Source organism: Mytilus trossulus, chromosome 8, assembly GCF_036588685.1.
Source record: "Mytilus trossulus isolate FHL-02 chromosome 8, PNRI_Mtr1.1.1.hap1, whole genome shotgun sequence".
Classification (NCBI taxonomy): Eukaryota; Metazoa; Mollusca; class Bivalvia; order Mytilida; family Mytilidae; genus Mytilus; species Mytilus trossulus.
The window spans coordinates 16,217,184-16,275,391 of NC_086380.1; the positions used below are offsets into that span (position 1 = coordinate 16,217,184).

Consider the following 58,208-nt stretch of genomic DNA (forward strand, 5'->3'; position numbering starts at 1 on the left):
GAATCAAAACGAATGTGGTACTTACCTCATCATCCTGTCACGAATGTAAACAAACAAGAAAAAGTTCGAGTAGTTTTTGACTGCGCAGCTAAATATCAAGGAATATCACTCAACAGTAAACTTTTACAAGGACCTGAACAGTTTGGTTGGTGTTTAAATTAGGTTCATACAGATAGCCTTATCAGCCTTATCAGCCGACATCGAAGCTATGTTCCATCAAGTTCGTGTTCAAGAGGAGGACTGTGATGCCTTGCGTTTTCTATGGTGGCCTAATGGTGATTTAAACCAGAAATCCAGAAGTTATTGCATGCAGGTACATTTGTTTGGTGCTACATCATCACCCAGTTGTGCAGGATATGCATTAAAACGGACAGCAAGAGATAATCCCCATCTTTTTGATCTGGAAGTATCTACTACAGTAGAGAACATTTTTTATGTTGACGATTGTCTGAAGTCTGTGTCATCCGAGCAGGCAGCTATTAAACTCGCTATTGATTTACAGTCACTTACGAAAATGGGTGGCTTCCGACTAACACAATGGCTCAGTAATAGTAGAGATGTATTAAGGTAGATTCATGGTATACCTCCATCTTGGATTGAACAATCACAGTAAAAAATTGGTCTAGGTATTTGCCTAAATCTGGAAATTTGGAGACAGATTTGCAATTTAATGGTTAAACGGTTTAATAATATAAAGAAAACTTGGGCATTTATTGTATAATCCAAAATATTTTTAAAAAACAAATATCATTTTATTTTGCTTTTTTAATCATTTTTTTCAAATGAGCCATTTAAAAATTTATACTGGACAGATAGGGTTTTTTTTTCTTTTTACTTGTAGCAAGAAAACAAGTTCGGTGACACCCTTTTTTCTTTTTATTTTCTTAAAACATATTACAAAACCTATCTTTTCACAATTTATTTCATCTCATAGATTATTTTTTATGCACCATTTGTGTTTTTCCATGAACAATCTAACCAAATTTAGGAAATTTTCAATGACTCATAGCTTGAAAAATAGCACGGTGACCCCTACTTTTTATTATGTTCTTGAAAAGAGCATATTAAAATCTCCATTCTGGCTAAGTATAAGAAAATAATTCTGTCTCAAAAAATATTTGCTTATGATCTACCTTAAAAGCTATACCAGAGTCTGAACTTGCACCTGCTGTAGAAAATCTTAGCCCTGGAGATGTGCTGCCGAACAATAAGGCCCTAGGTGTAATCTGGGATGTTAATGAAGACAAAATCAGATTTAAAGTAAAATTAACAGATAAACCGTTAACTAGACGTGGTATATTGTCAATTGTAAGTTCAATATTTGATCCTCTTGGACTTGTGTCACCAGTTACACTGCGAGCAAAAGCAATTGTACAGAACTTTTGCAGATTGAAGCTCGGATGGGATGAACAAATTCCACAACATTACTGTGACGAATGGAAAAATTGGTTAACGAGTCTACCCTATATTGAAAGTTTGTCTGTGAATCGCTGTTTTCGACCAAAAGAATTTCAACACATTAAGAACGCTCAATTGCACCTTTTCAGCGATGGATCAGAACTTGGTTATGGGGCGTGTGCCTATCTGAGACTAGTTGATGGAAATGACAAAATTACTTGCTATTTAGTCATAGGAAAGGCACGACTAGCACCAATCAAACAGATGTCAATACCAAGACTTGAATTATCTTGAGCTGTCACTGCATGCCGCTTATACCAAATCCTGAATGATGAACTTAAAATAAAGATTGATAACGTTACCTTCTAGACAAACTCGACTATAGTGTTGGGCTACATTAGAAATACAACACGGCGATTTAAACCCTTTGTAGCAAATAGATTAAGCATAATTCACAATACAACTAATCTATGTCAATGGCGTCACGTGGATTCACCTTCGAATCCCGCGGACATAGCATCGAGAGGAATAGACGCTTGTGATAGTAAGAAACTTAATATATGGTTAAATGGTCCGAACTTTCTCTTGGAAGATTCAAGATACTGGCCACAAGAGTTACGCAACGAGCTAAAAGAAGTAACTGAAAATGACACCGAACTTAAGAAGGAGGTGGCGATCCATGCTATGACAAACAACACCACTGATTATCTAATGAACTATTTCTCCGACTGGACAAAACTACTACGAGCAACGGCGTGGTTGTTTACATCAATTATAAATCATAAATAACAGTGAAACTAAATTTCGTTAATCATAAAAATAATATTCAGTGCATTAATTACTTCTCAATCATAATAAAATATAAAGAACCATGTTTTCTGATAAAAGTACAAAGTTTGCACGAATGATTAAATCAATATATTTCATTTACGGAACTTTGTTAAAATTCTTGCTAAAGAAATGAATGATAAAGTCGGATTAAATATATTCTTACCGATTATGCTCTCTTATAAAAAATCATCTTGTGTGTCCAAATGAAATCCAAATAATAACTGCCGTAAACAAATTGAAATAACATTCATAGGAAAACATTACGTCATAACGACGGGCGGCAAATACAGCAAATATATTTAGCGCCGTAAACGTCAATAATTACACAGAAAAAATAGCTTTTACCAAAAAGCTTACATGTAGATTAAATATTGGCAGCCAAGTGACGATGTATACACTATTAGTGCTTATATATAAATGTATCTTCTACCAAATATTAAAAAAAAGAATAAATATAAATATAATTCTTACAAGAACTATTATCAGATTTTCTACTTCTGATATACTCCTAGATGTTGTTACATTTTCATGTTACATGCTGTCGTTTGCACTTTGTGTGAAAACTGGTAAGTTCAAATTAATTCTGAGTGGAAAAAACAAACCCTCAAAGATGAAACCTCTAGTTTGGTGGTCGAACACAACAAACTAATGTTTCTATCATCAACGGTTGAGCGCTAAATAAAATATTTCATGATACCACTTTTATGTAGTCTTATTCCAAGCCATGAACCTTTAGTAAAGGCCTTGTCATTAGTTACCACCAATCAATGTTGTATTTTAATTTATTGTATGAGCTCAAAAAGAGTACTTGCAGTCAACCCAAGAATAGATTACCTCAGCTGTATTTGGCAAAATCGGGTCCTCAATGCAGGCAATCTTTTATGAGTTTATTTTATATGAATATTGTGTTGGTATTATAATCGATATAAACAATGAGGGTTGAAACCTTTCACAAATTTATCTTCAACTTTGCATAATGTTCATGTTCCTATTTTAAGGTTGCAGTTTGTAAATACGACTATTTTACAAACCATGCCTCTTTTATGTAGATATATAATATTTATTTTAATAGATATTTAGTTTTGTTTACGTACTAGTTCCCAGATATGATCTCTATATTTCATTTCATAGAGACATAAATTGGGAATATTATTAGTATAAATACACACTGTTAAATTAAATTCTGATGGAGACCCAAAGTAAAGGGAGGGGTAGTACAGAATTTTAATATGAGTTTAAACTCTTAGAAGTTCGGGGCATATAATTATTGAAAATATACCGCACAGCCCTATGTTTAGACCTTTGAATAAAATAGTAGTGCATATCAACTTTCCATTCTAGGATATATTTTTTTTACGGCACTTCATAGTAAAAGTGGCACAGTTTTAGTCGTAACGGGAATTCCTATAGGAAATTGCGTTGTCTATATTTACAGAAGTGCAATCTATAATTAAATGAATCTCCAATGGTTTTGTCTTAATTCGTATCTTGTCTTTTTCCACTATAAGGTGAGCTTGGTTTTTACGACACACCCATGATTGTATCTGCTTATTTATAAATTGTGTTGACTCCAAACTTTAAGATTGATTTAATGTATAAACATATATCTATTGTTTAAGACTGGATATTGATCCCGTAGGCACCGTTTAGTTGCATGGTGGCACTATTAAAACATATTCAAAAGGAAAATTCTACTTATTATTATGCATACATTATAAAGTATGCAGTACATAAGTGCCCAGTATACTTTTATAACGAAACATTTGACCAAGCCTATATACTAAATTAAAAAAAAGAAAATGAGCGCACATTGTACGTCATTTAATATTTGTGTAAAGGAGCAATAAGATTATCCGAATCGTATCTGAATTTATAGGCTTTATAAACAACATCAGAATGTACTAAATACGGAGAGAGAGTGTTATGATATCTCTTCGAATTTATGTTGCATTTTTATTTTAGATACTTTTAACAGCATCATTTGTTGATAAAGATGTTTAGAAAGATATAATCATTTGACATTTCTGACTTAGAAAAGGGGGAGTAAATTGTCTTTGGTAGAAGGGTCAAAATAAGAAGACTTAGAAACACTGTTATACAATATTTTCTACATATGTTTATATTCACTAAGTGTCTATTGGAGCATTAAAAGAAGATGTTACTAGTTGATAATTTGCAATTTCTATATCAAATTTCCCATGAAAGTATGGTCAAATAAATAAAGGCAACAGTAGTATACCGCTGTTCAATAGTCATAAATCAATGAAGCGAAACCAAATCAATGTTACAAACTAAGTGCTATGTTTTTTGAGAAAAAAAAGTGGGATATCTCCTCCACAAATATATTTGTTCAAGAATCTAATTGAAACATTAAAACGAGATCATGTAGTTAAAAGGCGTCGATAGTTTGAAATTCTGACATCTAAGGCGATGAATTTTTCCCGATAAGGGGTTAAAATAACAAGCGAGAAGAAAGAAAAAAACCAACGAAAAAGTGATATTATTTTCTATTCAAAATTTGCTTAAGTTTTGATACTTTTAAACATTTGTATCACCAGCCCAGAAGTCAATATTTTTTTGTAAGCGTAAAAATATCATTGATATGTTAATTATCCGTAAATTTTCTGTTTATTAAATGTTAAATAATTCGAAAAACTAAAATGTTTGTACCCTAGCCATAGATTGCTTGAAACGTTTTTGGTGCAATTTTTCGAATATACATTTTTAAATGCTCTTTAACTATGATTTGGCCTTCCAACTGTTTTGATTCGAGCGCCCCTTACGAGTCTTCTGTAGACGAAATGCGCGTCTATGGTACCAAATTATAAGCCATTTATCTTTGGTGAGTTTTTACACGATAATTCATTTTATAAACTATAACAAATGAAAATATTGATTTGAAATTCTGACATCTAAAGGGGATCAATTTTATATGTAAGGGGTTCAAAATACAATATCTCAAATAAAAGAGTTGGGATATTTTTTTTCCAGCATGTTATAATTCCTGATACAAATTGGAACATTAAAACATAATATGGTAGTTAAGGAGCTTTTATACATTGAAATTTAGACATCTAAATTGGAGTCAAAAATTCATTGTAGGAGTAAAAATACTATTATTCAGAAAATGTGAATCTTGTGTGCGCATTTGTTGGTTGTCAGGAGTGAGAAACATCTGATTAAAGTTATTGGTATGAAACTGAGGGTTGTCACGTCACTGTCAATGATTATACATTGCACTATGTTTATCAAATTGTGATACCGGCATATTGGATTTCTTTGTTTCTGTGTATTTTGAGTTTTTCTACCGATAATTGTAGAATTTACTCGTGTTGGTGTTTCCAGTCGACTAAATATTGTGGAATACAACACAGAATTGGCTCGCATTAATCCTGAGCTGTTGTACATAGATATTGAAATATAACACATTTTGTTTTATCCCTATCAATATGATTAGTGTGTTTGAGTGTTACCTGAGCTGATGAAAAAGTTACTTAGTAATGATAGGTACATATAGGTGATGTAATGGTATCTCTGGTGTTGGTATAGACTATTAATACACGAATATCCTGTATCATTGCCTGTAGGTCCAGGATGTTCGTGTTGCTCATTTTTTTTAGGTTTTCTATGTAGTGTAGACTATTTGTATCTTTGTCGATTTAGGTTTTCTATGTTGAGTAGACTATTTGTATCTTTTTCGATTTAGGTTTTCTATGTAGTGTAGACTATTTGTATCTTTGTCGATTTAGGTTTTCTATGTAGTGTAGACTATTCGTATCTTTGTCGATTTAGGTTTTCTATGTAGTGTAGACTATTTGTATCTTTTCGATTTAGGTTTTCTATGTAGTGTAGACTATTTGTATCTTTGTCGATTTAGGTTTTTTATGTAGTGTAGACTATTTGTATCTTTGTCGATTTAGGTTTTCTATGTTGTGTAGACTATTTGTATCTTTGTCGATTTAGGTTTTCTATGTAGTGTAGACTATTTGTATCTTTGTCGATTTAGGTTTTCTATGTAGTGTAGACTATTTGTATCTTTGTCGATTTAGGTTTTCTATGTAGTGTAGACTATTTGTATCTTTGTCGATTTAAGTTTTTTTCATAGTTTTGTCAGTTTCTCTTCTAATTGAATTTTAATTGCCCCTTTAGTGTTTTCTGCCTCTTTTTTAAAGGTATCTATAATGACAATTCACGACGGACTGAATTTATGGGTCTACAATTCAACTAATCATGATAAGTGTATTTTATGTTTCAGTGAGTTTTTGAGGCTTTTGGTTATTAAAACAAACGGGTTCAATTGGTTGTACTAGCGATTTCATAATTCCCTACCCGAATTCAATATGAATGTCATTTAAAAAAGAAGGGACAGTTGAAAGGAACATCTGGACGAGGCTTTGTCGTAAGATAATACAAATATAATGAAGCCATTCTGAGCATGTATCACTCTAAATTGACGGATGTGAAAAAATTAATGTTGAATATTGAACCTACTTGACATCCTTTCTGAATGTGGCCTTAACAGCATCTTCATAACACAGCAGACAGGGGAGCACACGAAGACCCATTATACAATTTATGTCTCTTTGTATATTATATATGAATATACACATATATATATACATAGTGCCAGAGATGTCTTAAACAGTATAAGTTTCTGTGGAACTGGTCAACTGGTCAGTAAAGCTTTACATTTATGTGTAGAATCGAAATTATTAAGCGAAAAGTCTGATAGACAATGTTGAATTATAAACGTTCTTGGTGAATTTAAAATTCTCTCCGTAATCACATTCACTTTAATATTTCAAATAGTTTTAATGGTCTGGATTTGCATAAGGAAACTTATCTAGACTGTTATTAATGTATATATTTTAAATTGTTCATATAAATTGTTCATAAGCGTACTCTTTAAGTTGTGACCCTTTTATACACAAAGGGTATGTCCAGCCACATACTTTATTTTACACTTCACTTTTACACAATTGGTTTCTGGATATTCATATTATATGATTAGGATCATTAATGGTGGACATATTGCAGGAAAATATGGAGTAACATAATTTGGACCATATGGAAATTGATTTAGGTATCAGCACTGCTCTTGTTTCATAATCATGTTTTGAAATTTCTTGTTGTATGACTTGTTTGTACATTTTACCATTAATTTTAGAAGGCGGATTCAAAATAGAATATGCTTATATTTATAAATCAGCACCTTGATGTGATAAATGCACTTTGCAGCTTATAGTTTTCACACTTTTTTTCTGTTTTGATTTAAATCCTTCGGTTTGACAAATCGGTGCTTATCAACTTAACCTTTTGAATATGAAACTTATGAATAGTCTTTTGATGCGAATATCTCCAATTTTCGTAAAATTAATAACTTGTATATTCTGGGAAAACAATCTTTTTTAGACAAGCTTTAGTTAACTGCTTTTACTCTTAGATCGTAATTGGTGTCTTTTGCTGTTGTTATTCTGTTTGATTTTTGTGCTTGCTACATACCTGATGAGTCAAACTCTTTCCATCTGAGTTTTACAGTATGTTACTATTGTGTGCAGTTTTTGCATGTGCCTGGTTCAAGATACGGGTCTGTATTCCAATGGTTATCGTTGGTTGCTGTCTGCCACACATAGCTCCATTTATTGTTTTATGATTCAGATCTTTGGTAATAATTTTGAAATGTTTTTGAAAATATTTATACTCACCTATGTTTTAATAATTACATGCCAAACTTCTGTCCTCTTCCCGTTTTTACATTTTCGAAGAGTGTGTCTTCACATGGATCTGTGATAAACCGGACCCCGGATTGCATAAACATCTTTCAATTCAGAAATTTACTCAAGCTATTGGTGTATTGGTGTATTGGCTAGAGCATGGACTAAAGGACCTCCAATATAAGTAAAAGTGTTGTTATATTTTTCGTGCTAATTAAACTGAACCCTAATATTGCCAAAAGAAGGTGTATTGATTTGCACTGTATATGAGTTCTTCCTAGTTCCCCACGTACGTAGTTTTATACATTTTACTGTAGCATAGAATGTTATATTTGTTATTCTCGTGGGATTTTGTCTGATGCTTGGTCCGTTTTTCTGTGTGTGTTACATTTCAGTGTTGTGTCGTTGTTCTCCTCTTATATTTAATGCGTTTCCCTCGGTTTTAGTTTGTTACCCCGATTTTGTTTTTTGTCCATGGATTTATGAGTTTTGAACAGCGGTATACTACTGCATGTTGCCTTTATTTATACGAACACTACATCTGTAACATTATATAAATTAGTATTTATAAATTGTAAGTGTGTGTAACAATAGGCACGAGATGGCATTGGATGGATTTGACTATTCTTTTGTGGTCTTTTTGGTCATACATCTCTTAACGTATTCAAATATCTATAAATCGTTGGCTCTCAAATTTGGGGTTTTGATTGTTCTTGGTGCAGCTATGTGAATCCAGAAAAGCGCTTCCGATGAACCAAAGTTATGATGTGTTATTTTTATTTGGCAGGTGTTTCTTTTTTTGTTTTTCCTGATAAACAGCATAAGGCATATCAATACAGCTACTGATTTCTACTTATACTTGTTGTTGCTAGTAAAATTGTTTTTATAGATGTTGAACTTGCATTGTTGCAATCAGAAGGTTTGGAATAGTCTGTTATCAGTTGTTTTAAGGAGTTGCCCCAACTGTCTATGCTTTGATTCACTCACAGTGTGAATATAAAGGTTTTCAAATTCCACTTGGAATTGAATATAAAAGCCTTTATCAAATACTTTAAATATTTAATTAAGTTTGCATATTTTCAGAAAATGAAAATGCTATTCAGCGCTTCGTGTTCAATAAAGTTGCTGGTGAAGGTGTTCTAATACAAAATAGCAAATTTAACATGTTATTGTCAAATTTTGCACTGAAGGACTTCGTTTACTAACATAAATTTATATATATCCAAAAGACAAAGACAGCTTCACTTCAACAGAATGTTAATTTTAGTTAACGATATCCTTCTCATTAGCTTCTCATATCGTTTTTAGAGTATATATGGCTTTTTTTTTTAAATGCTACAATTTTTCAAATTTTGGGTTTTTGGCTATCGTCTGGTGTTTATAATAAAATAAGCCATGATCATGTAAAAACCTGAAAGTATCCGGCTGTCATACAGTATTTCATAAAGTAAAGATTGAAAAACTTTTTGATAACAGGCCTGGTGTGAAACAATTTCAGGGAAAATTGGTCCTTCTCCTCTTACATAACAAAATGCATTTTAATTTTGGATTTTGTTACGAGTACTGCTAATTCTTACTACTCGCATTTTGAAAATACTTGCATATAACTTGTTTGCATTTTGTATTATTGTTTGTACATGAAGTATCCAAAATAAGATATGTTTATACTTACAATCAAACACCCCGATGTCGGTTTAGTGCAGTTTTGACATATTTACACTTAGTGATGTTTAAAATTTGTCAAAATGATGACACTAATGACCACTAAGAGTAAATAATCATTCAAAAACAAATTTCTTGAAAATTCTTGAATTCACAATTTTGGAATTCTGGGAAAGCAAGGTTTATTTATTTGTTAAAATTGGGCTAAAATCTAGTTTTCATAACACTATCAGTACTTAAAGGGGCATAAGCTACGAAATATAAAACAAATATGATTTTTTTTTGTTCAATCATTAATGAAATTAAAATAGTGAAGTACATTTTGTAATTAGTTTTCAAAGGGACCAGGATTCTAACTTTGTACGCAGGACGCGCGTTTCGTCTACATAAGACTCGTCAGTGACGCTCATATCAAAATATTTATAAAGCCAAACAAGTTCAAAGTTGAAGAGCATTGAGGGTCCAAAATTTCCAAAAAGTTGTGCCAAATACGGCTAAGGTAATAATTCGCTTTTAGCAGCCAGTTTGGTTCCATTTTGTCAAAATAAACTAGGAAACATCGATGATGAATTATTCACTTGCAAGTGAATAATTCGACCTCAATGAATCCGCATTCAATGTGACCTTCAATTTAACCCCTTAGCTAGAGATGGGTTACGCATGAATTAGGCGTGTTCAGTTTTTAAAAGGAAAAGAATGTCAATATTGAAAGTGAAACATGGGTAAACCATTTGATTGACTGATTCGATTCACAATAACACATTCTTATACAGGTAAAAACGATGATTAACATATATTTTTAACCTATAATATGAAATCAAACAGACCTAGAAAAATCCAATTGCACGAGTTTGCTATCTTTTTATATCTATATCTACATTTATATCGGGTTATATGACCATCGGCAGTCTCCGGAGGTCACCTCGATAGCTAATTAGGTAACGTCTAGACTAAAATACACACGAAATGCTGATACATATCATCGATCCCATGCATTGTAAATTGTTTATTTTAGACGTTTTATGATTTGGATATACGTTTTAGAATGTTATAAATCAAATATGAGATTTTGAGTCAAATCGGTGAACATGAATTTGACAGCTTATGCCGCTTTTAATATCATACTTTGTGTCTTTTATTCTTGTTAAATTTAAGTAAAGATCTGATTGTTTATTCTTATGTTGTGTTGTTACACACATACCAGGTTAGATGAGGGTTGAGCGCTCACAAACATGCCAGTTCAATCTTACTACCTTCTGTTAGTGTGTATCCCACCGAAACGTGTAATCAGGTGTTTACCATAGGTTGATGTCAGTTGGCATAACAATTCTTTGTTTATTGGCATAGTGTAAATCAGATCGTTGATTTTCTTTCTTGAAATGTTTCACACTTGTTCATCCTGTGACTTCTAATTAAGGAATGAGGATCAGTGTTGAAGGTAATGAAGTTGTTCTTATCCTAACAAGCCTCCATATTTTTAAATGTATACCTTGCAATAGTTATAAATACCAAATATAGATGTGCTATTAGGACCTATTACTCATTATAACTGTAAGAAAAATCGACAATGGCTACTATGATATATGTGTCTCGCCTGCGGTTACTGTTGTTATTGTAGAAGTGTAATATTGACTGCCTAAAGCTTATATAGAAATAAGACGATGTGGTCTGATTGCCAATGAGACATCTCTCCACCAGAGACCAAATGAAAGTGACATTTCGGGGCCTTTTATAGCTGACTATGAAGTATTGGCTTTGCTCATTGTTGAAGGCCGTACAGTGACCTATAGCTGTTAATTTCTGTTTCATTTGGTCTCTTGTGGAGAATTCTCATTGGCAATCATACCACATCTTCTTTTTTATATTAACAACTATAGTTCACTGTTCAGTATTCAACAATACGGAAGGATCAACAATACGGAAGGAAAACACATAGCGTGTAGTTAGGATTGTATGTAAATGTTAACAGCAATAAATTCTAAACCCAGACTGCATCTAAATATAAAAAAGAAGATGTGGTATGATTGCCAATGAGACAACTATCCACAAAAGACCAAATTGACACAAACATTAACAAATATAGGTCATGTTTATTACAAAACAACTAGGTTATATATCAGCAAAGTACGGTACTGAAAAATAAAAAAAGGAATTTTCAAATTTTGCCGTTTTGTACATAAATTATAAGCCCGTTAGTTTTCTCGTTTAAATTGAGTGACAGTTCCCAAGCTACCATTGACAAAGAAGCTGATGGTTTGGCATGGAAAATTTTGATTACACAAAAAGTGTAAGTGTACTTAAACTAAGGTTGCAATCCACTTCAGAAAAGTTGACCATAGAAAATTTCTACAATGTATAGGCCGATATCTTTTTATGCTTAATTAATTTTAAGTATTTGGCTACTCAAATGTTTGGTCTGGAACCTGCCAGATGAAGGCTGTTTCAACATGTTTCATACATTATTTACTGAAAATTGTATAATAACTGATAAAACTGTAGGTGGACTGTCAGTCCCCAAATTAATCCTCCGCCAAGTTAACAGTACTCTGCTATTATAAAATATTTTGACTAGTTTCAATTAATTGAGTAACTTTACAGAAAGTGAGGTTGCAACTCCTTCACACAAAGTTGACTTCAGCCAATTTTTCCTGCTTGAAACAATGACAGTTTTGACAAGAAAGAAATACAACATCATTCAAGTACAGCAAGCAGATGCTTGGCACCAAAAAAACATTGGCATCATATCCATCATCAATGTTTGTACTTTTTTCTATGTTGGTTAAAAAAACTATGAAATAAAACAGTAAAAAATAATATATTTTTCTTTTTAATTCCTACTGGTGTTTTCAAACAATCCTTGAACAGTAGAGAAAACGCTTTTTATCAAGTATATATTTTACACTGTTCTCAGACCATGTTGACAATGTGTATGTATGATTAAATCAACCATAAACTCAGAGCTGTCATCCATCAAATCCACTATCAACATTGTCATCAGGATCATTTGGCTCAGCCTCTTCATAATTCTGAAAGGTAAAATAATAATAGGCCTTATAAGTGTAACTCTGAAAGGTAAAATATTAATAGGCCTAATTAATATAACTCTTATAGGTTGCACTTCTGTAAATATAGACAATGCAGTTTAAACTTATACTCAAATTCTGTACCACCCCTGTCTTCACTTTTGGTCTTCCTCTATTCATATGTATTTTTACTGGTAAAATTCCTTTCATGTTTCTATGAGAGATCAACAGTAGATAAACAAAACAAAACATCTATAAATATTATATATCTCCCCTAGAGAGGTGTGGTTTGTGAAACAGCTGTATTAACAAAGTGCAACCTCAAGGTAAAATCATAATAGGCATAAGCATGATAAGTGACTTAATGTAATTCTGAAAACAATAATAGACATACACTGTATTTGACTTTTATAAAATAAGAAAATCATTTTCCAAGCTAACCTCATATTTAATGGTAATTTACACTGGAAATAAATGGGAAATGTGTCCATGGGACACAGATGATGCCCCGGTTGCATATAATGTTATAAAGGGACATAACTCAAAAATGGTAACAGTGACGCTACCCAAATTTGTAATTAATTTGAGTTTTGTGGTAATAAGCATTGTGTATAAGTTTCATAACATTTGGTTGAGGCAAACTTAAGTAAGAGAACGGAAACGAAAAATTAAGCATTTTTTTCATTTGTAAAGGGGCATAACTCTAGATCTGTAGAAGTGACACCACCAAAATTCAAACTTGATCTGTGTTTTGTGGTAACAATCATTGTGTATAAGTTTCATAACATTTGGTTGTGGCAAACTAAAGTAAGTCAAGAGGCTGTCACAACGACAGCAAACCGGATTTATTAACATTTATTTGTATCCTGCCAATATCACAAGAACCATAACTGATGAACGGTGAAAGTGAAAATCGTCAATATCAAATTTGACCTCCATTTTGTCATCTGTATCAACATATTAAAATTTGAAAAGCTTAGGTTGAATGGTTCATGAGTAAATGCACCGACACGACTGGAAAAGCCATTTTTCAATCTTTCAAGAACCATAACTCCTAAACGGTAAAAGTCAAAATCGTCAGTATTGAACTTGACCTCCATTTTGTCATCAGTAACAACATATTAAAATTTGAAAAGCTTTGGTTGAACAGTTCATGAGTAAATGCACGGACACGACTGGAAAAGCCATTTTCAATCTTTCAAGAACCATAACTCCTGAACGGTAAAAGTCAAAATCGTCATTATTGAATTTGAACTCCATTTTGTCATCAGTAACAACATATTAAAATTTGTGAAGCTTTGGTTGAACAGTTCATGCGTAAATGCACGGACACGACTGGAAATGCCATTTTTCAATCTTTCAAGAACCATAACTCCTGAACGGTATCAGTCAAAATCGTCATTATTGAACTTGACCTTCATTTTGTTGTCTGTAACAACATATTAAAATTTGAAAAGCTTTGGTTGAACGGTTCATGAGTAAATGCACGGACAACATTTAGTTGCCGCCCGCCCGGCCGCCGTACATCCCCAAATCAATAACCGACATTTTTGTCACAAAAATCCGGTTAAAAAACGGAAACCAATTTTCTGATGCATAGGCGTACGTACGAACGTACGGACGGAAGTACAGATGGACAAGGGTAAAACTTAATGCCCCCTCCGCTACGGCGGGACATTAAAACACTAAGTAACTGATATGGCCATTATTTCATTAGCATTATCAAAGAAATTCATGTTGAAAACTTATTGTTAATTATTTCCATTTAATTATACTATGTGGCCTAATTTTCTGGCCTTTCACATCTTATCATTCCGTATAGAGTCTTTGGTATAGAGCCGTATGGTATAGATACACATGTACTTGTCTATTGTTCTTTAGTACCTACACAATGTTTTCTTCAAAGTATGAATCTTATCATTGTTTCAGACTGTACATTAACCTTTAGATGTTTACATGCTATTCTTATTAAATTGATAACTGTCGAAGGGAAAAATTCACAATTCATTTTATTGCTTGTAATGTGAAGGTTTTTTATGTTGAACCTCCTACAGTAACCTTTCAATTCTTACCTCCAAGTTATTTGATCTTTAGTGTTTAGCTGTTTCAGCAAAAATTACAGTTCATCTTATTATGTGTTGTGTGATTTTCAAAGTCGTACATTTAACCTTTCAATTCTTTCCTCCAAGTTATTCGATCTTAAGTAGATAGATGTTTCAGCAAAAATCAGTTTATCTCATTGCTTTTAATGTGAAGGGTTTTTTTTATGTTCAAGGTAATACAGTAACCTTTCAATTCTTACCTACAAGTTAATCGATCTTTAGTGTATAGCTGTTTCAGCAAAAATCAGTTTATCTCATTGCTTTTAATGTGAAGGGTTTTTTTTATGTTCAAGGTCATACAGTAACCTTTCAATTCTTACCTACAAGTTATTCGATCTTTAGTGTATAGCTGTTTCTGCAAAAATCACAGTTTATCTCATTACTTTTAATGTGAAGGGTTTTTTTATGTTCAAGGTTATACAGTAACCTTTCAATTCTTACCTACAAGTGATTCAATCTTTAGTGTATAGCTTTTTAGCAAAAATCACAGATCATTTCATTGTCTTTTATGTGATTTTTTGTTTTTTTTAAATCTTCAAGTTCTACAGTAATATTTCAACTTTAACCTCCGTGTCAGTTGGTATTTAGTTGATAGCTGTCTCAGTGAAAATCACAGTTCATCTAATTGTTTATGATGTTGAATACCTTATAGTAACCTTTCAATATTTTCCTCAAAGTCATTTTATCTCTATTGAGTAGATGTCTGACCATCACAACATATTACCTTTTTCATATATGGCAGTAAAGCAAAATATGTAGATCTTAGATTTATATAGATGTTATTTAGTGATAGAAACAAAGAATAGTTTTACTTAAATTGTTCTGTAAACAGTATACTCTCTCTGTGAATACTAGATGCAAGATAATAATTCAAAGAGTGCATCACTTCCCCATTTGTCTTAAAATTTAGAAGTACAAGCATTAGCGTAGCTTTCCTGCTATGATTTTTTCCATAACAAATCGCTAAACTAATATAACAATAAGAAGATGTGGTATTATTGCCAATGAGGCAACTATCCACCTGAAACAAATATCTGTTTGTTCAAATAACCAACTAAAGGTCACCATCAACAATGAGCAAAACCCCTACCCTATCATAAGCTATATAAATTGCATGCTGAGCGCAGCTGGATATGACCGCAGAAGTCCAACCCTGAAGAGTTGGGGCAAAAATGGACACAATATTCGCGCTTGATACAGGTCTGAATTTCGATTGTGATTAAATATTTGACACATAATAGGTTTCTGACACAGAATAACTGTAGTCAAAGAACTTAGAATTGGTTATATGATTTGAATTTATATTCAATTTTTTGCTTTTGTGCAATACACTATGCTGTTGCGTATTGAACCATAAAAAAAAATCCCCCATTTCCCTTTTCCCAAAAAAAAATTCTTTCCCTCAAGATATGGTCATAATCTCAATTCAAATTTCTGATGGAGTTTGCCACTATAATTACCCATTTATATACATCATAAAAGTCTTAAAATAGAAAATGACATGCATAATCATGGCTTAAATTAATAATCATTAATAGTAACTTCTTAAAATAAATTGACAGCTAATTACCTCAAGACAATACAACATTTCTTTATACATAATTTACAAGTTACTTAGTAGTGTAAGGGAGGTAATCCAAAAATACACAAAATTGTACTTTAAATGAGTTTGGATTACCTCCCTTACACTGCTTTTAAATTATCTATGCCCCGGTTGCATATAATGTTATAAAGGGACATAACTCAAAAATGGTAACAGTGACGCTACCCAAATTTGTAATTAATTTGTGTTTTGTGGTAATAAGCATTGTGTATAAGTTTCATAACATTTGGTTGAGGCAAACTTAAGTAAGAGAATGGAAACGAAAAATTAAGCATTTTTTTTCATTTGTAAAGGGGCATAACTCTAGACCTGTAGAAGTGACACCACCAACATTCAAACTTGATCTGTGTTTTGTTGAAATATGCATTGGGTATAAGATCCATAACATTTGGTTGAGGCAAACTAAGGTTAAAGAATGGAAACGAAAAATTCAGCAATTTTCCGAATTGTAAAGGGTATAACTCTAGAACAGTAAAAGTGACACCACCAAAATTCAAACTTGATCTGTGTTTTGTGGTAATAAGCATTGTGTATAAGTTTCATAACATTTGGTTGTGGCAAACTAAAGTAAGACAAGAGGCTGTCACAACGACAGCAAACCGGATTTATTAACATTTATTTGTATCCTGCCAATATCACAAGAACCATAACTGATGAACGGTGAAAGTGAAAATCGTCAATATCAAATTTGACCTCCATTTTGTCATCAGTATCAACATATTAAAATTTGAAAAGCTTAGGTTGAATGGTTCATGAGTAAATGCACCGACACGACTGGAAAAGCCATTTTTCAATCTTTCAAGAACCATAACTCCTAAACGGTAAAAGTCAAAATCGTCAGTATTGAACTTGACCTCCATTTTGTCATCAGTAACAAAATATTAAAATTTGAAAAGCTTTGGTTGAACAGTTCATGAGTAAATGCACGGACACGACTAGAAAAGCCATTTTTCAATCTTCCAAGAACCATAACTCCTGAACGGTAAAAGTCAAAATTGTCATTAATGAACTTGACCTCCATTTTGTCATCAGTAACAACATATTAAAATTTGGGAAGCTTTGGTTGAACAGTTGATGCGTAAATGCACGGACACGACTGGAAAAGCCATTTTTCAATCTTTCAAGAACCATAACTCCTGAACGGTAAAAGTCAAAATCGTCATAATTGAACTTGACCTTCATTTTGTTGTCTGTAACAACATATTAAAATTTGAAAAGCTTTGATTGAACGGTTCATGAGTAAATGCACGGACAACATTTAGTTGCCGCCCGCCCGGCCGCCGTACATCACCAAGTCACAAAAATCCGGTTAAAAACGGAAACCAATTTTCTGATGCATAGGCGTACGTACGAACGTACGGACGGAAGTACAGATGGACAAGGGTAAAACTTAATGCCCCCTCCGCTACGGCGGGACATTAAAACACTTAGTTACTGATATGGCCATTATCTCATTAGCATTATAAAAGTAATTCATGTTGAAAACTTATTGTTAATTATTTCCATTTAATTATACTATGTGGCCTAATTTTCTGGCCTTTCACATCTTATCATGCCGTATAGAGCCTTTGGTATAGAGCCGTATGGTATAGATACACATGTACTTGTCTATTGTTCTTTAGTACCTACACAATGTTTTCTTCAAAGTGTGAATCTTATCATTGTTTCAGATTGTACATTAACCTTTAGATGTTTACATGCTATTCTTATTAAATTGATAACTGTCGAAGGGAAAAATTCACAATTCATTTTATTGCTTGTAATGTGAAGGTTTTTTATGTTGAACCTCCTACAGTAACCTTTCAATTCTTACCTCCAAGTTGTTTGATCTTTAGTGTTTAGCTGTTTCAGCAAAAATCACAGTTCATCTTATTATGTTTTGTGTGATATTCAAGGTCGTACATTTAACCTTTCAATTCTTTCCTCCAAGTTATTCGATCTTAAGTAGATAGATGTTTCAGCAAAAATCACAGTTTATCTCACTGCTTTTAATGTGAAGGGTTTTTTTATGTTCAAGGTCATACAGTAACCTTTCAATTCTTACCTACAAGTTAATCGATCTTTAGTGTATAGCTGTTTCAGCAAAAATCACAGTTTATCTCATTGCTTTTAATATGAAGGGTTTTTTTTATGTTCAAGGTCATACAGTTACCTTTCAATTCTTACCTACAAGTGATTCAATCTTTAGTGTATAGCTGTTTTAGCAAAAATCACAGATCATTTCATTGTCTTCTTGTGATTTTTTGTTTTTTAAAATCTTCAAGTTCTACAGTAATATTTCAATTTTAACCTCCGTGTCAGTTGGTATTTAGTTGATAGCTGTCTCAGTGAAAATCACAGTTCATCTAATTGTTTATGATGTTGAATACCTTATAGTAACCTTTCAATATTTTCCTCAAAGTCATTTTATCTCTATTGAGTAGATGTCTGACCATCACAACATATTACCTTTTTCATATATGGCAGTAAAGCAAAATATGTAGATCTTAGATTTATATAGATATTATTTAGTGATAGAAACAAAGAATAGTTTTACTTAAATTGTTCTGTAAACAGTATACTCTCTCTGTGAATACTAGATGCAAGATAATAATTCAAAGAGTGCATCACTTCCCCATTTGTCTTAAAATTTAGTAGTACAAGCATTAGCTTAGCTTTCCTGCTATGATTTTTTCCATAACATGCTCAACTAATATAACAATAAGAAGATGTGGTATTATTGCCAATTTGGCAACTATCCACCTGAAACAAATATTTGTTTCTTCAAATAACCAACTAAAGGTCACTATCAACAATGAGCAAAACCCATACCCTATCATAAGCTATATAAATTGCATGCTGAGCGCAGCTGGATATGACCGCAGAAGTCCAACCCTGAACAGATGGGGCAAAAATGGACACAATATTCGCGCTTGATACAGGTCTGAATTTCGATTGTGATTAAATATTTGACACATAATAGGTTTCTGACACAGAATAACTGTAGTCAAAGAACTTGTAATTGGTTATATGATTTGAATTTATATTCAATTTTTTGCTTTTGTGCAATACACTATACTGTTGCGTATTGAACCATAAAAAAAAAATCCCCCATTTCCCTTTTCCCAAAAAAAAATTCTTTCCCTCAAGATATGGTCATAATCTCAATTCAAAATTCTAATGGAGTTTGTCACTATAATTACCCATTTATATAAATCATAAAAGTCTTAAAATAGAAAATGACATGCATAATCATGGCTTAAATTAATAATAATTAATAGTAACTTCTAAAAATAAATTGACAGCTAATTACCTCAAGACAATACAACATTTCTTTATACATAATTTACAAGTTACTTAGTAGTGTAAGGGAGGTAATCCAAACATACACAAAATTGTACTTTAAATGAGTTTGGATTACCTCCCTTACACTGCTTTTAAATCATCTATGCCCTGGTTGCATATAATGTTATAAAGGGACATAACTCAAAAATGGTAACAGTGACGCTACCCAAATTTGTAATTAATTTGAGTTTTGTGGTAATAAGCATTGTGTATAAGTTTCATAACATTTGGTTGAGGCAAACTTAAGAACGAGAATGGAAACGAAAAATTAAGCATTTTTTTCATTTGTAAAGGGGCATAACTCTAGACCTGTAGAAGTGACATCACCAACATTCAAACTTGATCTGTTTTTTGTTGAAATATGCATTGGGCATAAGATCCATAACATTTGGTTGAGGCAAACTAAGGTTAAAGAATGGAAACGAAAAATTCAGCAATTTTCCCATTTGTAAAGGGTATAACTCTAGAACAGTAAAAGTGACACCACCAAAATTCAAACTTGATCTGTGTTTTGTGGTAATAAGCATTGTGTATAAGTTTCATAACATTTGGTTGTGGCAAACTAAAGTAAGAAAACGGAAACCAATTTTCTGATGCATAGGAGTACGTACGAACGTACGGACGGAAGTACAGATGGACAAGGGTAAAACTTAATGCCCCCTCCGCTACGGCGGGACATTAAAACACTAAGTAACTGATATGGCCATTATCTCATTAGCATTATAAAAGTAATTCATGTTGAAAACTTATTGTTAATTATTTCCATTTAATTATACTATGTGGCCTAATTTTCTGGCCTTTCACATCTTATCATGCCGTATAGAGTCTTTGGTATAGAGCCGTATGGTATAGATACACATGTACTTGTCTATTGTTCTTTAGTACCTACACAATGTTTTCTTCAAAGTATGAATCTTATCATTGTTTCAGACTGTACATTAACCTTTAGATGTTTACATGCTATTCTTATTAAATTGATAACTGTCGAAGGGAAAAATTCACAATTCATTTTATTGCTTGTAATGTGAAGGTTTTTTATGTTGAACCTCCTACAGTAACCTTTCAATTCTTACCTCCAAGTTATTTGATCTTTAGTGTTTAGCTGTTTCAGCAAAAATTACAGTTCATCTTATTATGTGTTGTGTGATTTTCAAAGTCGTACATTTAACCTTTCAATTCTTTCCTCCAAGTTATTCGATCTTAAGTAGATAGATGTTTCAGCAAAAATCAGTTTATCTCATTGCTTTTAATGTGAAGGGTTTTTTTTATGTTCAAGGTAATACAGTAACCTTTCAATTCTTACCTACAAGTTATTCGATCTTAAGTGTATAGCTGTTTCAGCAAAAATCACAGTTTATCTCATTGCTTTTAATGTGAAGGGTTTTTTTTATGTTCAAGGTCATACAGTTACCTTTCAATTCTTACCTACAAGTGATTCGATATTTAGTGTATAGCTTTTTAGCAAAAATCACAGATCATTTCATTGTCTTTTATGTGATTTTTTGTTTTTTAAATCTTCAAGTTCTACAGTAATATTTCAATTTTAACCTCCGTGTCAGTTGGTATTTAGTGGATAGCTGTCTCAGTGAAAATCACAGTTCATCTAATTGTTTATGATGTTGAATACCTTATAGTAACCTTTCAATATTATCCTCAAAGTCATTTTATCTCTATTGAGTAGATGTCTGACCATCACAACATATTACCTTTTTCATATATGGCAGTAAAGCAAAATATGTAGATCTTAGATTTATATAGATGTTATTTAGTGATAGAAACAAAGAATAGTTTTACTTAAATTGTTCTGTAAACAGTATACTCTCTCTGTGAATACTAGATGCAAGATTATAATTCAAAGAGTGCATCACTTCCCCATTTGTCTTAAAATTTAGTAGTACAAGCATTAGCTTAGCTTTCCTGCTATGATTTTTTTCCATCACAAATCGCTAAACTAATATAACAATAAGAAGATGTGGTATTATTGCCAATGAGGCAACTATCCACCTGAAACAAATATTGTTTGTTCAAATAACCAACTAAAGGTCACCATCAACAATGAGCAAAACCCATACCCTATCATAAGCTATATAAATTGCATGCTGAGCGCAGCTGGATATGACCGCAGAAGTCCAACCCTGAACAGTTGGGGCAAAAATGGACACAATATTCGTGCTTGATACAGGTCTGAATTTCGATTGTGATTAAATATTTGACACATAATAGGTTTCTGACACAGAATAACTGTAGTCAAAGAACTTAGAATTGGTTATATGATTTGAATTTATATTCAATTTTTTGCTTTTGTGCAATACACTATGCTGTTGTGTATTGTACATAAAAAAAAATTCCCCCATTTCCCTTTTCCAAAAAAAAAATTCTTTCCCTCAAGATATGGTCATAATCTCAATTCAAATTTCTAATGGAGTTTGCCACTATAATTACTCATTTATATACATCATAAAAGTCTTATAATAGAAAATGACATGCATAATCATGGCTTAAATTAATAATAATTAATAGTAATTACTTCTAAAAAATAAATTGACAGCTAATTACCTCAAGACAATACAACATTTCTTTATACATAATTTACAAGTTACTTAACTCATTTAAAGTACAATTTTGTGTATGTTTGGATTACATCCCTTACACTGCTTTTAAATTATCTAAATTGTCCATTAACCAGGAAACCCTTGGTTTTTCCCCCTTTTTTGCCCCAAATTCCTAAATGATTTGAGCCATAACCCCCTAAAGTCAATCCTTACCATCCCTTTGTGGTATGGAAACTTGTGGTATAATTTCAGAGAGATTCATACACTTAAACACAAGTTATTGTCTGGTAACTACAAAAATGCTTATTTGGGCCCTTTTTTGGCCCCTAATTTCTAAACTGTTGGTAGTCGGGACCATAACCCCCAAAATCAATCCCGACCTTCCTTTTGTGGTTATAAACCTTGTGTTTAAATTTCATAGATTTCTATCTACTTATACTAAAGTTGTTGTCTGGAAACCAATTGTCTTTGGACAACAACGACGACGACATGATACCAATATATACAACCGCAAATTTTTTTGGCTGTTGTATAAAAAGGCCATGACAGGATAAAATGTGAAACAGTTCAAACAAGAAAACAAAAGGCTTGATTTATGTACAAAACAAAAAATGAAAACATAATTAACACCATTCTACTATCCAAACACCTTTCTAAATTGGTTCATGTCGCGAATTTGTTAAACTTTAATATGCCCTTATACATGTCATAGGAATACATTAAGAAAATTTGAAATCCTAAAAAAATAAATTGCTGATAAGTTGACTAGAAAAGGCTCCATGAAAAATAATGTATCGGCAAAAATATGTGTGTTTACATTATTCAGATAGTAAACTTACAGATTCTTTGGGTTCCAGATCCTCACCATATTGTATGGCATTGTCTATCTGTATCAGAAGATCTGTTATACTATCCTCTTCTGACATATCTAACGGTACAAACTTTACTAAACTGTAATCTTCTATCTGCAATAGAGTTGTCAGTGAATTATTTTTTGTTCAATTTCTATTTCGAAACTAACAAAACTTTGTATAGCCTCTGGCCTTTGTTAGTCTTGTATGATTTTTAATTTTAGTTTCTTGTGTATAATTCGGAGTTTAGTATGACATCCATTATCACTGTACTAGTATACATATTTTTTAAGGGGCCAGCTGAAGGACGCCTACGGGTGCAGGTGTTTCTCGCTACATTGAAGAGCCATTGGTGGCCTTCGGCTGTTGTCTGCTCTATGGTCAGGTTGTTGTCGCTTTGACACATTCCCCATTTCCTTTCTCAATTTTAGTCATTATGCTATGCCTATCCCTAATAATAATTCAAAGTATTTGAAAACAGGATGTAGGTGTCTGACATATGCAAAAAGTGATCACATGTTACAACTCTGAATTGTCCAGCTGCTGACTAAATATGGAGTCATTCAGTTCATTAATTTCTGAAAAAGTGTGACCAAAATATTTTCATATTGAAAAATTCAAAATATCGACAAACAGGAAGTAGGTGTCTAACAGATATAAAACATGAACAACTGATCACTGTCAAGCTGCTGACTAAATTTACGTGTGACGCTTATTTGTTTTTTTATTTTGTTTTATATGACATACTTATTCAAAAAGAAGATTGGTAATCAAGCATCTAGCATGTAATAACATAAGAGACTATGTGACACAAAATGATGCTACAAGACAGCATTAAGGAAGATACTGCCTTAAAAAAACATATCACCACTTAATTTTATTTTCCTTCACATAATTTGTACAAAACCATCATTATAAACAAGGGTGGATATAATTTAACAACTTTTTAAAGTAGGATTGTAGCTGTAATAACTTTAGAAAAAGGTGGAGACCTCAAACTATATTTCATCAATCTTAAGATAATTGAGAAATAAATAACCATAAAGAAGGATTCATAACCTGTGGATTCTTCCCTATCATGTTGCAGAAATATAAAACCTTCATACTGGTCATTTGTTCAATCAAATGATTTTAATTGAGGTGGAAGCACGGTACAATAATGGGTTTTTGATAATCTAAACTTACCACTGATGCAATTGCTGTGTTCAGCTTTTTGAACTTATTGCTGAACTTACTTTCATCAAATTCTTCATTCAATAAGACTGGTAAATCTGGTTCTAAATATCTGTAAGACAAAAATACAGATATTCATTTTCATGTTCAGATCTCTACATTTTATTGAAAAAAATCAACAAAAGGTAAAATAATAAAGTTCTGTGCATCATATGCATATTTATCTTACTTCAGTCATTCAGTTGGATCTCATGTCTTTTAATTTTGTCTGATAACTTTACTGAAAAAAAAAATGCTGTTAAAAAGTATGCTAATTCATAAAGGATTTTATCCCAAAAATGTTCTAACAAGTCCTAGTCCTACCAACTCTAGTACAAAAGGTCAGAGACCACAATTATTTCGTAGTGCATTTCTTTTAGAACATAAATGAAAATAAAAAAAATCCCACCTGCGCTTTTTCAAAGAAACTTTTACAGTGTGTTGTACTACTTTTGGGACAAATATATAAAAATTATAGAAATCTTCATCGGCTCTAACTCAAAATAAGGACAATTTTATGTTTAGGGCATCTTGAAATCTTTTGACAGCTTCCGAAGTGCTAATTTTAAACCTTTTTCAGCTGGACCAAATCACTACTTTCCTTTAAAATTCTGGACCCAATTTTTTTTACAGGATAATTTCACCCCCCAACTTGCAATATGAGGCATTAAACATGGAGAAATAAATTTGGAAGGGGTATAAAAATTAATGGCAAGTAACCCACTGTCAACACTAGGGACTATATGTGCCGGAACAACGAAAATCAAGGGACGACAATTGTGGTCATGGACCAAAACATACTATGATTGTAATCAAAACAGTATAAAGTATCAAGTTTTTTGTGAAATTCATCTGTAATTTAATTTTCATGTACATGACTAAAGAAGAGGGAACAACATAAAACTAAACATCTAGATATTGAAAAGTCAATATATTATATTCTTGGGGAAAGTTATTACCACTGTGAAATATGTGAATGGCTGCCAGGTCACAGTCCTTGCTGGGTGTAGGTATTTGGACTTTCCACATAAAACACCAATCCTTGTGTAAAACTCATTAGGGTTTGAAACACAATAAACAAAATGAAAGAACCAAAGAGACTATAAAATAATCTGCCATGTCTAATCTAATGTGTTATATCCTGGTGAGAAAACAAAGTAGAGAAGACTGATGATTTTGGTAACTTTTGACTTATTTGAGGATCTTGTTTTGCTGATTATTTTTGCTATTTCCAATTTCTTTCTATCCCCTATAATTTCTGAAAAGTGCAAATGGGTAAAAATAATCCTTCAAGGGCAACAACTGCTATCAATGAAAATAACACTGTAAGAAGTTGACTGATGATTTCAGTCATATCCACTTTTTTGTAGATCTTATTATGGTGATTTTTGCTTTTTACAGTTTCTCTATCTTTAATTTGCCCACAAAAAAACAAAAAAAGTCGTCATTCAAGGGCAATTACTCCTACCAGAAATCAACTAATGATGGATATTGGCGATGTCCAAAGGACATTGATTTAAACAATTATAGGTTTACTGCCTTAATAGTTTCTGTATAAATTATCTATCTATTTAAGTTTTTAAGATAATAGCCAACATTACAAAAACAATAGCATAAAAATAGTCATTTCAGGGCAAAAACTCTAATAAAGAGTTGTCCGACAATTTTTATCAAATCAAACAGTAGGTTGATAACATTCTGAACATTTCTGCCCCATCAGATTTTTCTCTTTCTGTTAAGGTTTTCAAGAAAACAGACAATATTTGCATTTTACCTCAATGTTCTATTTTTAGCCTTGGGGGTCATATCGGTGGCATGCCAGATCATTGCACACATTTTTTAAACTATATACCACAAGAATATTGTGGCTAAGTTTGGTTCCAATTGGTCCATTAGTTTCAGAGATAAAAAATTTGAAAAAAAATTAATGGACGACAATGGAAGACAGAAGCCAGGTGATGAGGATAGCTCACCTAGCCCTTTGGAAAGTTTGGACCAGGTGAGCTAAAAAATCTTTTGAAATTTTGATCAGGAGGATTGATCATCTACCACAGGTGAGACAGATTTTGATAATTTTATAACTTTCCTACTGTGGAAATGCAATATGCTTTCTTCATTGTTCTTCAACAAACATCAGAATATACATAATTTCTCTAAATTATATAAGTCATTTTTTTCTGATAATTCTACATGTATTCGTACCTCTCTAAATCCTTCTTTGCTTTTTTACTTAATAAATCCAGTTTTGTCATAACATTAACATGTGGAATTTCTAAGGTAACCATCGTTGATAATGCAGTTAATACTCCAGACACAAACTTTGAGGCTTCAATCATAAACTGTGAGTCAATTAAAAATGTTCCACAAATTCTAAAGTCCATGCGCTGTAGTTTATCCACTAACTGTTTCATAACTGGGATATGTGTATAAAGTTCTATCTGGCCAGGAAGGTCAAATAATATATAGTCATCTTCAACTTCTTCAAGGACTTCATCTAACCAGTCTAAATTCTGGGCAAAATATCTGTTAAAACAATTAAACATTGTGGAATATAATGTTGTATACATGATGATATCATTAATGAAATAAGATATGCTTTTCCATGAGATAAGATTATATTACTTAAAAAGACAATCCTTGTATATCATGTATATTATTATAAGGCAAAATGAAAAAAGGTGTGCGTTTTCTATTACGGTACCTACCTTATTTTTTAAGCTCAAATATAGCCTGTACCCTAAAGTTTTTATGTCATTTTTAAATAAGCACTGTTAAATTCAGAATGTCCCTCCCATAGACTCAATTAAAAAAAAAAGTAAAATAAATAAAAAAATCCCTACCTTCATACCCTATTTTTTTCAAAGATGTAATAGGAAACATATTATTTTTGTTTGGCCTAAGCTACCATTTGGCATTAACCATAATGTATGTCTATAATTCTACCACTGGGGACAATTGTAGAGTATTTAACACAATTTATGATATGATCCTACTGATTTTGAGTTTTAGAGCAGTGGATAGCAAGAAAGTAGACACTGGTAATATAATACAATTTCAGGACAACAGCTGCTTTTTGGAAAGCTAATAACATTTTTAAACAAAATTTAACACCTCTTTTCCTTTCTCAAAAAAAGAAATACTTTATATGATATCAACATTATCAAGAGCTGATAAAGAGGGAGTGTCAGTTAAATTTAAATTGACCACTTGCAATAAAATCAGTGAACACTATTTAATTTGGTTGCAATATTTTGATAGGTTATTATCCCACAACAGATTAAAGAACTGTATTTAGTTTCACTGTTAACTTACTCCATACAAAATACCAGTCCACCATTTGGTCCAAACCTTAAGGATTCATCTTCCATTGCATCATCTAAATGTATCAGCTCTCTTATATCTTCAATAAAACAGAGAAAGTACATGAAATCTTTTATTGTAAAAATATTTATACTAACACTTAATAATGAATTGATTGATAGAAAACCATAGTAACAATTTTAAGAAAAAATGCAAAAATGTTTTCAATACCTCTTCTCGTCAGAGTTATAAAGTTGGTAGAAAAGGTTAAAATAAATTATAAATATGTTTACTTAGGATTTTTTTTTTATCTTCTTTAGTTTGATACCAAAAAAATGTGGAAGTATGAAAGGCCTAAAAAATATAGTTCAGTTCCCTGTTTTCATTCCTACCATAAATTTGCATGCCTTACTTAATCATGGTAATAGGAAATTTTATTTAGTTACACACAGTAAGGGTCCAAACCATTTCTCTATAAAGTCTATGTAAAATATCTAATAAAACAAGATTATCAAACTACATATTTACTCATGCTACGCGTAGTATGCATTTTTAATCTGACATGAAGCAGGAAACCAATTTCATATTTATTTTGGCAAAACATGATGTTCATGATGTATGTGAAATAATAGGTTAATATATCAACTGCAGAACAGATTTTTTTTGGAGATAATCTAGGTGTAAAACAAATTGTGAAACATATGACACTGATCAATAAAATGAAGTCTTTCTTTCATTGACAGAAAGATATTATAGGATGCTATTGTATTCATCCATCTTTTTTTCCATTATAACATTAAAAGTACCAGTAATACATGTAATAAGAAAATTTAAGTTTTATGTAAATCATGGATACAGAGGGTTATTTGTTTTCTCTGTTGCTTTGTTTCACATTTTGTCATGTTGGGCCTTTTATAGCTTTTCCATATACAATTTGGATAACAGTAATTGTTCTTTAATGGATAGCAATCTCATTTGCAATCACACCACATCTCCTCATTGTTTTATGGATCAATACTTCGATGCATTAATACAAAAAAGGGCAATATGAAAACTCTTAACATAATTGTATCTGAAACATTATAAATGGTACACCAGAATAAATGTTTTCAGCAATTAAAAAGATCACAGAAAATATATAAGTACCTGCTAATACAGGGTAATCAAAATGTTCAGCAGCAGGATCTAGATTCACAACATGTATTGTTCTTTTGGTGACTTCTGCATGCTTTACCATATTACTGCAGTATGTGGACTGAAATGTAATAATGCTGTTAATATATAATAATACATTGCCTAGTAATGCACATCTGTCAATCAAGGTTCACTATTTAGTTCCATGTTTTTAAATATTTTTTTATTATTATTTATTATCATTTTTTAAATTATAGCACATTTCAATCTAAGCATGCTAAGTTCACAAGGTACACATTTTTTTTAAGATCTTTTCATATCAATGAAAACATGATTAATTTGTATCTTAGTATGGTTTATTTCTAATTTGAAAATTAGGTTTTGGTAAAGACCCATGTACCAACATGACCAATATGAAAACTTAGACATCACATCTATTTTTTTTTATTCAGGTTTTGATGGTTATAAATGGTTCCATCAGAAAGTCTCTTTTTTTTTTTTAGACTATCTACTAATTTTTTTCAGAAACAAAGCATTGCCTAACAATGTTATCAAATGATCATTCCGATCATTATACTTATACATGTTATACATACAATGTACATACATACATGTAGCTTAGGTCCTTGGTAATTCTCAAAAAAGTTTATATTGTCAAAGTCTATGTCATGTATGTTATTTGGCCACAAAGTTGTTCATTGGTAAGCTACTTAAAAAGTAAAATAACAAAAATACCGTATTTGAAGGAAAATTCAATTAAGAAAGTCCCTTATCAAATGGCAAAATCTTTAAAAGCTCCAACACATCAAATGAATGGAAAACAACTGTCATAAACCTGACTTGTACAGGCATTTCCTGATGTAGAAAATGGTAGATTAAACCTGATTTTATAGCTAGCTAAACCTCTCACTTGTGTGAAAGTTGTATATTCCATTATATTGAACAGGCGAACAGACACAGATAAGGCGACCCAAACCATGCAAACAGAAATAGCTCTGATCTCAGAATCTTAAAAAGGATTATAAAAGCAGCTGTTGATCAGTTCAAACAATGTTACTTATTATGAGTTCTAATAAAAGAATATAAAACAAGTTTTCCACTGTAACTGTGTAAGTAGTATGGGGATGAAGTCCCCAATAACAGTAGAAAAATCAATAAAAAAAATAAAAAATCAGGAAATTAGTTAATGAACTCAAAATCGTTCAATTCTTTTGATGTCATGTTTTGAATTCCCTCATCTGCGCAGAAATCTACAATGTACCTCCTTTTTCCGGTCTGGTTTGTATGAAATTTTGAGTAAAATATATATTTATCAGTCTAGTATAAAATAGGAAGGAACGCAATACCAATTTCATTTTTAATAATTCCTTGATATGAAAAAACGTTACCTGATGATAGCGTTTCTTTGTTTACATTGCATATGACGTCATAACTTAAATAACGTCACAACTTAAATCCCTAAGTTACAACAGAACCAAAATCAGAAACGTTACAGTATTTCCATTTCTTTTTTAACAAATATTTAAGTAACAAAAAAATAATGAGGTAACGCCTGCCTCATATTAAAATATATCAGTAAATTAATGACAGTTAGTCTAATTAATTCATTGTTATTATGACGTCTTGAAAAGCTATTATATTTTTTTCTTTGATGCCTTACATTGACAGGAAGGCGTCAAAGCAAAAATTCAAAATATCCTTGCAAGACGTCATAATTATTTGGACTATGACAGTATATGGTATATTTTACAGAACTTATCATTCATGTCATTATAAATCAGAAGCAGTTTATATGGGAAAAATATATTTGTAGACTTGACCAAAACAAGTGCCAGTCACTACCTTCCCACTTCCAGCAGGACCCATCACTAATTGTCCATATCGTGGCATTTCTTATACAGGTGAAATACAAGTGTGTGATCTACTTTTAATCTTTTTTCGGTTATTTGTTAAACCTGTTGCCGCTTCCGACAAATCAAAATAATATAATTTTTAGGTTAGATATAACTATTCTTAATATTTTATTGTTATAAAAAATGAATTTTGGTACATTTATAGGCTATTTCTTATATAAATAAATTATATTCGGATATATTCCTTTAAATTTAATAAATTATTTTTGTTGTTGTTTGAAGCGGCCTCTCAAGGAAGTGATTGTGGGGTGTAACAGAAACGGTCGAACAGAAACATTGAAAAAAGAAAATGCCAGTAAATAATTTGATGTTATATCATATAGGACACTTGTTTATGAATTAAGTTTATATTTACTCACATGTATTCTTGTTATCATAACATAATACGCCAATTACACAGAAATGCACATTTTTTGTGATGGGTCTTTAAAATTACTATCTAACAAGTTTAGTAGTAAACAACCAGGAAGCAAACAAAATAAGACTTTTACCATGTTTGCATTTTTTTACCATGTTTACATTTTGGAATATTTTGTTTTAATCAGAATATCCAACAACGGTTCATCAACCAATACCTGTAAACAGGTTTTTATGAAATCATGGATTTTTCTAGCATTCCATTGCACTGGGTCTGGTAGTCTGAGATTACTCTGATGTCCAATGCCTGTTTTACTAGACAAGCTGGGTCCATGGGACATCAGAGCTCGTTCCATCTCAAAAAGTGGATATTTGCCCATCCCAAATGGATTTGTTGCTTCTGGAGCCGACTGACGGCATTGGATCCATATAAATCGTGCCACAATTTGTTCATTTTTCATTTATCTCTTTATGTACGTAAGTTTCATCTACCTTCCACCCTTTATTTTCTCATACAGTACGCCCAGAGAGTTTGTAATCGCAAACTTTTATCACCGATTTCCGAGTGTAGCGGTGTGACACCGCGAATCATTGATTCTACTCCCAATTTCCTCCAAAGATTCTCTCCCAACACCGCGTGGCTGTTAATTGGTTTATTGCCCATCGGATGAACTGAAAATTAATGACGCGTGACAACATAATCGGATTAGCCAGATTTATTACCTTTGTACATTTAATCGATCTCGATTGCACCTGTGTGCTTTAAACTACGTTATTTAAATGTCCATTCATTGTCAGATAAAAGTGTGACATTTTTATTTAAAATAATATAATTATTCTTGTATGTATATGCCCATGTCATTGTCATATGAAATAAAAAGTAAAAACATATAAAAATACGAATAAAACACTTATTTAGTATTTTCATTATAGTCCGATCAGTTCATAATTTTTGTTTTTTCAACAAAGTTTCAACAAAGATGATTTTACCACAATAAGAACCTTTAATGACCTACTCAGTGAGCAATATCCGGTTCATTAATAGTTCAATATTATATAATTAATATCAACTGGCTTAAAACAAAATGATGTTTTTACGGTAATATTTGTCCAATCTAAATCGAACCCTAGAGTTAATTTATAGGACCAACAAGTGAACTCTGTTACTTTCAATTTATTTTAAAATGTAAAATATTATGTTTCACTACCTCGATAGATTACCGACATGAAATATTTAAATTTAAAAAAGAAACTGTAAAGTGACAAATAGTTTTGTATGCAATGTGGCAGCCCTATATTCATAAATACTGAGATAATTCCCCGCCCAGACACAACACAATAATCACAACCTTATTTAATTATATGAAGAAATAAAATCATGTGTTTTTTTATCTGTTATGATCTGTTATTGATATTATTTAAAATAAAATTGGATTGGCGCAATCCGTATTTTACTGCTCTTTAAAAGTCCTCGGCGAAATATAAAAAGTATTTCAAAAATTTATACTATAGCATATTAAAATGAAATGATATCGTACAAGAAAGAAATATGTAAAAAAAAAAATGTGGATTGGATTTTTACGATCGACACATTTTCACAGAGGATCTCTAGTACCAAGGGTCCTGAAACGGTCATATTTGCCAGTCATGTCCTAAACTGAAACTATAATGTCCTAAACTTTTAATTGGGATTTAGGTCAAATTTTATTTTTCAACATTAATAATTTCGGTCATTTCGTTGAGATCGACTTTCAAAATCGCCATTTTGAACATATTTTTGTTTTGTTATCGACTTCCTGCAATTAAACTGCCACTCCAATAAAGTGTTATAATCCTGAGGGCCCTCCTAATAACTATATTAACAATGCCTCCGGGGAGCTATTGGCTAATGATTGCTAATCTCTTTACCTGTGTTTTTAATTCACACCTGGCAATTAATCACAAGCTCCAAACTATTATTATAAAGAAATAAAAATTCCATACGAACTGGCTTCATTATTTAATTACTCAACAGGTCAGACAATTGTCAATTATGATTTAAAATCAAATTAAAACTTGTTTAATTTTGTAGAATTTTTTTTTTTTTTACTTCTGACACACATGCTTTGTTTACTATGTAATACGCATGCTTGAAATTCTCTTCCACAGATTTAGACAATTAATCGTAAATTTAAAATAATTTCATCCTAAATAAAGCTAGTGCAACTATTTTAATTAATATTCTTACACTATGAAAGGTAAAATATTAAAAAGCCGATGATTTCCTGTGTTTGGATAAATAAAACTAATCCCGGAAATGAGTCCGGTTTTCTTCTACCATTAATGTATAGTGTTGACTATGGAAGTATAAATAATGTCCAGGTTTATGTCCTCTGTTGACTGAGAAACGTTTAAATAAAAGGCTGATGTTCGTTTATTCAGAAAAGGAATAAAATTTAGAATCCGGTTAATCAATTGTAAAAGGACCTTCTAGAGCCTCAATCTTAACGCACTCAAATGTCAATCATTACAAAGCAAGTTTAAACCTTCAATGAATTTTCCCACGGTTATCCAGAAAGGTCACCTGAGTTTACTGTTACATTGATACTATTTCCCGCCAAATAAAAATCTCGTGGACAAAATTGATGTCACTATTTTTAGCATTCAATATTGTGAGCCAAGTCAAGTTCAAGTTCAACCACGCACTGTTGATCACTGAGATGCGTGTCGTCTTCCCACGGCAATTAATTGTTTTAAAAATATTTAAAGATCACTGTTCTAAATACAACACAAAAGTTTACATTCATTGTGCGTAAATGAATATTATGCAACAACAAGTTGATGCAGCTATAGAAGTATTCCTGTTGCAGCCGAAATGTATTATATATATCCTAAAGTAATGCTAATTGTGAAGAGAAAATGCCGTAGACTTATTAAGCATAACGAATGGTGAATAGTATTTTCTTTTTTACTTGCATATACAAGTTTTAAGACACGTAATTTTCTTTAAACTCACTGCTCACACTTTATACCTTCAGCGTTAGTTTCCGTTTATTTTCACGCAATTATGTCTCTTTTCGTAAGTTATATTTATTACCGATAAATAAAAAACGAGGTCATAATCAAGTATAGATTTTTTTTATAAAACTTTAATGCAATTGAAAGCATTAACAACAACGTTTTGGATTTTAAAACTTTTATTTTGTAATCGTAAAATGGAAATGGCGTAGAATTATTAGCATAACACTATACAGTATACTATAGTAAATACTATTTTCTTATTTACTTGTAGTATAAAAAACTTTGAGACGTGTAATTTTTCTTTAAACTGCCCTCATTTATTCAGCGTTAGTCTCCGTTTATTGTTGTACAACTATATCTCTTTTAGTAAATTAAATATTTATTTACTGATAAAAAAACGGAAGTCAAAATCAAATATAGTTGTTTAAAAACTTGATGAAAATGTACAGTGTAATTGAAAGAATTAACAACAACATTTTGCTTTTTATTTTAATCTTTCATTTGTTTCAAGAAATCAGATATAACCTGATAATCAATAGACAGGAAATACAATTGTTTAATTACATTATAAATCTCACATATCTTGACTGTCGCGTGCCGGCATAGATCAGACGGATTAGGGCAATTAATTACCTGGTGTCACACCGCGTCACACTAGACTGGGAGAGATGTCGCTTATACAATAAACAAAAGGTAGCGGATTTACGGGGAAGTCGGAGGGAATACTCCCAAATTTCTCCGAGAATTTTGGGAGGGATGTCGGAGTTTCCTGGTGTTACACCAGGAAAAATATCGGGGTATGGAGTTTGGGATTACAAACTCCTTGGGCGTACTGTATTTGGACAGTTTTCACAGTGACCCATCGATTCTGGCATTTAAATTTCACTTTGAAAGATTGTCACCATGGTCACGTGACCAACGAGAAAAAGTTAGGCTGAATGCATTATCATGATTATGGGAGCTGATTCATGCAAATGACCCTGGGTCAATATGAAAACATAATCTGACACCTCGTTCATTTACAATGCAATTAAGCCGATTGTGTTCCGTTTGTTATCATGGTTTCTACTAAAGGTTTAATGCGGAAATTAGCATAAAAATTTGAATACTTCAGTCTCGAGGCTGTGAAGTCTCTCGTAACTTGATGTTCATTTGAAAATCAAGGTTAAAATGCTGGCCCACGGCCCCAGCTTATCTGGCAAAACAGCCGTTGGACCTCAGAGTAATCTTGGACTATGGGTCTGGTACACTGTATGAATGGCAAAACCTGAGTGTGTGTCCTCTAGAGGCTCTACATTTTTTCAATTTTGGAGGAAAAATTACCAAACCATCTCAAAATTACAAATGGAAATATATCCAGAAATTATCCTCACCATAACTACCCATTTCACTTTGAAATTGAAAAAGGCAGTAAATCCTTATCCCATTCAGGATTCTAAACAAGTGGTCAACCGCTGGCCCAAGGCCCCTTAATTTCAAGACGGGCCTGTAGATTTATAGGCACATCTGCCTACCGGTTTACTTCATTTTTTGGAAGTAATTTCACAGAAAAATTGTGCAAATAATATTTTCACCAATATTATTGATGACAGCGATGTTCTTTTTGATTATAAACCGCTAGTGATGCCAAAAATCGTCAACAAGTAATGTGTAAAAGCAATTAAAACACATATGACTAACAATAATAATCTTGACAAAGATGTCAAAACACAGTTATTAAATATGAACTACAGATTTGAAAACCATAGGATATACATGTATGAAAATGAAAGATTTGGAGGGACAAGTGAATTTACAAAGTGTTAGCCCACTAGGCTAGTTAAAAAAATCCTATATTTCATTTAAAATCGCTTTAAAAATTCCCCAAACTACCAGGGGTCCTTTTTTCAAAAATACCCAGAAAAAAACCCAGGAAAAGTAGCTTGAAACCGTCTTTTTAACTTATTATTTTTTTTGTATTTGCGAAAATATAGAGCTATGGATTATTCCTATGTAAACAAAAAAAAGTTACATTTTGATTTGTTACCGAGGTTTAGGTTATACTAATTCACATAAATTTTATTAATTACTGACCTTGCAAAGCTTGTCAATTTATGTATTTCATTTCATGAGATATTTTTCTATGTCATTACATACCTGTTTATGTTTGAATATTTAATTCCTAGGCTAGGTGACATTTGAAGTTTCAAGAACAAATGACTAATCAGAAAACATGTGTTTGTAAGAAACAAAAATTATTCGTATGACTTTTTGAATTAAAGTATGTGATATTAATTATTTTTACAAACAGAAACATTAATTGAATTCTTATAGTAGTCAACTTCCTGTTAATTGAATTCTTATAGTAGGGGTATCAATAGTTAACTTCCTGTTAACTGAAATATTATAGTAGGGGTATCAATTGTCAACTTCCTGTTAACCGAATTCTTACAGTAGGGGTTACAAAAGTGAGCATTTTTAATTTTAGTTTCTTGTGTATAACCGGAGTATAGTATGACGTCCATTATCACTGAACTAGTAACATATTTGTTTAGGGGCCAGCTGAAGGCCTCCTCCGGGTGCGGGAGTTTCTCGCTGCAATGAAGACCCATTGGTGGCCTTCGACTGTTGTCTGCTCTATGGTCAGGTTGTTGTCTCTTTGACACATTCCCCATTTCCATTCTCAATTTTATTAGCTAACAGTTCAAGATTAACTTGTTTGGCTAGTGAGGACACTGACAGTTGATTACCTGTAGTTACTGGGTGCATCTTTGTAAAAATGTATGTTATTGTATTTTACAGGCTTATCACTCACAGTTTACAAACCCTCCTAAACTTATAGGAAATGTAGCATTGGTTCCACTTAGAACAAGCTACAAAGGACCAGCACCAAAAGACAGTAAGTACATTAAAACATAAGAGTGCAAATTTGTAAAGCTGTCATTTTACACAATATGGCAATTTGTATTTTTAAGAAGACCTCTTTTTAAGAAGACATCATTATCAAATATGGCCTCATTTCACTACATGGATGTCTGCATTCTGGGGTTGACAAAATTGTATCATCTCATCAGAACTTCAATTCTAGGTTTTATTTAGTTTATGAATTCAAGTGTTGACACTAAAATTCATAGATTTTATATTTTTTCTTTTCAATTCACCTCAAGAAAACAGGTACATGTAACCCACAGAAAAAAATATTAAAGGTTACAGATGTCATCACTATTTTTTTCTGGACATTTTCTGAGGGTTGACAGGTTGCTAATGTTTGTTACATTATTAAGGTACATTAATTTGCATAAAATTTTCATTTGCAAGAAAACCTCTATCTCATGTCTTATTGTTTTAAAATATAAGATAGATTGAGATTTTTGATATAATTAAAACATTTGAAACTTCTTTTATCTAGTTTTCTCTGAGTTCACATAACTTTAATGTTCTCCTGTATAATCTTTATGAGATAGGATCATTCTTGCACTACCTGACCTGTAGCTTGAAAACAGTCTTGTTTATCTAGTGTGATGTAATTATGGTAATGTAAACTACATTTTTGCCAACTCTTTATACAAGTTTTTAGCTGGTTTTTTTTTCATATCTTGAACTTTTTTAAATATAAAAGTCAGTCTTCAGAGGGCTGAATCCTTTTCACCAATGCAATCCTACATATACAACTCTAATCATAATTTAAAGTACATTTGTATTATCAAACTAAGTATTACTTACCCAATTAGACTTAAGGGGGCTCGCAGGTCTAAATCAATTTTTTTATTTAATATAGGATTTCTCTATATTTTTCTATAGATGAACTTTATCTTATACTCAATAGAAAAAGTGAAATAAAAAAATGGGGTCACCGATGAGTTTGTTCAAAGCAGCTTCTTGATATATCATTTAAATACAGGTAAAACATCCATTGAGTTGCAAATTTAGTAATTTTACATGCATTATAGATTTCCAATATAAGGAGATTTACAAAATAAATAAATTGATGATGTATTAATCTGTATTTTCATTTCAGGTAGTGACTCAGACATTATAGATGAAGCTATTTATTATTTCAAGGCCAACATATTTTTCAGAAATTATGAAATCAAGGTGAGAATTGTTAAACAAATTAAATAAGATTGTTTTCTTATAAAACTAGATAAATATTTTTGTTTTGTTTGTCAAATAAAATAGCATTGTGTTCACAGGGATTGATTTTATGGCTAATTCTGTTTTGTCGATAGCTAGTTGTAGAAAAATAGGTTGAACTTTACTTGGCTTTAAGCAAAAGGTAACAGATACTTCTATCAACTAGCTATCTTTGTATATCATCATTTTTTAGTCCCCTACCGACAAAGACAAAGGGAACTTTAGGTTTGCACTCCATCTGTCTGTCTGTCCATCCGTCAGTCCGGCAAATCAGTTTTCCACACTTTTTTTTCTGCATGCTTTAAGATATTGTTTTGAAATTTGGTATATATAGTTTTAACATGAAAAGATACAGATCAAATTCGAATTTTGTTCCCGTCTGATGATTTTGTGCAGAGTTATGGTCCTTGGAAATTTCACCTAAATAATCAGTTTTCCACACTTTTTATGCCCTCGCCATAGCGGAGGGGGGCATTAAGTTTTACCCTCGTCCGTCCGTACATACGTCTGTACATTCCAAAATTGGTTGCTGTTCTCTAACTTGAATTTGCCTCAACCAAATGTTATGAAACTTATACACAATACTTTTTTCCACAAAACACAGATCAAGTTGAATTTGGGTTGTGTCACTTTTACCTATTATCGAGTTATGCCCCTTTATTAATCTAAAAATTGCAAAAGTTTTATTTTTCATTCTGTAACTTAAGTTTGCCCCAACCAAACATTATGAACCTATACACAATATTTATTACCACAAAACTCAGATCAAGTACAAATTTGGGTAGCGTCACTTTTATTGTTCTCAAGTTATGTCCCTTTATAATGTTGTATGCAAGCTTACTATAATACACATCTGTGTTCATGGGGACACATTCTCCATTTAATATTTTGTTATGCTTTAAGATATTGATTTAATAGTTTGAATATAGTTTTATCATGACAAGTTACAGATCAAGTTCAAATTTTGTTCCGGTCTGATGATTTTGTACAGAGTTATGGTCCTTGGACTTAGAAAATTCACTTAAATAATCAGTTTTCCACACATTTTTATACGACCGCAAAAATTGAAAATTTTTTGGTCGTATATTGGTATCAAGTTGGCGTTGTCGTCGTCCGAATACTTTTAGTTTTCGCACTCTAACTTTTGTAAAAATGAATAGAAATCTATGAAATTTTAACACAAGGTTTATGACCACAAAAGGAAGGTTGTGATTGATTTTGGGAGTTTTGGTCCCAACATTTTAGGAATTAAGGGCCAAGAAGGGCCCAAATAAGCATTTTCTTGGTTTTCGCACTATAACTTTAGTTTAAGTAAATAGAAATCTATGAAATTTTGACACAAGGTTTATGACCACAAAAGGAAGGTTGGGATTGATTTTGGGAGTTTTGGTTCTAACAGTTTAGGAATATGGGGCCAAAAAGGGGCCAAAATAAGCATTATTCTTGGTTTTTGCACTATAACTTCAGTATAAGTAAATAGAAATCTATGAAATTTAAACACAAGGTTTATGACCACAAAAGGAAGGTTGGGTTTGATTTTGGGAGTTTTGGTCCTAACTGTTTAGGAATAAGGGGCCCAAAGGGTCCAAAATTGAACTTTGTTTGATTTCATCAAAAATTGAATAATTGGGGTTTTTTGATATGCCGAATCTAACTATGTATGTAGATTCGTAATTTTTGGTCCCGTTTTCAAATTGGTCTACATTAAGGTCCAAAGGGTCCAAAATTAAACTTAGTTTGATTTAAAAAAAAAATTGAATAATTGGGGTTCTTTGATATGCTGAATCTAAAAATGTACTTAGATTTTTGATTATTGGCCCAGTTTTCAAGTTGGTCCAAATCGAGGTCCAAAATTAAACTTTGTTTGATTTCATCAAAAATTGAATAATTGGGGTTCTTTGATTGCCAAATCTAACTGTGTATGTAGATTCTTAATTTTTGGTCCCGTTTTCAAATTGGTCTACATTAAGGTCCAAAGGGTCCAAAATTAAACTTAGTTAGATTTTAAAAAAAAATTAAATCCTTGGGGTTCTTTGATATGCTGAATCTAAAAATGTACTTAGATTTTTGATTATTGGCCCAGTTTTCAAGTTGGTCCAAATCGAGGTCCAAAATTAAACTTTGTTTGATTTCATCAAAAATTGAATAAATGGGGTTCTTTGATTGCCAAATCTAACTGTGTATGTAGATTCTTAATTTTTGGTCCCGTTTTCAAATTGGTCTACATTAAGGTCCAAAGGGTCCAAAATTAAACTAAGTTTGATTTTAACAAAAATTGAATTCTTGGGCTTTTTTGATATGCTGAATCTAAACATGTACTTAGATTTTTTATTATGGGCCCAGTTTTCAAGTTGGTTCAAATCAGGATCCAAAATTAATATATTAAGTATTGTGCAATAGCAAGAAATTTTCAATTGCACAGTTTTCAAGTTGGTTCAAATCAGGATCCAAAATTATTATATTAAGTATTGTGCAATAGCAAGAAATTTTCAATTGCACAGTATTCAGCAATAGCAAGAATCTTCAAATCACAGTATTGTGCAATAGCAAGAAATTTTCAATTGCACAGTATTGCGCAATAGCAAGAAATCTTCAATTGCACAGTATTGTGCAATAGCAAATATTTTCAATTGCACAATATTGCGCAATAGCAAGAAATATCTAATTGCACAATATTGTGCAATAGCAAGAAATATCTAATTGCACAATATTGTGCAATAGCAAGAAATTTTCAATTGGAGTTATCTTTCTTTGTCCAGAATAGTAGTTGAATCAACTTAAATCATTGTTTTATACAATTTACAATGTATATTCACTTTTACTACCAACTGATAAATTAAAACAATCTTTACCATTCAGTGATAAAAAGCACTTTATTTTACATTTTAATATTTTATGATGTATTTAAATGAGTAGTTATTGTTGCAACTCCATTAGAAATTTGAATTGAGATCAGTTTTGGAAAAAGGGAAAGGAGGATGTGAAAAAAAAGGGGGGGGTTAAATTTTTCTCATTTCAGATTTCATAAATAAAAAGAAAATTTCTTCAAACATTTTTTTGAGAGGATTAATATTCAACAGCATAGTGAATTGCTTAAAGGCAAAAAAAAATTTTTAAGTTCATTAGACCACATTCATTCTGTGTCAGAAACCTATGCTGTGTCAACTATTTAATCACAATCCAAATTTAGAGCTGAATCCAGCTTGAATGTTGTGTCCATACTTGCCCCAACCGTTCAGGGTTCAACCTCTGGGGTCGTATAAAGCTGCGCCCTGCGGAGCATCTGGTTTTGTTATGCTTGAAGATATTGATTTAATAGTTTGTATATAGTTTTATCATGACAAGTTACAGATCAAATTCAAATTTTGTTAGAGTCTGATGATTTTGTGCAGAGTTATGGTCCTTGGACCATAGAAAAGTCACTCAAATAATCAGTTTTCCACCCTTTTTTCCGTCTGACATGCTTGAATATAATAACTTAATATTTGTTATGGTCCTTGGACTGAGAAAATTCACTCAAATAATCAGTTTTCCACACTTTTTCTCGTCATGCTTGAAGATATTGATTTGATAATTGGTATATAGTTTTATCATGACAAGTTACAGATCAAGTTCAAATTTTGTTCCAGTCTGATGATTTTGTGTACAGTTATGGTCCTTGGACTTAGAAAATCAGTTTTCAACACTTTTTTGTCGTCATGCTTGTAGAGATTGACCTGATATTTGCAATATTGTTTTACTATGAAAAGTTACAGATCAAGTTAGTATTTTGTTCCAATACAATGAATTTTTAATTGGTAGGGGACTATGTATTGCCATGCATTACTTTTAGAATGCTTGTTAGTTCCTATAATTCAGAAATAAAATAGTGTCATAGATTGGTCGTGTAGCATCCTTCACATGTTTACAAGATATCATCCTCTAAGACATCAGTATTTATTCTGAATCTTACATATATTTGTTTAAGAATTTCAAGTTTCTTTCATTTAATATAAAAACCACCAGAGAGACCTTATCAATATTTAAGAAATAATTCATGGGGGCTTGAATATATCGTTATTTTACCACGGGTTGGCCCTTTATGACAAATATTTTACCCTGAGCGATAGCGAGGGGTAAAATATCGGCATAAAGGGACAACCCGTGGTAAAATCTAGATATATTCAAGCCCCCATGAATTATTTCGATTCTAATAGGACAAATACGGCAATTGTTTTGAATCGAAGCGCTCTAGGTGGAGGCCATTATTTGCCGTTCTCATAAATTAACGCACTTTTAGATTGGCGTAAAAGAACGGAGCAAACAGAAAAAGTGGCATGCTGAAACTATTCACAAAACTTATTTAGATAGATTTGGATGAATTTTAATGATAATTATCCTATATGTCTTTTATGTATAGAAAAATGAGCTTATACCACATTTTAGCATCGTTTGTTGACGTTTCCTTGTTGTGATGATTTTCGGTATCAGAAGCGTGTATTTTCCCGTAAAATGCTTAAATTATAACGTCATCATTCTATGACGTCGGGTACTTCATTCATAAAAAAACATATGACGTGGGAGTACGATCGGAACAGCCAATGCAATATATTCATATTTTACCACGGGTGTGTACTCAAAGCGTTTAAAGGACGTCATGTTAGAATTAGAAATATATTTTTTGATAAGGCTGAAGCTCATATCTAAGTTTGGCAACAATTCTTTCTGAAAAGGGCCACTATACATGTTGAAGGCCATACGGAGACCTATAGTTGCTAATTTCTGTGTCATTTGGTCTCTTGTGGAAAGTTGTCTCATTGGTAATCATACCACATCTTCTTTTATATATACTTGTTTAGATCATGCAAAAATTTTAAAAACAGTATTTCTTTCCAATATAGTGATCTTTAATAAAACTTTTTACCAGAACTGTATGTTATAGATGATTTGTTTGATACATAGGATCTTCTCTGAATATAGCTTTTATGAAAATAGAAAAATGTAAAGATTTGGAAAATTTAACTGAGAAATGGAATCAAGCAAAAATCAATTGAAAAAAATATCTTGTAGTTAATATCAAGATTCAGCCAAGTTTTATCATAAAAAACATGTTAAAAATTTGTTGTTATCGTTGAAGGCTGTAGCATCATAGCATTGTCTTATGATACTTTAGGTACTTTGACTTATAATTGTTAACTTTTTATACATTGTGACTTGGATGGAGAGTTGTCTCATTGGCACTCTTACCACATCTTCTTATTCATATTATGATGTTAACTTTCTTGTGTGTCTTTTTTTTACAGTTAATATTTTGCCTTATTTCCATACTTTTCAGAGTGAAGCAGATAGAACACTCATTTACATAACTATGTATGTAACAGAATGTTTGAAGAAAATGCAAAGAGTAAGTTATTTAAACAATATATTTACACAACTCTAAATATAACAGAATGTCTAAAGAAAACACAAAGAATGAGTCATTTACACATTTATTTACACAACTCTGAATATAACAGAATGTCTAAAGAAGATACAAAGAATAATTAGAATTTGTTATTAGAAAATGTGACGGATGCACATCTCATCTACAATACAAAATACCAGACAACAGATAGGTTTTGATTAACACAATTTGACCAAGAGTTACTTCCCATTTGTTGACATGTTTTAAGACATAATTTCCTTCATAAATCAATCAAATTCAACTTTTTATAACTGACAGCTAGACTAAACATGCTTAAGAAAAAAACAATTCTAAATAATTTTAATTTCTAGAAGCCTTGCTTGATTCATCACTACGATCTAGTAATGATCTTATATCACACATGTTTGTATCACATGTTGAAATTTGGTTAGTATAATAGGAAAATCAACCATTTGCCCCTTGACAATGGTGGTCAAGGGAAATAACTCTGTCTTAAATTATGTCACATGGAAACCTATCTATAACTATATATCAATCCAAAAGGAAAATATTGAATAAAAAGATAAAAAGAAATTATAAAAACTAAACTCATTTATACATTTGATTTTCCTTGTCTCAAAATCAGAGGACTCAAAATTTACATGAGTCAACAGTACATATGTTAGACCAAATTAATTGCTATTCAAGGATAAAATTATAGGGGACTTGTTAGCTCACCTGGCCCAAAGGGCCAAGTGAGCTTTTCTCATCACTTGGCGTCCGGAATCTGTCGTCCGTCGTCGTCCGTTGTTAGCTTTTACAAAAATATTCTCCTCTGAAACTACTGGGCCAAATTTAACCAAACTTAACCAAAATCATTATTAGGGTATCTAGTTTAAAATTTGTGTTCGGTGACCTGGCCATCCAACCTAGATGGCCACCACAGCTAAAAATAGAACATAGGGGTAAAATGCAGTTTTTGGCTTATAACTCAAAAACCAAAGCATTTAGAGCAAATCTGACAGGGTCAAATTGTTTATCAGGTCAAGATCTATCTGCCCTGAAATTTTCAGATGAATTGGACAAGCCGTTGTTGGGTTGCTGCCCTGAATTGGTAATTTTAAGGAAATTTTGCTGTTTTTGGTTATTATCTTGAATATTATTATAGATAGAGATAAACTGTAATCAGCAATAATGTTCAGCAAATTAAGATTTACAAATAAGTCAACATGACCGAAATGGTCAGTTGACCCCCTAGGAGTTATTGTCCTTTATATGCAATTTTTGACCATTTTTCATAAATCTTAGTAATCTTTTACAAAAATCTTCTCCTCTGAAACTACTGGGCCAAATTAATCCAAACTTACCCACAATCATCTTTTGGGTATCGTGTTTAAAAATTGTGTTTGGTGACATGGCCATCCAACCAAGATGGCCGTCACAGCTAAAAATAGAACATAGGGGTAAAATGCAGTTTTTGGCTTATAACTCAAAAACCAAAGCATTCAGAGCAAATCTGACATGGCATAAAATTGTTTATCAGGTGAAGATCTATCTGCCCTGAAATTTTCAGATGAATTGGACAAGCCGTTGTTGGGTTGCTGCCCCTGAATTGGTAATTTTAAGGAAATTTTGCTGTTTTTGGTTATTATCTTGAATATTATTATAGACAGAGATAAACTGTAAGCAGCAATAATGTTCAGCAAATAAAGATTTACAAATAAGTCAACATGACCGAAATGGTCAGTTGACCGACCCCTTTAGGAGTTATTGCCCTTTATATGCAATTTTTGACCATTTTTCATAAATCTTAGTAATCTTTTACAAAAATCTTCTCCTCTAAAACTACTAGGCCAAATTAATCCAAACTTACCCACAATCATCTTTTGGGTATCTTGTTTAAAAATTGTGTTTGGTGACATGGCCATCCAACCAAGATGGCCGTCACAGCTAAAAATAGAACATAGGGGTAAAATGCAGTTTTGGGCTTAAAACTCAAAAACCAAAGCATTAAGAGCAAATCTGACCAGAGTAAATTGTTTATCAGGTCAAGATCTATCTGCCCTGCAATTTTCAGATGAATTGGACAAGCCGTTGTTGGGTTGCTGCCCCTGAATTGGTAATTTTAAGGAAATTTTGCTGTTTTTGGTTATTATCTTGAATATTATTATAGACAGAGATAAACTGTAACCAGCAATAATGTTCAGCAAATAAAGATTTACAAATAAGTCAACATGACCGAAATGGTCAGTTGACCCCCTAGGAGTTATTGTCCTTTATATGCAATTTTTGACCATTTTTCATAAATCTTAGTAATCTTTTACAAAAATCTTCTCCTCTGAAACTACTGGGCCAAATTAATCCAAACTTACCCACAATCATCTTTTGGGTATCTAGTTTAAAAATTGTGTTTGGTGACATGGCCATCCAACCAAGATGGCCGCCACAGCTAAAAATAGAACATAGGGGTAAAATGCAGTTTTGGGCTTAAAACTCAAAAAACAAAGCATTAAGAGCAAATCTGACCAGAAGTAAAATTGTTTATCAGGTCAAATTCTATCTGCCCTGAAATTTTCAGATAAATAGGACAACCTGTTGTTGGGTTGCTGCACCTGAATTTGTAATTTTCAGGATATTTTGCTGTTTTTGGTTATTATCTTGAATATTATTATAGCTAGAGATAAACTGTAAACAGCAATAATGTTCAGCAAAGTAAGATTTACACATAAGTCAACTTGACCGAAATGGTCAGTTGACCCCCTAAGGAGTTATTGTCCTTCATAGTAAATTTTTAACAATTTCATAAAGTTTGTAAATTTTTACTAACATTTTCTTCTGAATCTACTGGGCCAAGTTCATTATAGATAGAGATAATTGTAAGCAGCAACAATGTTCAGTAAAGTAAGATTTACAAACACATCATCATCACCAAAACACAATTTTGTCATGAATCCCTCTGTTCCTTTGTTAACATGAATATTCACATAGACCAAGGTGAGCGACACAGGCTCTTTAGAGCCTCTAGTTTTTAAGGCCAACACATTTTTATAGAAAAAAATATTGATATTGTGAAAACAGTTCTGAACACTATCACCTATGTATTATCATGAAAAGTGTTTATCAACTATTTCTGTCATGTGTGTAGTAGCCTTAATATCTATATAAGAAACCATTGGAGTATGTCCCACAACGCTCTTTATTCATTCTCATAGCAAATTTTTATAAACTGTTACCTTTACAGTTAAATTGGGTCTCTTTTTTGCAAAAAATGGGTTTTAGAATATGTATGCATTGATTTTTTCATAATCAACTTGAAAACTTTACAACACAAAATTATTTAGTCACATTTTGCTTGTGTACCTTGACCTTAAGTTTTGTAGATCTTTCACAGTAATAAATATGATATGCGTAGAATATATTGTTAATTGTGCTAATAGGAACCATTTAAAGTATTAAATGTCATATCTTTCAGTAGGGATTGTAAGAGAACAAAAATATCCAGAAACGAAAACAAATTATCATAATTCTCTTGGAACAAATAAAGTCAACATTTCAAATAAAAGTTATTGAATGTTGTATAACTCAAATTTGTCAGAAAAATCTTGACTGTTTATATTGGTTTAATGATTATATTATTAAATCATATGTAATGAGTTTCTTGTAATCATAATGTTCAGAATTTTTTTGACCAATGCAATCATGAATACATGTATGTATACCATGTATACCAAACTTTTTTTAAATCTAAAGATTTAAAAAAGATTTGAAAAATTACTTGTTGGAACATTAAGAAGCTGTGCGTTTTTTATATGCATAATAATTTTCACACTCTTACTCAAACTTATGATATTGTTGATGCCAATACTATACATGTCATATTTGAATTTGTAACTTTTACCTGTTTTGAAAATTGTATATTTCATAACATTTTTTTATATTTCATTATTCATGTATGTGTGTCTGTTTGATATTTTGTAATTGTTTGTTATATTTCATTGTAATTCATGAGGGCCTCAGGGAAGATTAGCTTTATAACTAACTGTGTAACCCTCTTTAAATAAAGAATTATTATTATATTATTATTATTAAACTAAGTCCTCTATGCATGTCTTTGTGGAATTATAACAAATCCATAACGTTTAATTAACAAACAATATTTCATTCTGTGATAATGTGATTGTTGATTCAATAACTGTCTTCTAATTAACTTTCCAATTTTGGTGTAGAAGTTTACGGATCATTATCTTATTAAACAATCAACACCGAAACATTCCAAAATTCATTTTCCCTGCATTCCCATTTCTTGATTAAACTTTGTCTTAACAATTGATTAATCAATTAATACTATATTCCTTCTTTGTTTACCCTTTCTTTCATCAAGGGTTTTTCCTCGCACTTGGGCTCTGCATATATGCCAAATTTCTGACAAGAGGTGTAATGGTTAAGGCATACAGAAAAGCTGTTTTTGAATTAGAGTATGAGAAGGCAATAATTTACTAGCAGTACATTTTTGAAGATTTTGATAGAATAAAGGATTATCTTTTAAAAGAAAGTCTATGTACACGTGTTTTATAGTAAAACTTAGCCAATAAAGTATATAAAAAACAAAGTCATCTTTTTTTATCTGAAGTATCATATGACTTTGACTTCTTATCATGGCTTTAAGGTGGTACCCAACACTTAAACTAAAATTAATTTGGCTCGTTTAATTTTCTTAAAATTTTGACAAAGTATTTACTTTGACCCTTTGACAAAAATATAAAAATTTCAAAAAATTTGAACCAACTGTTTTATCAGAAAAAATACACTGGTAATATAGCAGTTTGACAAAAACTTATTTTGATCTTTGAAAAGCTTAATTTTCCCTTAACAACACAACGTAATTAAAACATATGGCTGATTTTACAGAGTTATCTCCCTGTAGTGTTAGGTACCACCTTAAAATAACAATTGTGTTTTATATATTTATAGTGTAATTCCAAAAATGATGCAACGAAAGAAATGTATACTCTAGCATTAAAGAATTTCCCCATTCCTGGAGAAAGTGGTTTTCCATTAAATGCCATGTTTGCTAAACCTAAAAGTAGAGCTGAAGAAGGTAGGTTTTCCATTAAATGCCATGTTTGCTAAACCTAAAAGTAGAGCAGAAGAAGGTAGGTTTTCCATTAAATGCCATGTTTGCTAAACCTAAAAGTAGAGCTGAAGAAGGTAGGTTTTCCATTAAATGCCATGTTTGCTAAACCTAAAAGTAGAGCTGAAGAAAGTAGGTTTTCCATTAAATGCCATGTTTGCTAAACCTAAAAGTAGAGCAGAAGAAGGTAGGTAACGAGATCATCTTATTTTTGCTTGTTACCTGAAAATGCACATAGTGGTATAAAAAATTTGTAAGGGTTCCGCGGAACCCAGTGTCTCGCCTACTTTTGCTGAAAATCACAGGCTCAACAAAATGAGGATAAAAATCAAAAAAAATATTCCTCTTGATACTTTACTTTGATTGTAAGAAGCATCTGTCTAAGATTAGTAAAAATCCAGGATACGTTTTATATGAATCTAATAAATGTTTAAAAACTTTAACTGCAGACGTAAATGTTAACTGAAAGAAAAACTAAGTCCATTTATAAGTAAAATACAGATACACAAGTACAAAATATTAACAAAATTTCCTTCTAAATACTAGCTTATGATCATAAAAAAGCTTCTGTCTAAGTTTGGTACAAATTAAAAGTAGCATAAGAAAGTTGTTGATTTTTTTTAAAATTAAACCACAGAGTGAATGTGTTGTTTCCTGGCTGAAAATCTAAGTCCATTTAAAAGTAAAAAACAGATTTTTTTTAATTTACTACTGGATACTATCTTATGATCATAAAAAAGCTTCTGTCCAAGTTAAATGGTACAAACCCAGGATAGTTTAAGAAAGTATTTAAAATTTTAAAAACTTGAACCACAGAGTGAATGTAATGTTTCCCCGCAGAAAAAACAGATTTTTTTTAATTTACTACTGGATACTATCTTATGATCATCATGATCATAAAAAAGCTTCAGTCCAAGTTTGGTACAAACCCAGGATAGTTTAAGAAAGTTATTAAAATTTTAAAAACTTGAACCACAGAGTGAATGTAATGTTTCCCCCCAGAAAAACTAAGTCCATTTATAAGTAAAATACAGAAAAAATGGAATTTTATTTTTACATAATTTACTTCTGGATACTATCTTATGATCATAAACAAGCTTCTGTCCACGTTTGGAAGTAATCCAGTATAGTTTAAGAAAGTTATTAAAATTTCAAAAAATTTAACCACTGAGTGAATATTTGTGGACGCTGACGACACCGACGACGATGGAATGTAGGATCTCTAAGTCTCACTTTTTCGACAAAAGTCGAAGGCTCGACAAAAAGGAACAGTCTTTTTCTTCTACTAACTGAGCAAATAAATATCATATGATACACACTTGACATTTAGCTGGCAACAATCAATCAGTCTGCCATTAGGTACTTTACGTAGTTGTCTGTTTCATTCTTTCAGTATGTCTAATCTAAGGATTGTATATTTGTTATATAATGTGGAGGTCAGTATGAAAGTGAGAAGCATTTTTGATTATTTCTCCTCATGGAATAGGGGAAGAGATTTATGTGTATTTTTCTTTCACTGTTTATTGAAAGATACCTGATTTGATACAATATGAGTTGTCTTTTATGTTTTGCTTCAAGATATGAGTTTAGAAACAAACAAAACAACATCTGCATCTTCCGAAAAAAGAAATTTGACTGCCAATAAGTTATGCATATCATGTATTATTATATAAATAACACATAGCTGAGAGGGTGATAGAGCAGATTGTTTCCCAGAGAAAACATTGTCTACTGCGGCGAAGCCAAGGTTGACAATGCTTTTTCGAGGAGTACCAATCTGCTCTATCACCCTCTCAGCTATGTGTTATTTAATTCATTATACTGAATGTTCTATTTTTATTGTCTCTTACAGATGAATTTTATTTAAAAGTATTTTCTATGACGTCACGTACAAAACAACGTTACAGGTATTAGAAAAATCAACAGAAGTGAAGCAAGATGTTTTATTTTTTTATTTTGACAGTCAAATAATAGAATCTGAGCCAAAACGTAGATTTTAAGCATTGTCTTTAATAACTTGATGTGACTTCAATTTATTGTCCTTTAAATTATCGAATTTTTATTGGTCTGGACGAGAGGGTGACATTCAAAAAAATTATCTCAGGCATGGGAAATAAATGTATAATATTTGATTTTAACTTCTTATCTTATTACAGATACCATGAGGAACTACTTCTTACAGATTAGACAAGAAACAGGATTAAGGATGTGTGATAAAGTATTTGAATCAGCTACAGATAAACCTAGCAAGGTACTTTATTATCTGTAAAAACAAACAAAAAATAATTGGAGGGTTGTTCATTACCATTAGTTGTCATGAACAAAATAAAAATAATGAGATGATTGCAATTAGACTTGCCACCAGAAACCAAAAGATATGAATGTAAGCAACTATAGGTTCTGTACAGCCTTCAACACTGAGCAAACCAATACCGTATAGTCAGCTTTAATATGGGGACGAAGTCCCCTATTACAGTAGAAAATTCAATTAAAAAAAAAAAAAAAAAAATTCAGGAAAATTTCCCAAATTTTTCATTGTACTAATGAACTCAAAATCGTTCAATTTTATTTGTCGAGTTTTTGAATTTCCGGATCAGCGCAGAAATCTACTTCTGTTTCCGGTCTTGTTTACATGAGACTTTGAAAAAAATGTATATTTATCAATCTAAAGAAAGGAACTAATACTAATTCATTTAAAAAAAATGTTTGTTATTAAAAAAACGTTACCTGATGACAGCATTTCTTTGTTTACATTGAATATGACCTTCTTAACTTAAATAACGTCACAACTAAAATCCCTAACAACAGAACCAAAATCGGAAACGTTACGGTATTTCCGTTTCTCTTTTTAACATTGTTGATTTGAAAATATAAAAAATAAAAAATAAAAGACTTCGTCCCAATTCACAGGTAATTCCTGCCTCATATTAGGCCCAGCTTGAAAAAATGTGAAATAATTCATACTAAAAGGAAAACAATGGACTGCTGTCAAATGATTTATTTGTATGGGGAATTGTAAAAAATATAAGTGAAAGATAGTATTAAATGATGGCATATGTATCATTGGTCAAGTTGACATAATTAGCTGCATTGTTATGATCTGCTATTTATTCTTTACCTGATTATATGACTCTATTAGTATAGTATGCTATGAAAAAAATAAGCTTGCAATTTCTTTATCAATTGAAATCATCTTCATGGGTTGCCTTAGAAAAAATGTAACATAGGTACCCAAAATTGATTTTATGATATTTGAAAGTCGATAAATATGGCAATAATATATATCTTATGTGAAACATTGTATCCCATATTCCTATAAATGTTTTTTAAAATATTTTAACTTATTTTGTCATGAGATGTGGTAATTTTAAAGTTAAAAATAAGATTTTCATTCATTTGACCACTTAATCATTGATTGGAATAAGTTAACCACAATTGTTGAAAATGAGAAGTTGCCGGTCATTCTATAAGTAAGACTTTTAATACGTTATGTTAAGTGGCAATGAATATGTCAATATAATGCGAGTTAAAATATTGACTGTTTATTTATCACTGATTTTCAATTATTGGTTGAAATATGCCAGTCCCTCAAAGTAACCTCTTATACAGTATCAGCATCTCTTTTCACACAAATAATCTTACAAGTTAAAAAACTTGTAAGTCATGAACATTTCAAATTAACTTACAATCAATTTTCATTGAGAGTTTTTTTGTGAAATGAGTCGTAGATGCTTAAAAGAAACCAAACTGTTACAAATGTTTTGTAAATGATGTGAAATTAACCTTGAAATAACATTATTATTGTCAACAATCTTGTTTGTTACTGATTTTATTTTCATAGCAAGTTCACAAATACTTTCCTATCAAATGTACAGAATTTTTTTTATTATCATACAGTATTGAATGATGCAGCATGTCAACATTTTCAAATTTCAAGATTTTATGGATTTATTATATTACAAAGGGAACTAACTCATCTATGTTTTAAGTTTTGATTCAGGGTAGTATATTATAAGGTGTAATACATTTGTACCACCAAATCATAGTACATCACATCTGGTTGCATACGAAAAAGGGTTTACAAAAAAATTCCATTGAATTTGACAGTTGTAGGAAATTAATCCTACATTTCATTGCAGTAAAAAAATCCTGAGTCATAAACATATATCTTGGGTGTTTCAAAGCACCATTATTTTTTTATTTGGTGTTTCTAGAGAATATTCTGGAAACTTGAGGTTACATGGTGTCTAAAGCTTGTACACAGGGAAAAAAGGGGAAAATTTGATTGGTTAACTTCCAGTGATGGTTATATTTTTATATGAAATGAAATTTTATGTGAAATTTTGTCTAAGTACTGGACAGGGTGAAACTTTACTCATGCCAAGTACTTCTTTATTTGAAACAAAGATAAATTCTGCACAAGTTTTTGAAAAGTGCAAATTTAACAAAGACTAATTGGGGAAAATCAATGGTGGTATAACATGATACTTATAGTTAATTTTCATAGATTTTTATCAAAAACTTTTGATTATGCAAAATTTCTTTATATACTGCCATCTCTAAACATATTTACTGGAGTTAGGATTGCTGTAATATAAAAAAGAAGATGTGATGCGATTGCCAATGAGACAACTCTTCACAAGAGACCAAATGACACAGAAATTAACAACTATAGGTCACCATACGGCCTTCAACAATGAGCAAAGCCCATACCGCATAGTCAGCTATAAAAGGCCCAGAAATGAAAAATGTAAAACAATTTAAATGAGAAAACTAATGGCCTAATGTATGTAAAAAAAAATATGAACAAAAAACAAATATGTAACACAGCAACAAATGTTAACCACTGAAAAACAGGCTCCAGACTTGGAAAAGGCACATCCATACAGAATGTGGCAGGTTAAACATGTTAGCAGGATTCTTACCCTCCACCTAACCTGGGATAAGTTAATTTTTTCATAAAAACAAAACCTCGAATTCAGATCATTTTAATTTCTAGTTTTCTGTAACTTTTACTGTTTGTGTTAATTGAAATGACACGTATATTTAATATTTTTCAGTGGTGGCTATGCTTTGCAAAGAGAAAGTTCATGGACAAAAGTTTATCAGCACCTGGACAATAGGAAGACAATTATAGCAATATTTTACATTATTTTAATACAATGCTTTTATGTCATTTTATTAAGATTTTTGATTTATATGAACTTTAAAAAAATAACTATGTCTTTTGTATAGAACATCTTTTTCAATAAATACATAAACATTACATTGTGATACAGTCAAGTAGGAACTGTTTTATCACTTTGACATATAATTGATAGAGATCAATTAATTAATTTCAAAATGGTGCTTGTCATAATTGATAATAACATTTAACCTCTATAAATTTATTACATGTACTGATATTACCATTCTCAAGTAATGTTTAGGGGATGTTCAATATTGAATAGGTTCCATTTTTTCTGTAGCCTCTGTTTTAATGAAAAAGTAATCGATAGATGACTGTCATTAAAGAGTTATCAATATGGGCCATTTTTATTGATGTCCAATATAAATTTTGGTTAATAATAAATGTGTGAATCCTCCAAAAAGAGAAGGAATATGTTTTCATACTGGCCTACTAAGAGAGAAAAAGGTACTTAAAATCTATTTAAAGGAAATCATAACCATGGGTACATATATTGAAATGCATGTACTTGTATGTGTATATTTATCAAATAAATGATATTTATTATTAAAAATAAATTTTATACACTTTGTCTTTGTTAACTATAGTGATTAGTGTGTAGTTTTATATCTGAGTGAGCAGTACAATAATTCATGTGATATCAGTTATTTTTAATCAAGACCCGAGTTAATACATGTACAACATTTTTTCTCTTCTTTGACTTTTATGTCACAAACTATTCTACTGGTCATCATTAATTTAAGTTTTTTGAAACCTTCACTGGTAGTTAAATCAGCACAAAAATTGTATACTCAGCTTTTTGAGAGAAAAAAATTTCAGTCAATATAAAACATACAAATTGTCTTATTGGCAATCATACCACATCTCCTTATTTTTATAAATAATTTGAACACAAATTACATGCAGAGACCCTCATGGGTATTCAAAGTTGTTTAAAGGGGGTCTCATTGGGGAGTTCCGATCCCAGATCCCGCTTAGTGTTTTGTCAGATTCACGTATCCCGCGTACACTATGTACGTAAGCAATTCTGATTTTTTTGTCATTTCCCAGGTCCCACAAGACCTCATTTCCCGTTTTCACGACACAATAATTTGACTTTCACGTTTCACGCTTACGAAAAATCGGCAATCACGCGTCACGCTTAGACCCCAATGAGACCCACTTAAAAAAACCTTGTCAACATGCCATATTTGTAATATAAATACAAAGGTCAGAAACTGTAGTAAAATTGAACCTGTCTTACAAAATTTTAAATGTTCATAAGCTATTTGTCAAGTATTGGTTAATTACTAAGAACACTCCAATAAATGATCTGATTACAAACCATATACAGGTATTCATTAATATATGTTACAGAGTTAAGTGTGGCTTCCTTTTTGCTGCCAAGTATACATTGTTGTTAAGGTGCCAGCTGAAGCCAGTCTCTGGATGCACGATTTATTCATGTGTTAGAGAAACAAATGGGGCTATTTTCTGCTCTTTGGTCGGGTTGTTGTTTCTTTAACACATACTGTTTCCATTCTCGATTCTACTTTATATGAGAAATAATCTCATTTGAATGGATTAAAATCTAAAACAAGAATGTCAAAAGACAACATGGCCTGCTCATGTCATCACATTTCCATGGTTCAGTGAACTGTTAAATCTGTCACAATCCTTATTTGGTAGATATAACGGTAAATAAAGCTCACATCATAATGAACTTGTCAAAATCCTTATTTGGTAGATATAACAGTAAATAAAGCTTACATCATAATGAACTTGTACTGCTTCAAATAGTTTGACCACAGCTTTATGGTAAACTGCCTGTACCAAAAACTTTCACCTGATACAGGATGGCATAACCAAGGGATTGAGGAATGGACAGAAGAAACATAATTCCCCTGCTGTCATAGACTGGGCAAAGAAATGAACCTTAAATTATAAGTAATATGGTTTGCTACTGACCCTCTATGGATCTATAGAGGGTCAGTAGGAATGTATTGTACGCAGGACTTTTCCTGCTGCGTTTTGTAGAAAAATAAACAATGAAATACAACAACATCAATAGATGACGTCACCATTAACAGTACATGTGACGTCATGAATCCAATATGAAATTTACTAACCCCATAGGGGGTCACCACATGACGGCGTTAAACCAATCACAACATCATAATTTACCTGTGGTGCAATTATACTAATGAAACATCTTGGTTTACATGGGAAATGTTACTATTATAAATTTAAAATTATCAAAGATCGAAAAACTAATGTTTGACTTACTACATTTCTGCATTCAAAGTATTTTCATAGGTAAACTATGCAGCAAAAAGTTGGAAATAAACAAGATTTAAAATACAAAATATTCCTGACTAACAAATGTCCATTAGCCTGTCCTAAGTCCGTAACACCGTGGCAGTGTACTAACTGCAAGTATCAGACATGGGGTAAGACCCCAGGTAGGGTCAAACCTTCAAACCAAAGACTTTAAAGAAGGGTTTTCTTACTTTTTCTCTATGTAAACTGCAATTAGGAATAAGAGCTAAGATTGATCAGAATAAACTCACTGAGTAGGACATTTTTTAATTGCATACTGTTAATTCCCTTGTGAGCTAGCATGTTAAAATCCAAATTCAAAGAGATGATCTCATACAGCATTTAATCTTCATTTCATCATAAAAATATATGCATCATGATGTAATAATTGCCACTGGATGTTAAGCAACCATCTAACAATCAATTTATCAACTGACAACCATTCTTGAATTGCAAGATACTTGACCTTACTGTTTCAAGGAAATAGCTTTAAATTTACCAATGTACAAATCAGAATTTTTGCAAAATATGGTTAGTTCATCTGTTCATCTCTTGTTATTCCACTTATAAACGGTTCCCATACCCAAACTAGCTTTTTCTTGTAATTATATGCTTTTCCTAGGTCAAAGCCTCAACAGTCTTTGTCTTATAAAGAATTTTGTGTTGATTTAAGATCGGATATTCTTTTATTTATTGTTTGCATTTGTGTCATTCTAGGAGGGCCAGGCATCATTTACAAGGTTGCCTTTAAAAAGACTGCAAAGCTCTATTGGAATATCACTGTTTTTGGACATTCTGGTTGATCAAGACATCATTCACAAGGTTGCTTTAAGAGTGTGGACCTATATGGGAATGTCACATTTTTACTGGTTGATCAAGACATCATTTACAAGGTTGCTGGACCTATATGGGAATGTCACATTTTTACTGGTTGATCAAGACATCATTTACAAGGTTGCTGGGCTTATATGGGAATGTCACATTTTTACTGGTTGATCAAGACATCATTTACAAGGTTGCTGGACCTATATGGGAATGTCACATTTTTACTGGTTGATCAAGACATCATTTACAAGGTTGCTGGACCTATATGGGAATGTCACATTTTTACAGGTTGATCAAGACATCATTAACATGGTTGTTATCAGACTGTGCAATATGGGATTGACATAGTTGTGAACATTATTGTAGGGGCAGACATCATTACAAGCTAAAGTTTGAATTAAATAAGGCTATGTGGACCTGTATGGGAATGTCAAATTTTGGAGATTCTGTTTTGGTCCAGACATCATTTACAAGATTGCTATAAGACTGTGGATGCCCCTATGTGAATGCCACAGTTTGGACATATTGGTGGGTCCATACATCATTTACAAGATTACTATAAGACTGTGGATGCCTCTATGTGAATGCCACTTTTCTAGACATATTGGTGGATCCATACATCATTTACAAGATTACTATAAGACTGTGGGTGCCCCTATGTGAATGTCTAAGTTTGGACATATTGGTGTGTCCAGACATCATTTACAAGATTGCTATAAGACTGTGGATGCCCCTATGTGAATGCCACAGTTTGGACATATTGGTGGGTCCATACATCATTTACAAGATTACTATAAGACTGTGGATGCCTCTATGTGAATGCCACTTTTCTAGACATATTGGTGGGTCCATACATCATTTACAAGATTACTATAAGACTGTGGGTGCCCCTATGTGAATGTCTCAGTTTGGACATATTGGTTTGTCCAGACATCATTTACAAGATTGCTATAAGACTTTGGATGCCCCTATGTGAATGCCACAGTTTGAACATATTGGTGGGTCCAGACATCATTTACGTATAATATTGCTATAAGACTGTGGATGCCCCTTTGTGAATGTCACAGTTTGGACATATTGGTGTGTCCAGACATCATTTACAAGATTGCTATAAGACTGTGGATGCCCCTATGTGAATGCCACAGTTTGGACATATTGGTGGGTCCATACATCATTTACAAGATTACTATAAGACTGTGGATGCCTCTATGTAAATGCCACAGTTTGGACATATTGGTGGGTCCAGACATCATTTACAAGATTGCTATAAGATTGTGGATGCCACAGTTTGGAC

At 31.8% G+C, this 58,208-nt stretch overlaps 2 protein-coding genes across 4 annotated transcripts; one reads left to right on the forward strand and one right to left on the reverse strand.

Annotated features, from left to right (window-relative positions):
- Positions 1 to 12,410: 12,410 nt before the first annotated feature.
- LOC134680614 (GPN-loop GTPase 3-like) lies at positions 12,411 to 30,686 on the reverse strand. Its single transcript, XM_063539723.1, has 7 exons — positions 30,549 to 30,686; positions 28,719 to 28,827; positions 27,585 to 27,672; positions 26,475 to 26,795; positions 24,246 to 24,345; positions 23,049 to 23,174; positions 12,411 to 12,631 (listed from the first exon to the last, which is right to left on the reverse strand). Exons 1-7 carry the CDS (start codon positions 30,594 to 30,596, stop codon positions 12,569 to 12,571), a joined length of 855 nt encoding a protein of 284 aa, XP_063395793.1. The 5' UTR covers positions 30,597 to 30,686; the 3' UTR covers positions 12,411 to 12,568.
- Positions 30,687 to 30,819: 133 nt separating this feature from the next.
- Positions 30,820 to 54,360, forward strand: LOC134680615 (actin-related protein 2/3 complex subunit 3-A-like). 3 transcript variants are annotated; one of them, XM_063539726.1, is made up of 8 exons: positions 30,841 to 30,914; positions 36,758 to 36,854; positions 37,974 to 38,050; positions 43,404 to 43,472; positions 48,444 to 48,519; positions 48,575 to 48,625; positions 50,760 to 50,854; positions 53,664 to 54,360. In XM_063539726.1, the coding sequence occupies exons 1-8, from the start codon at positions 30,909 to 30,911 to the stop codon at positions 53,724 to 53,726; spliced, it is 534 nt and encodes a 177-aa protein (XP_063395796.1). In that variant the 5' UTR covers positions 30,841 to 30,908; the 3' UTR covers positions 53,727 to 54,360. The 3 variants fall into 3 exon arrangements, with proteins under 3 accessions (XP_063395795.1, XP_063395796.1, XP_063395797.1); XM_063539727.1 differs by lacking the exon at positions 48,575 to 48,625 and adding an exon at positions 48,740 to 48,790; XM_063539725.1 differs by lacking the exon at positions 48,575 to 48,625 and having other exon boundaries at positions 30,820 to 30,914; positions 48,444 to 48,570.
- The last annotated feature ends 3,848 nt before the right edge of the window (positions 54,361 to 58,208 follow it).

Excerpts from the sequence above, each read along its gene's own strand:
- LOC134680615 (XM_063539725.1), top strand. Across the intron at positions 38,051-43,403 it reads TCAGAAATTATGAAATCAAG|AGTGAAGCAGATAGAACACT; the intron begins GTGAGAATTGTT and ends CATACTTTTCAG. Across the intron at positions 43,473-48,443 it reads GTTTGAAGAAAATGCAAAGA|TGTAATTCCAAAAATGATGC; the intron begins GTAAGTTATTTA and ends ATATATTTATAG.
- LOC134680614 (XM_063539723.1), bottom strand. The coding sequence starts at position 30,596 with ATGCCACGATATGGACAATTAGTGATGGGTCCTGCTGGAAGTGGGAAG. Across the intron at positions 28,828-30,548 it reads GTCCTGCTGGAAGTGGGAAG|TCCACATACTGCAGTAATAT; the intron begins GTAGTGACTGGC and ends ATTACATTTCAG. Across the intron at positions 24,346-26,474 it reads GCAAAGAAGGATTTAGAGAG|ATATTTAGAACCAGATTTAC; the intron begins GTACGAATACAT and ends TTTGTCTTACAG.